The sequence below is a fragment of the Triticum urartu genome, chromosome 5 (assembly GCF_003073215.2).
Source record: "Triticum urartu cultivar G1812 chromosome 5, Tu2.1, whole genome shotgun sequence".
NCBI classification, from domain to species: domain Eukaryota; kingdom Viridiplantae; phylum Streptophyta; class Magnoliopsida; order Poales; family Poaceae; genus Triticum; species Triticum urartu.
This window is the reverse complement of record NC_053026.1, coordinates 247,615,296-247,687,384: the sequence shown is the minus strand read 5'-3', so window position 1 is coordinate 247,687,384 and position 72,089 is coordinate 247,615,296.

Below are 72,089 nucleotides of genomic sequence, written 5' to 3'. Positions count from 1 at the left end.
CATTTGCCTCTTGAGTTAGAACATAAAGCTTATTGGGCAACTAAAGAACTCAATTTTGATTTCAAACTTGCTGGTGAAAAGAGGTTATTTGATATAAGCTCATTAGATGAATGGAGAACCCAAGCTTATGAAAATGCAAAGTTATTCAAAGAAAAAGTTAAAAGATGGCATGACAAAAGAATCCAAAATCGTGAGTTTAAAGTTGGAGAATATGTTCTGTTGTACAACTCTCATCTTAGATTTTTTGCAGGAAAGCTCCTCTCAAAATGGGAAGGCCCTATGTCATCGAGGAGGTTTACCGGTCTAGAGCCATCAAAAAAAATAATTTCGAAGGCAGTAACCAGAAGGTTGTCAATGGGAAACGAATAAAGCATTATATCTCAGGTACGCCTATTAATGTTGAAAGTAATATTATCCAAACTTTGACACAGGAAGAACACATAAAAGAGTCCTTCCGGAACACTCCAGAATCGTAAAAATAAGGAGGTACGCGATACGTTAAGTAAACAGACTCCGAAAAATCTGCAAACATATTTTTATCAGTTTTGGAATATTTTCCAATTTTGGAAATAAAGAAACTCTCAAGAGGCGTACCCTGGTGGGCACAAGACACCATGGCGCGCCCAGGTGGGTTGTGCCCACCTAGGACACCTCTCGTACTCCATTTTTCTACCATATACTTGTCCTGCAAGATATGAAATCTATATATACTTCCCGAATCTGTTGATCACAGTATTGCGGAGAAATCCTCTGTTCTCTTTCTCCTTGTTGTTTTTTGTCAGATTCCACCTGATGTGGTCCCTTCAAGCTTCTCCAAGGACAATATCTCTCCTTCATCACCACCATCATCCCCTTCACCATCGAGAGGAGAATTGAGTATCAGGTATGGGCACTCCCGTTGGCTTCTGCCAAGCTTGGGGGAGGTGCCTCGATATCATATCATCCCACTATCTTTTTGCTTTTATTTATCTTAGTTCAATCTTTTGCTTTTCAGATGAAATAAAGTTTAGTTCGATCCTTTCTTCTTTCGAGAGTTTGCTTAGTGATCTATCCTTGTAATCATGTGCAAGTTATATAATAAAGGAAGAGAAGATTCACATATAGATATAATATCCTAGAAATGTTTTGTCATTGTGAGCCCTCATCAAAATATTATATGCCAAAATTGTTGATGTTGGATAAGGAAGACAACTTAATGGTTTATGTTTGTTTATATTCACATAGAAGTCATATTGTCATAGATCCTTTAACATGTGATGCTTGCCCCTATCTTTGCTAGCCAAAAATTCTGTACTAAGTAGAGATACTACTTGTGCATCCAAAAAACCCTCAAACCCAAATCATTTTCAAGTGTCCACCATACCTACCTAGGGATTGAGCAAGATCCCTCAAGTAAGTTGTCATCGGTGCAAAAAGGCAATAAAAATTGCTTCTATAAGTGTGAGATCATTTGGTGTAAGAGAAAATTGAGCGGTGTACGAACTTGGATGACAAAAAATAAAAGTGACAGACTGCATAATAAAGGTTGTCATCTTAAGGGGCCATACAACATGACGTTCTCTTGCACTAAGGGATTGAGCATACAAACAAATAAGCGCATGGCAACCTCTGCTTCCCTCTGCAAAGGGACTATGTTTTACTTTTATGTATTTACTTTTATGCAAAGAGTCAAAGTTTTCCTTCTATTCCTTTTTATTTTTCTCTTTTGGCAAGCATCATGTGGTGAGGAAAGATATAGGTACATATGTCTAGTTTGATAGAGATAGCATGAGTTATTATTTGTTGACATCACCCTTGAGGTGAGTATGTTGGGAGGCAAAATAATAACCCCCTATCTTTCTATGTGTCCGGTTGAAACGTTTTGCTCATGGGTACGAGGTGAGTGTTAGCAATCATAGAAGACTACATGATGGTTGAGTATGTGGACTTGCCGAAATGCTCCGACACATGACCCTTCCTGAAAAGATGATGAATTGTAGTTGCAAAATTGACTGAGAACATAGTTTGTTGGTTTCTAATAGAGTTTTTGCTTTATACTTCGATTGTGTGATGAACTATTACTTATTCATGAGAAGTATATGATAAAAGCTCTATGATAAACCTCCCATGTTTAATGTCATCGTTGTTATAATAATCAACATGATGCTTCTATGTCCATATTTTGTTTTTATCGACACCTCTCTCTCAAAGCATGTGGACATGTTTTTCGATTTTGCTTTTCGCTTGAGGACAAGCGAGGTCTAAGCTTGGGTGAGTTGATACGTCCATTTTGCATCATGTTTTCTTACTGTTATTTATAATTTTTTTATCCAGAACAATGCTTTTTGAAGTAATTCTAATGCCTTTTCTCTCATAATTTGCAAGGAACACACCAAGAGGGAGAATTCCGGCAACTGGAAATCTGGACCTGGAAAAGCTACGTGAGGCCACCTATTCTGCACCACTCCAAATGGGCTGAAACTTTATGGAGATTTTTATGGATTATTTAAGAAATATTGGAGTCAATAAGCACCAGAGGGGGCCACCAGGCGGGCACAACCCACCTGGGCGCGCCAGGCCCCCCTAGCGCGCCCTGGTGGGTTGTGGCCTCCTCGGCCCACCTCCGGTGACCATCTTCTGGTATATAAGTGCTATTGACCTAGGAAAAATAAGAAGAGGACTTTCGGGATGAAGCGCCGCCGCCTTGAGGCGGAACTTGGGCAGGAGCACTTTTGCCCTTCGGCGGAGCGATTCCGCCAGGGGAACTTCCCTCCTGGAGGGTGAAATCATCATCATCATCATCACCAATTACTGCCCCATCTTGCGGGGGCAATCTCCATCAACATCTTCACCAGCACCATCTCATCTCAAACCCTAGTTCATCTCTTGTATGCAATCTTGTTACCGGAACTATAGATTGTCGCTAGGGGGTGACTAGTAGTGTTGTTTACATCTTGTAGTTGATTACTATATGGTTTATTTGGTGGTATGTTCAGATCCATTATGAATATTAATACCCCTCTGATCATGAGCATGTTTGTTGGTTGTGAGTAGTTACCTTCGTTCTTGAGGTCACGAGATAAATCATGTTGCAAGTAATCATGTGAATTTGACATGTGTTCGATATTTTGATAGTATGTATGTTGTGATTCCCTAAGTGGTGTCATGTGAACGTCGACTACATGACACTTCACCATATTTGGGCCAAGGGGAATGCATTGTGGAGTAGTAAATAGATGGTGGGTTGCGAGAGTGACAGAAACTTAAACCCCAAGTTTATGCACTATTCCGTAAGGGACCGATTGGATCCTAGAGTTTAATGATATGGTTAGAATTTATTCTTAATACTTTTCTCGTAGTTGCGGATGCTTGCGGGAGGGTTAATCATAAGTAGGAGGTTTGTTCAAGTAAGAACAACACCTAAGCACCGGTCCACCCACATATCGAATTATCAAAGTAGCAAACACAAATCAAACCAATATGATGAAAGTGACTAGATGAAATTCCCGTGTACCCTCAAGAACGCTTTACTCATTATAAGAAACAATTTTGGCATGTCCTTTGCCTCAAAAGAATTGTGATACCTTGCTACACACTTGTTACAATTATAGTTACTTGCTCGTTACAAATTACCGTGCCATCAAACTACTCGCAACTTACAATTTCAGCACTTGCAGACACTACCTTACTGAAAACTACTTGTCATTTTGTTCTGCTCCTCGTTGGGTTCGACACTCTTACTTATCAAAAAGAGCTAAAATTGATCCCCTATACTTGTGGGTCATCAGTCATCTTATAGGGGACCTATGACCAAATGAGAAGACACAATAGAGGTAGAGGTTAAGTCTGTAGAAATCGAAATGGCCTCACATGTCGTATCAACTATCACACTCTGTCTATGTGGTGGCTCACGCACTCCCTCAAGGTAGGTGCACTCAAACTCACATATGGTGGACTCACTCATCTCACTCAAGTGGTGGGGGTTGTGGCACTCCTCACATGGGAATTGGGACAACACATCATATATGGGGCTAGTGGTGAAGTCATTCCCACTCTCAATATGGTGGCACAAGTCACTCAAATCATCACAAAACATCACTGTCGCCGAAGGGAAAATCCCATGCTCAACCATGTCGTCACCATCGCCGTGGATGAAGGCCGAAGATGGCACATCATCACTCTCGCCTCCAAAGATGCAACCATCCTCCTTGCTCTCCACCATGTCGCTCGCCTCCAAAGCATGTTCCTTGATTGGCGCCAAAGTTGTAGTTGTCGCCGCACCGTCTTGAAAACGAGTCGTGGTAGACTCGGCATCTCAATGCCACAAAGAGGGATGGCGGTGAAATCAAACTTGGGGGCCTCATCTTGGAGCTCGTCGGGCTTGGACATTGTCGTGGTACTAGCCTCATGCTCGTTGTCTTGGATCTTGGTCTTCGAGAAGTGTGTTTGGGGTGGAGAGGCTTTAGCCTTCATGAGTTCTTGTTCTGCCTTGAGAGCACCAATGTAGTTGTCATCGAGGGACTTGTAGTTCTCGGGGAAGAAAGTCTTGGAGATGTCATTGTTCAATCCCATCGTGAAGTAGAACTTCATCGAAATGGGGTCTTCCATGCTGGCTCGTCACAAGGCATTCTTCATCTCCTTGAAGTATGTGTCGATGGACTTGGATCCTTGAATGGTGTTGTCCAAGTAGAAGTTGTTACGTGTAGGTTGGAGGCACAAACTCTCACCGCATAGCTCTCTTCGTCTTGGGTCAACTCATGTCGTAGCTCTCCAAAGGTGTGTGAAGCCACCATGTCGACACGCAGTCATGGAAGTTTCTTGTGGCACACTTCACTTGATCTTCGGGAGGAACTTGATGTAGCTTGAGGCAGTCGTGCATTAAGCGCTGCAACTTGAGATACTCATCGGGTTCTAGAGTCCCATAGAAAGGAATCTCGTGGTCTGTGTCGAGGTCGTAGTAGCTCGTGGAAGTCACGGGCTTGAGCTTGGGGAGCTTCTCTTGAGCGTAGTCTTGGGGTTCTTGTTGGCGAAGATGTCGTATGTCCGTAGGCAAAGATGCCTTGAAGTCGCTTGGCGAAGATGACAAGGGAGATGGTGAAATCGTTGAGCGGTTTTTGGTGTTGAGATTTAACCTTCACATTCTCGTCGGTGATTGTGTCGATGACGATGTGACCTTGCCGGAGATGGTAGTTCAGAAGGATGTGCTCTTGAGCGTCTTCTCGAAGATGAGGAAGATCGCTTGTAGGACTTGATGAGGGCTTTGATCTCCTCCATTTGAGCATCCATCTTGGTGTCCAAGTTGTTTTTCATGGCGTCGAACTCCTCGTTGTTGTTGTAGACCGAAAGTGGTCTGCTTTGCCTATCCATCACAAGACTCGAGAAAATGTGAGTGGGAGAAAGAGAAGAACTAGACCAATGTACCTTACCCGATGTTGAAGATGGATCAATGATCACTCAATAATGTAACAAGGAAGTAGCACAATTAGTACCTGATCTTGTCAATTTTCACACCTACACAAGCAAGGCTTATGGAGTAGCGTGGTGAGGATAGTGGCACCAAAATTTGATGCAAAATGTTGGCAAGAGTCAATAATGTTGAAAGAGATTGACTAATTCGCAAGTGAAACAAGTAGACCAATAGCAATATGTGGCACACGGAAACACACACACGGATAGATAAGTGGGGTCGTGCAACCAAGGAATGAGCACAAAATGTGTAATCCGCGAAAAACGCTCATGTTGCACAAGTCAAGAGAGAAGCTAGCATGATTGCTCAATAGGCGGATACGACACTTGTGCACAACCTATAAGATGCAAAATGTATGAACTTTCTATCCCAAGTATCCTATGTATGTATGATTCCCGGTGTTTCGCACACGATGATCCAAGATGATCAATATGGTAGTATGATATGTAATGTGTCGATGCTATGGCACTTGCTTACAAGATTCTTTACTCTTTCTATTTTGCTTAAAAGCTTTATTATTATTTTTTGATATGGCCACTTTTGCAAAATGCACAAACCAAGATAGCAATTGTGTATATACAGGAACAATCTCGTGACACAAGGGATGATACAATACCAAGGTGATACCAATATGATATGGTATGTATGCAATGGAAGGTGTAGATCGATGATCACTAATGTGCACAAGTAACGTTGCCAGCAATACTCAATGGCTAGTCTCGATAGGCAAGTGACGCAAAATGGGCTAGGGGTTATCAATGCAATGGCAAGAATGTACAATGACGGGAATACCATGATATCAAGATGATATGGATGTTACCATATGTGGCGGTGATGAGTGGCGGTGTTCTTGATATAGATACCAAGATGATGGAGACCTGTCCCTAATTATCCGAAACACCTTAGGAAACGAAAAAACCGCGAACTCAAAATCTCAAAGGAAAATTTCAAATGGTGGTAGCGGAAAGCGATGGTGGTTTTGCCAAAGTTCAATGGGATTGCGAATATGCAACGATGGGTTTTGGAGTAAGCAATGCGGAAGTGGAGTTATGGTGGTGGACTATACACAGTGTCGGAGTTGAAGTCACCGTCCCTAAGTAGCCGAAACACCTTAGAAGACACAAACCACAACTCAGACAAGCTCAAACAAAATTGGGTTAAGTTGGGGTGGCGGAAGTGTATGGTGATCAAGCCTATGCCGAAGTTATGGTAGTGGTCGATGAAGAAGCAACAACCCCTAAGTAGCAAAAATACCTTAGGAGACTTGAGTCACAACTGAAACAACCTCAAATGCTAAGGGGAACAAAACGGGTTAGGTTGCAGAAGTCGGTGGTGGTTATGCGGATGTTATGGTGGAAGGCCTAGGCAAAGATGCCTAAGTTACAAAATTTTATGGTGTCAAAAGGTGGTGAAACCAATGTTAGGACCTCGGGAACATCGATAGCTTCAAAACGAGCCAAAGAACACTCAAATCGGAGTTCGGAGCTAAAAGTTATGATAAAAACGTTTAAGAAGGCTGATGCTAAAATTCTGTGTAATGTTTCAGGTTAGGCCGGAAGTTCCGGTGGCAGGGTCGGAAGTTCCGGGTTCCGAAAGTTCTGGGGGGTGGCCAGAAGTTCCAGGGGTCGCGGAAAAAGTGCGGGGAGTGTGGGGATTTTTGGGGTAAACTTTCTGGTTAGCCCGAAAGTTCCGAGGTAAGGACGGAAGTTCCGGGTGTGTCCGGAAGTTCCGGGGGTCGTGGAATTTCTTCTGGGACAAACCCTAAAGTCCAGATATGAGAACAGGGGCGGAAAAAACACGATTTTCAGGGGCAAAATTGAAAAGATTTTCTGGATGGAAATGGGGTAAAAGATGGGGAATGCTAGATCCACTCGCAACACAATGAATCCATGGATCAAAATCAACAAAACATCATACAAACCAACAAATCACAAAAAAAATTGGGGCTATTTTTTGGAGGGGATTTTTGAATTTAGGACGAAATCAAACAAAACAAGGCTAGAAAACAGTGGGGGAGACTCCAAATTAGTGATCAACGTGGCTCATGATACCAAGATGATGTAGGGTAGAACCCTAGGGCCCAATCTTTCACGAAATGGAGGGGATCCTATGAACCCGAAGAACACGAAGAACACGAGGGGAAACATGGGGGAAATCACTAGGGGGAACGAGAGGAAACACTCAAATCAACAAGAAACGATCACACATGAGGTAACTAGTTCATCTGCGTGAGGAGGTCTTGAGGGGTCATCCCATGAAGGGGTCTTGAATCCAAGGTGGATCTTCTCCGTAGAGGCCGCGGTCTCTCTCAATAGAGTAGATCCATATGGATGAGCGAAGCTCTATCTCAAATGAGCTAAACCTATGCTAACCCTAGAATGGAGGAGGGGGTGACTATATATTGTGATAGCCACGAGGGGTTAAGTGAGGGGCGAAAGGGTACATGGCCTCAGGCCGAGTCTCTATGCGCAGGCAGGGCCAAAAGTTCAGGGGACGACCGGAAGGTCTGGGGGTTCTAGGAGAAGGTCTAGGCAGGGTCCGGGCTATCCAGAGAGTTGGCACACTCTTGGACAGCTTCGGTGCGGCAGGGCCGGAAGTTTTGGGATGGCTGGAAGTTTCGGATGTCGGAAGTTTCGGGCAGGAGGCAGGAAGTTCCGGGCTTTCCAGAAGCTTGTCGATGCTTCTTCTTCCTTCTCTTCCATGCTTCCCTCGCGGATGGCGTAGTTGTTCTTTGGCGCTTGCACTCCTACTCGACATTCGTGAAGCTCCGACAATACCTATGTATGCACGATGGAGGGTCAAGTAGTATACCATCCTCGAAGGGGTCAAGTGAGCACGTATAAAGGAGATGATTCACCTTTGTGTATGTGAAGTAGATGTCGCACGTGTCACTTGCTGAATGAACTCTTGACATGGTGATGTCTGTAGGATGCTCTGCATCATGTCGCCATTCAAATTGTCTGGTCTGGGATCCCTTCCCGCCTAAGCTATGAGGGAAGAGGAGCAAGGCCACTATAAGTATAGGCTATTCTCCATCGTAGAGGCGGAGTGGGATTGGATCCATTTCACCTTCTCTCCCAGAGCCTTTGCAAGGCAGCTCATCCACTATACTAGTTCATTGGCAACCTCCTCGTGAGGCCAATCCACCATAAAGCAGGAGTATGGTTTTACATCGCAAGGTGGCCCAAACCTGGGTAAATCTCTATGTTCATCTTCTTCCCTGCTCACATGAACTTGACGAGGCAAGGCCGCGGGTTGGTGAGCTTGAGGTTAGTTTACATCTTCACACACGCCCTAGAGTTCAAACCTTGTTGGATAGGCGGCGCTCCAATTCTGACATTTGGCGCGCTAGGTAGGGGTGTGTCTGTCACGCCCAATATGCGATCTTATCCGAGAGGAACTCGCAGGTCCCACCAAGGAGAGAGCCGCATATTGAAACGCTTTTGCAAGGTGGATATCATTACATCGTACCATTACATAATAGTTGGGGATACATGCAACGAGCATACAAATGCTAGAAGAATACATCAATACATCATACATGAGGACAACATCTGACTACGGATGAAACACAAAGAGAAACTCAAACGACATCCACCCTGCTAGCCCAGGCTGCCGACCAGGAACCTAACCCCTAATCGAAGAAGGAGCAGAAGACTTGAAAGCCAGCAAGCATCGCTCTCACGTCGGATCATCACATTACCTGTACCTACGACTGGTGGTGTAGTAATCTGTGAGACACGAGGACTCAGCAATCCCATTACCATGAGTATCAAGACTAGCAAAGCTTAATGGGTAAGGATTGGATAAGTGGTGAGGTTGCAAAAAGAGACTAAGCATTGTATGGTGGCTAACATAAGAGTACAAGAATAAGATGAGATTCTACGCAATGGTCGCAAACTAGTAATGATCAAGAAGTGATCCTGAACTACTTACGTTCAAACATAACCCCACCGTATTCTTTTCCTGAACTTCGTCGAAAACAGACGCTCATGGTTACACATGCGGTTGGTGTATTTTAATTCGAATCTGGTGTCAAGTTCTCTACAATCGGACATTAAAAATTCCCATATGCCACATAACCACGGGCACAGCTCTCGAAAGTTTATACCCCACAGGGGTGTCCCAACTTAGCCCATGATAAGCTCATGATCCGCGGAGATAATCCTCCATCTCGGGACCCTCCGACCAGACTCGGAATCTGATGCACAAGACATTTCGACAATGGTAAAACAAGTCTAGCAACACCTCCCGACGTGCCGACACCCTGATAGTATCCGCGCGTATCTCGTCTCAGGCCACGATGGATGAGCGACGTGTACAGGTGCCAAAATACACCAAGTTGCCAAGGGGTGGCCCCGCATAGTGCTCTAGTTTGGGACCAACACCATCAACACTGCCCCCTGTATTATGTTGAAAGAATCCTCGGGGACGCAACCCCCTATGCCAATTAATTAATTATCAGGTTTATTATGTTGAGCAAAAGTTAAAACCAATGTTGGGCCTTTCTAGAAGAATTTTATTCAAAGCGAACTGTCAAGAGGGGCCCATAAACCCTCATCGTGTTAGGGACGCAAAATCAAGGAACATAACATCGGTATGACGGAAACTAAGGCGGCAAGCGTGGAACAAAACACCAGGAAAAAGGCCGAGCCTTCCACCCTTTACCAAGTATATAGATGCATTAATTAAATAAGAGATATTGCGATATCCCAAGATATCCATGTCCTAACATGGAACAAACTGCAACTGCACCTCCAACTAGCAACGCTATAAGAGGGGCTGAGAAAAGCGGTAACTTAGCCAAACAACGGTTTGCTAGGATGGTGGAAAAGGTTGGAGGCTATTTCATGGCATATTGGGAGGCTTGAAAAACAAGTGGTAGGTAGCGCGACATAGCGATAGCATCGAGACAACTAGCATAACAAAGATAGTAGTGAGATCCAAGGTGAAGATCATCTTGCGTGAAATCCCGCTAGGAAGAAGATCGAGTTCATGAAGAAGATTAACCCACACAGTCGAATGAATCCTCATGATCGCAACGAAACAAGAACTGTCGAGAAGGAGCACAACCGAAAAGAAGCAAACAACACGGTGAACACATAACACATAACATGACATTATGCTCAACCAAGTATGATGCATGACAAGGCTACATGATTCTACTCATGGCAAGATATGATGCATAAAAGAACATCACATCAAAGCAAGTTTAAATTAGGCCAAAAACAACATATAACAATTCCGGCAAGTCCTCATATGCAAATTTCAAAATTGGTCCAGATCTGAATAACACATTATCTTGAAGTTGTTAAACATCAAGTTTAAGTGCACCATGATTATCAACACGCTTTTCAATTCAAGTTACATATAAAGTTCAATCAATTCGGAGCTACTGCCTCAAAGATATGAGCAAAACAAGTTAAACATGGCATTGATGCAAATGCAAGCAAAACACAATCACAAACACTCCAAAACATGGATGCAACATGGCATGATGAAACTACATGCAAAACCAAGCAAGTTGCATATAGATCACGCTCAAAATGGAGCAACGGTTCAACACATACACATGAAACAAGTTTAAAGGACAAGATGTCCAAAACAGTGACTAGGCGTATAGCTAGCATCAAAACAACATGCTACAAGAACAATACTAACACAACCATGACATTCACTTGAAGAACAGGTAACATGCTTCAATTATCATCAAGGTTCAGGTTGGTAGGCATCAATATTAATCCAACATGATCAATGCAACAAGCCACTTTATAACACAAATTATGACTGAAAAACAGGGCATACATGTGAGCAGAAATAACATGTTGACATGTTGGAGGCACAAAACAATGATGATAAAGTGCAAAGATCATAGCAATCAAAAGCATGGCATTAAAGTACATGTTATACATGGAAAAACATGATTACTAAGCATATCCATATAACCTCTAGGTCAATGGCATTCATCAAGACAACTAAGCAAGTCATAATAGATTCTCGGACTTAGCGAAAAACAGAGTATGGCAAAAAACAGATTCATCATGCTTATTTTGAGACAACAAAAGTATATGCTATAGGAACATTTCATGGCATCAAAGGGCATGACAGGCATGTACATGTCAAGCACTACAAAACATATTCAATGACATACTGCTAAATACTAGTAGAACATGCTCAACACATCATGGCAAGATTGCAAATGATAATAGATTCACAGACTTCGTGAAATAAACTGAACATGGCAGGAACAGCGACAAGTAGGAATGTTTGCAAGCTTGTGCCACTTATCTCAAATCATATCATGGCATGTGAATATAGGCACCAGCAAGAAGACATGTTTATTCATCTACTCATGGCAAGAACATGGTCATAGGATGCATAGAACACTAGCTATTCACATGGCAAAACTGAACTTACTAATAACAGGCTGACAGAAACATTATTTAGCAAACTTAGAGCATGGTGATGACAAGCTATAGTAGGCCATAATTTCAAACAATTGCAATTATGGATAGAGCATAACAAGATCTACAAAAGATCCTTACTGAGCATCTCCTAAATATGCATCGATTCACTAGTAGCAACAAGTAAACATGGCATCATAATATAGCAGAATCAGACTTAGCAGAAATAACAGTCACTAAAATCAGCAACAACAAGTACCCTACTTTGCATGCTTGTGCTAGTCACCACAGGGAATTTTATGGGATGAGATAAATACCACAAGCAAGAGGACACAAAAATGCACCAAACTCATGTTGACAAGATGCTCAAATGATGCATGCATTAAATCACATGAAAAAGACAAAAGGGCAAGTTATGACAGTTTACAACACATATAACTTTTGCAATGAAGATTACCATGTCAAGATGAACTCCTATATGAATGCAACCACCACCATCATTAAGAGCACATAGAGCAGATCAATTTTCATATATAGATCATATCATTCGGACACACGTGCACAGAGTAAAGACCACCGCAAAATGCACATATGCTGTAAAATCTCAGGGACTTGCTCATTCTCAGGAAAAAAATAGAGCGTTGAATAACTATACAGCGCACCAGGTGAGATTTAGACGGGCTCGCTCACCTAGGGATGAACAAGCTGGTGGGGCAAGGCAACTGGGCCGGCGAGCGAGGCCGGGGCCCACTAGGAGGCGAGCGGGGCTGCGTGCGATCATCCTCCCGTGCTCACGCACGAGACATAGACCATGGCGGCGGCTAACTTAGTGGCGGGGACGGCAGCGTAGGACTCTAATGAGGCGGGCACAATGAGGACCGGCGGGAACGGGGAGATCCGAGGTCGGACAGGGCGGATCCGGCGGATTGATGGCAGGGTCGACGTGGTGCTCGAGCTTGGCGGCCATGGGGGTCCTTGTTCATGGCGGCAGAGAGAGAAAGAGCGATGTTACGAGAGAATATGAGGAAGGAGAGGAGAGGTGTTGTGGAGGCAATGACCTGGTCTCAGGAGCGGCGTGCTCCGGTGAGGCGGCGAGGACGATGGTCGTCGGCGGGGTAGGTCTGGATCGGGAGCTCCTCTCCCGATCTGGATCGCTCGGGCGAGTGGGCACGGAGGGGCGCAGGGGCTCGGCCCGGGGCGGGCTACGGATGGGCTTAAGTGGGCCTGGCGGTGGCTGGTGTGACGGAAGGGGTGCGAGGATCTGTGTGGCGAAGCGGGAGTGGGCACGGCAGCGACACAGGTGCTTTCCGGTGGCGGCGCGGCGATTGGGGCGGCGACAAGTTGCGGCAGGGGAGCGGGCACGCGCGGAATTTGAGGAGGGAGGTGGTTGGCTGGAGGTTAGGGGAGGCTAGGGGTAGGTTTAGCCCAGAAATGGAAGGTGGAGGGTGTGTATATAGGGAAGGGGCTATGGTTTGAGGGTTTTGCTCGGATTTCATACCCTAAGATCACTATCCAACGGTTCCGGAAGCGAGTGGGGTTTAGACAGGCCTAGTGGGCTATGTATGAGGCGTTGGGCTACAGGAGAGAGAGAGAGAGAGGCCCAGAGGTAGTATCTGGAGACCGAAAGCGTCCGACGAATAATCCGACAAAGGTGTCGCTATAGTTACCCCTTGGGGCATCAAACAGACTCCGAATCCGACGAAATTTCACAAGAGGTCTACCTACACTATAATAAGACCGCACACCAACTTTTACCCCAGTCTGAGAACATTTGTAGGCCACTAATAGAATAATATCTCGGAGGTGCCGCGGGTGTATGCAAGTGTGGTTGGACTCAGAAAGGACAATGGAGAGAACTGGGAGACCCAGACGGATGCAAGTTTTGAAAAACATGAAGATGAAATGCACATGATGACATGGCGAAGTGTAACACGCAAACAAATGACAAGGAAATGACGGCGAATAACTGGAAGATACCTGGCGCATCACTCTTGGGGTGTTACAGTGTCGAAGCTCTGTTCCTTCATGCACCACACTCTGTCCTCGCTCCACCGTGTCCATGGCGAAAGCTTGCCGAGCTCGCGCTAAGCGTTGGGCCGCTCGCGTCGCCCAAGTGATGCCTCTCGGCCGTGGTGCTCCTCGCCACCCCGTTCCTCCCGCGGCTAATGCCGGCAATGGCACTCCTGCTCATCGGCAGCAGGGCCCATCGCTACTACTCTTCACACAAGGCAGCGGCTGCACCGTCGTGCCCTCCTTCAACCCCACCACGGCGTCATCCCCCACACCCATCTTGGGCTGATGGATGTGCAAGCCACGCTCCTTGTGGCGTGTGAATGGTTGCGCTACCCTCCGGCCAATGCTGACTATGACGCTTGGCTGGACCTGGTCGCTGAGATGCTCAACGCCGCTTGCACGGGCATGGAGCTTTTTCGGCGTCTACCTGTGTCGTGGCCCCCGTCCCGGGCCCGCGCCAGCCCCTGTTGCGTCCGTTCATCCTTCAGGAGAAGACCTGAAGGGCCCCGCATCGGCTAGGTTGTGAGTAGGCTTTCCCCTTCGGCCCAGGAGGTGCTTTCCCGGGTGTCGGTCAACGAAGGTGGCCATCTGCAGGAGGCACCACGGCGGGCCACCTCCTGGCCGACGTGGTCTAGCAGCGGCAACATCGGTTGACAAGATGAAGGAAGGAGGGGCTAATTTCAGGCACAGGTGCTTAGGCCAGGAAGTAGATGATTTCACCGAGCGGGTAAAGCACCACGAGCCCCCGATACCCTAGAGTCTCCCGAAGGAGGGCTCTTTGGACGGGGCAGGCAACTGGGCTAGGAAGTTCAAGACACGCTCGTTCCGTGGCGCTTTCATGAAGGACGAAGAGGGCGCGGGACGCGCCGATCGTCAGACCACTTCTTGTTGCTTGCAGGACAGCGAGCTATACCACAGGGCATATGCCGGGCCCACCCCCTCGGGCAACTGGCGGCTACCACTATCTTTGTATCGCCATTAAACAAGTCCACCAAGTGGGAAGAAGTGAGGCTTGCGCGCATCGTACCTGCTTGCTCGACCGTCAAGATTGTCAAGGCCTCGCGAGGCCCAGTGGTTCCTCGTGAGCCGAGGCGGTGCCCCGACAGCGTCGTCAGGAACAACGACACCCAGCTACAACCAATATCTTTAGAACATATTGTGCTAACTCTGGAACGCAGGTGGATCACGCTTCAGTGGCGCACCGGCAGAGTAACATTTAGGCAAAGCGTGCCAGGGTAGGCCAGCCGTGCAATAGTGCCCCGAATGCACGTGGAGCACCAGAAGGCTCTGGAGGCTCAAGGGGTCCGCGAGGCCTGGATGGCCCATGAGGGTCTGTGGCCTCTTGAGTCATCACCGTTTGACGTCAAGAGCCCCGAGGCCTGAGGACTCAAGAGGAATCTGGAAGCTCGCGGCGGGAGCTGGCTAGGCAAGCCATGACCCGTGTGGTGGTTCATTCACGCCACCCGCTGGCACCCGCAAGGTTGGAGACCCCATCCTGAAGCGGGTCTTCCCCAGAAAGGGCATCCATGGGCTTTCGGCCATGTGGGAGGGCCCGTTCAGGATCGTCTGCACCGCCAGGCCTCTCGCCGCATGCGTGGAGACGCGGGGCGGGGTCCCCGTCCAGGAGGCATGGAATATCCTGCACCTCCCCAAGCCCTACCCGTGACACTCTCACGTAATAATGAGTGGGGCTCTACACGCTCCGGAGTCTCCCTAAGCAACGCCCCCCAGCCTCACGGGGGCTCCCACCCATGCTCAAGTAGAAGCCCCATGGTTCGCGCTGGCGGACGACACGGTCGAACAATGAATATGCCCACACCCAATTGGAAGCCCCATGCTCCGCACTGGCGGATGACATGGTCGAACAACGACTATGCCCATGCCCAAGTGGAGGCCCAATGCTCCGCGCTAGTGGGAAGACTAGTATAGGCGCTAGACGCGGCTGTTTTTTGCCCTCTTTTGTAGCCAGATTTGCCACTCCTTGAAATGAAATTTGTCCCGAAATGAAATTTTAAGTTCTTGCTTCTTTATTCGCAAGGGGATGGGGTTTTTCTGCAGCATTTTCTGTTCCTCTAGTTTTTTTAAGAGCGGCAACGGCTGCTTGACGCCCACCTCCCGATCATCCCGCGAGCAGGGGATGGGCCGGTGCCTGCGTTTAAATAAGCCCAAGCACATCCATTCAGCTATGGGCCTACCGCTACGCACACCTCACCAAGGCCTTGGTTCCTGAGTCCTCGCGCGACGCTCTCGGGTGAGCTAGTAGGCGCATGTTGCATGAGGTCCTTGGCAAGCATTAGTTTCCTGGTCTGGGTCGGGCATCGCGACCCAGCGTAAATTAACAAAGAGAAGGCAGCATAAGGGAGTACAATGTTACTTCATACATCATAAGGGATTTTCTTACAAAGTACTTTTACACCCCCGTGGGGTCTCGTTCCAAATCTTGATAGGCTAACAGGAAAAGGACAACCTAAGGGGGCGCACCGTCGCACCGCTGCCATTAGCCCCACGCCCCTCTACCTCAGGCTAGCCCTCGCCGCCCGTAGGAGTGAACTCTGCGATCAGTTCATCCCCATGGTCCTCCACCCAGTCTCCCAGGGTGCCCTGAATCACCTCCGGCACGGGGGCTGTCACGACCTCGAAGTCGAAGTCGGGGTCAAAGCGAAGAAGGTTACTGAAGATGCGTGAGCACGCTCGCGCAAGAAGATTGCGGCTCTTCTCTTTGACAAGCCGGCGTACCTTCTTAGCCCCTCCTTCAAGATGCTTCACGATCATGGGGAAGAAGCCAAGGTAGTCGGCATCGTCGAGAACGAGCAGGCTAGAGACACTCTCGTTGTAGATACTGCTCAGAGCCCGGTGGGCCCTTCGCTCGAGGGCTTGGAACATCTGGGTGTGCGTGTGCTGCAGTCCCCAAGCTTGGTTCACCTCGTCTGACGCCCGCTCCATGAGGGAAGTGACATCCGACACCTGCTCATAGAGGGAGGACAACTCCGCTTCGGCTGCGGCCTGTGTGTCCAGCACGGCCTTCTCATGCCACTTCGCTTCGGCTAACTTTATCTTGAGCCTGCCAGCCTCGCCCTTAAGCTCCTCTCGCTGTTTGCAGAAATGGGACTCCTGAAGCTTCAGCTTTGCGCGATAGTCGTCAGAAAGGGCCCCGCTAACCCCCATGATCCTCTCACCAAGATCCTCCTAGATCCTCACCTCCTGGGAGGCTAGGGCGGCCTCGGCGGTCATCACTTGGCGCTCCATCGCCTCCAGCTAATCGCGCTCCACAATACAAAAAAAGACACATCTGTGACATTTTGGGCCGAACGAATTGTTTTGTCATACTTATGACACTTCTATGACGATAATTGTGACAAAACCTGGTATCATCATACATGTGGTGGGGTCCTACTTCTATGACAAAAAATCATGACAGAAAATGGGCTTTTCGTCCTGGGCAGGCTGGAGATGCAGTTGCATGACATTCTTTGGGCCGTCCATGACGGAAAAAACCGTGGTAGAAGCGAGGGTGATGAAAATATCAGGGAGTTCCCTGTTACGGTGGGTGGTCGGGGGCCAAGCGATGCGCGTTTCTCTTGTACGTATGCGCGTGTGTGCAAGGCGTTGGGCTCTAAAAGAACCCGAGGGATTGCACTGCAGGCTATGCGTTACTGAACACGAGTGATCGATCGATCCCTTGTCGTTAACTAAACCCGAGTGATTCCTTCGCTATTGCTGCTAACTGAAGCCGATCGAACACTGCTGCCTCCTTCCCTTGATGAACAGTGAGCGTTGTTGAGGGGGTTTGGATGAAGAGTTCTTGGTGGGGGATGGATGAACAGGACCCCGTGGTAGTAGAGGTCGTTGCCGCTGGATGAACAGTACCCGGATCGATCGAGCCGGTGGATGAACAGGACCCCGTGGAGGGCTGGATGAACAGTAGCGGGTGGAGGGCTGGTTGAACAGTAGCGGGTGGAGTGCTGGATGGACAGTAGCCCATGGAGGGGTTGTTGAACAGGACCCCGTGGTGAGGGCTGGTTGAACAGTAGCCGGTGGAGGAGCACGCGATGGAGGCTGGATGAACAGGAGCCCAAGGATGAACAGTCGCAGGTGGAAGTTGGAGGAGGTCGACGGTGGATGAACAAGAGCATGTGGAGGCAGTCCATAGTGGATGAACAGTAGCCTGTGGAGGTAGTCGACGATGGAGATGAACAGTATCCCGTGGAGTCCTGTTTTGCAATACGCCACACCCCTCCCGATGAACAGGACACCTGTTTTGACCATAGCACTCCAACACAAGTCCGTTTCCTACGTTTTACGGTACGCTAGACCCCTCGCGATCAATAGGACCCCATTTCAACCATATGAGGTCCGTTTCCTCTATTTTGCGTTACGCCAGCCCCTCCCGATGAACAGGATGCCGTTTTGACCGTGGCCGGTCGAAAACAAGGCTATTTCCTCCATTCTGCGGTACGCCGGGCCTTGTTTCCATCGCCTGTTCCGTCCAAGCCGTTTGGCTCCCGATGAACACGACGACGCATGCCATTCCGACCCAGCTGGTTTCCTCCCCATGAACACGACGATGGCGCAGCTTCTCTATTCCGACCCATCCATGTACACGAGCCCTGGCCGTACGTATGCGCGAGTAGGCGTTCGAGACCCCGCCCGTATGTACGTACACAGCCGTGTTTTCTTTCTTGCATCCTGGCCGCTGTACGTACGTGTACATGCTACGTGCGTACCTCTACTACGACACATGCGCGCCTCTATATCGACCAATATGTACGTACATGTTCGCGACCAGAATGACAACGCTACGTACGCTTCGACCAGGTGGGTCCCGACTATCAGGCACTTACTTCCGTGCAAAGATGTAGCTGGTGGGTCCCAGCAGTCAGGGGGAAATGTTTTTTCATGAAATACGGTGGCCCGTACGGTGGGTCCCTGCTGTCAGGTGGAGAAATCATTATTTTCCGTGTAATAAGGAGGCACTTCCTTGCTGTGGCCGTGGACCCAGCTATCAGCCTCTCCACGTACAGTACTCTTCCGATGGAAATAGTTCCCTGACCACGTTGACCATGTCGCGCCGAGAGCACAAGGGCAGTGGACGATGGCCGAGGAAGGGGACGACGCGGAGCTAGGGAAGACGCGGCAGTGGTTTCCCACGTGGAGAGGAGTACGAGGGTTCAGTGGTTCGGCTGCGGTGTGAGGCTGCCGTTGCCGTAGAATAACATGGGGTGTGGGTGAGTAGAGGCACGGCCAGGCCAGCGGTGGGAGTAGTAGGGGGCGGTGGGGCCTCCGCGACATCATAGCCGGCCACAGGAGGCAGGAGCACGCGGCACCAGCAGCGCTGGTTTGGGCGGCTGGAGCAAGAAGACCAGAGGTTGAAGAAGCACTAGGGTCGTTGGATGGACATCGTACGGTCACTAGAGCTAGAATCGTTCATATTGACTAAGTTGACAAAGCCCTCCGTCCCCGTAAACTTAGTGGGCCCACAAGTCAGCCTCCCACTATGGTGGGTCCCAGCTAGCAGGGGGTATTCATTTTTTGTGCGTAATAAGGAGGCACTTCCTTCCGTGCGAAGATATAGCTGGTGGGTTGGACCTGTCAGCGGGGGGAACGTTTTTTTCACGAAATACAGAGGCCCTTCCGGTGGGTCCCAGCTGTCAGGTGGAGGAATCATTATTTTGCGCGTAATAAGGAGGCATTTCCTTGCGTGCGGCCGTGGACCCAACTGTCAGCCTCTCCACGCACAATGTACTTCCGATGGATGTCATTCGTTGACCACTTTGACCACTCTACGCCGAGCGCATCCAAGGTGGTTGACAACAGCGAGGCCCCGGACAGCAACGAGCCGGAGATGGGAAGACGCGGGAGTTTATACATACGAAGAGGAGTATGAGGGTTAACTGGTTCTGGTGTGGTGTGGTTCAGTAGTCGGTGGAGAAGAACAGGAGGTGTGGAGGGCTGGAGGGATGGCCTGGCCAACAGTGGGGTAGCGCTTCACAGGGTAGCGTGCTAAGCAGAGCTGCTAGCGGCAGGAGGCGGGAGTAGGTGGTCCCGATGGTGCTGGAGGAAGAAGATGAGAGATTGAAGATGGATGCCAGTCGTTGGATGTAAATCCAACGGCTAACTATGTAAGAATCATTTTTTGACTAAGTTGACAACGACTTGCGTTGGCTTCGACCTGTTGGCCCACATTTCAGCCTCCAAAAATGTGGCATGTATTCAACCCATTTTTCAGAATTTACAGTCAATTTGATCTCTTTTTTTAGAATTACAGTCCATTTGCTGGACTGGGTGAACAAATAATGTAGCATCCATGCGACCCATTTATTTTTTCCTAAAAAATTACAGCCCATTTGCACTTTCTCGATATACACGATTTTGCTGGGCAGATTCTAATTATAATGTTGGGTTGGGCGCAGCAATGTCATCAAAAAATAAACAGGGGTTGAGCATTTTGTTATAAATATATTTAAATAATAAGTGATTTATTATTACATTGGTCCTTAAATCTTAACAAGCTTTTGTACACAATCACCAGGATTTTCGTTGCCCAAAAAATCCAGGATTTTATTGTTAAGGAATTATTTTTATAAGTTAATAAGATGTGGGATATTGTTTTCTTACATATGTATCTGTTAAATATATGATGGCAATAACAATAATATATAATAACATATAAAATAATTTAAATATATATAATATAGTTAGAAGGGAAACATAAGTTGGACGAGGCGTTCCTATTCTTATATAGAAAAATAGAACAGACCTGTGTGTTTTATTCAAAAAAATACATAAATTGGGTTGCCGATGTTTCAGGAAAAAAACCTCGGATGGGAGGTCCATAGGCCGGTCGGTACACGACGGCCCTCAAAAAAATACAAACCGGCATGTCGTGGGCTGCGCATGTTAAAAAAGAAAGCCTAAACGGGACAGCCCGAAACCTAGCTGATACTTGCTGCCCCAGTGATAATAAATGATACCTACCAGTTCCCCGGTTTCGTTGTGAATTTATCTCCTATAGTAACTACGTTGAAGTACCTAAAAATGTAATTATGTTGACAAATCCGTGGGCCCCAACGTCATTATAGCATTAGGAGGAAGTATTTTTTCGATGAGGCACTTGCTTGCATACGGCCATTGACCTAGTGGGTCCTGACTGTCCGCCTCTCCATGTACAGTCCTCTCCAGATTCCTCTTGTTTGTTCAGCATGTTCACAACGGTAGACAGCGGCGCCGTGGCGAGCACACAAAGGCATAGGAGGAGATCGGACCACCTGAGGCACTGCCCTATTTGTAACGAAAGTACTGTACTAGCCCAGTGGCCAAGTGACACTACCCGACAGGCGACAACTCTTCCGCCCGGGTTCGATTCCACCTGATGCAGGGAAAATATCACCAATTTTTTTGCCTCTGCCATTATTGACATGTGGGTCCCCATTGTCATCTACGCACACCACGTCCAACACATGCCAAAACTTCGTCCCTCTTTTTCTCTATTTTTCGCACCCTCGACATTGTGTGGGCATTTTGAAAATAGCATACCTTTTTGACTGTGCATCATATGAAGAAGTGTTATGCATGAATGTTGATCAGCATGATGTTAACTGGTTGGTAGTTCCTTTTTCGACCATGAATAAACTTCCAACATGATGTTAACCTTGTTTGAAAAGGTCGTGTTAATATAAATGCTCTGCCTCTAAAAGTTGCAGTTTCTTATCTGAAACTGAACTTGCAGTTTCTTATCTGAAACTGAACTTGCAGTTTCTTCTCTGAGAATCACATTGTCTGCACTTTTATACTCCTATGAAACTACATTTTTAAGTGCTAAAAATAGATCTCTAGAATTCATAAAATACTTCATATGCTCAATACTGCAAATCTGAAATTCAAAAGACATTCATAGCTGAAAGTACTCTCAAAATACACAACACAAAACACAATTCACAACCTGCAAATACTGACAACCCTAAGCTCCTCTCCCTCTTCTCCATTGCAAAACCACCTCCTCCCCTCTCCACCATCTCCATTCCAAAACCACCGTCTCGCCTCTCTCTGTTCTCCATTGCAAAACCACCTCTCTCCTTAGACGAGGATCCCCTGACGTAGCCCATCTTGCCATTGAGACACTGACACATGGGTCACAACAAGCATGGGGCCCACCTGTCAGCGACCGAAAGGCAGGGAAACCTCTCCTCTCCATGTTCTCAAATCCAAAACCATCGTCTCGCCTCTCCCTCTTCTCCATTGCAAAACCACCCCCTCTCTTCTCCATCATCTCCATTCCAAAACCACCGTCTCGCCTCTCCCTCTTATCTATTGCAAGACCACCGTCTCTCCTCCCATCTTCCAAAGCTAGCACCGGACCACTCAGAAGGACATCTATGGAGTGGATGCAGAAGCAAATCAGGTAGATCACCAGCGGCGACCAGGCAAAGTTAGCCGGGTTGAAGGAGATCCTTACTTGGTTTGACAATGAGTGGGAGATTTCGAGGACGGTGAGGGCCATGTGGCAATGTATGCGAAAGAGCGAGATGGCGGCGATGTACTCCTCGGCTGCAGTCACGCCGTAGTCCTTCGAGTTCATCGAGTATCTCCTTTGGGCGATGGAGTAGACAGATTCGGCCGAGGCAAAAGTCAGGCGGAGGTGGTGGGCATACAGGTCGAAGGTCGAGCACCCAGAGGATAACGAATCGATCGAGTATGGTGTGTCGTTCGTGAGGGTGCAGAGCCAGCCGGAGCCACATGAGTATTCGTTCTACCACCGCAAGAGGAGGCCAGATGGTGCGACGTCCCTTCCCCGCTGTTCTCCACGGTTCCCTCGACGCTCGCCTTGTTTCTACAGCGTCGGTAGGGTTTAAGGTAAGCTTCATAGTAACCTAGTCTTCCATCTGCTCATGCATACAATCAGTCTCCGGGCACTGCGCAAATCACCCTCAAATAGCTCTGGACCTTTGGGTCAAAGTTGTGACACTGTGTACAAATAAAGAAAAATAGATTGGTGCTTCTTTCAGAAAAGAGTACTCCCTAGAAAACTGCCAATATAAGCTACTAGTATTTTTTTCAAGTCTAAGATACTAGTATTTGGTTAGAGGATTTGCTGCCGAGAAAGATCTGTCCACAGTGAGCGCCACACATCCCAGTGGTGCTGGTGGATTCTAATGCTTAGATGGAACAGGGTTGGTGTCGGTAATTTTTACTTGGCACCTCGCACTCTGCATATATGCCGGTTCCATCCGTACATTTGTGCAGTTCCACCAAAATGCAGCTGAATAACCCTATCTGCACAGATAATGAAAAAGCGTGATTACATTATAGTGTCACTACTTGATGAAGCATACACTAATGAATAGAAGATAATATTGCGATAGTATCATAGTAGCCATGCCGCGAGTGCGAGATGGGCCCTGCGATGCCTCATACGGTACGCCTCATAGTGGAAATTGACCCAAGTCTCCCTGATACACCTTCTGCCAGTGATGAACATCAGTGTATAGCGGTAGTACAAGAAGGGGCCTTGAGACATTCCAATCTCTATTTTTGTGCAGATCAACTAAAATTAAGCACCCTAGTTTGCAAAAACACTTAAACATTAAAAATGGGACTAGTTGATGAAACATATACTAACAAAGAGAAGCACTTTCTTTATCTACATTGGAAATGAAATGATAGAGAGGACACTCGCTCTATTTTAACTGTATTATTACTTCATTTTATAAGTGGCACTAGGGTCGAGCAGGTGGCCAACGAGGTGTACCGTGCGTCGCAAGGATGGAGGCCGGGGGTGCTTAGACTGGGATGCTGAAGCTGGCTCTATCTTTCCCCCTGATGTTTATGTGGTAGCATTTTAGTTGTAATCCAAACTTGGTCGAGCTGGTGCTGCGTCCCCCTACCTGCCTAGCTTATGTGGTGAACTTGTCTCCTGCTAGTACTCAGTCCAGTCTAGTAGTAGTTGCATAACTGCCTGTTTACACTGAGATGTTGTCGGATAATGGTTCTCTATGGTAGGGTTTCTTTAATGAAATCGGAGGAAACCCCCTCTTTCGATATATAAAAAAATCAGTGGCACTAGCGGTGCCAAAACATTGCCTCAAATTAATAGTGCCACTAGATTAAGGTACAAAATAATAACATTACTACTTTATAATGGCAGTGCCAAAACAGTAGCACAAGAGCAGACTCAACATGTAGGATCTTTGGCAAACAGTCAGACAAAAAATCCACATACCTCGTGATGGGAACCATATCTGCAGTCAACGCCATCGTAGAAGGGATGACACCAGTCACCAACATGGATGATTCAATTCATGGAACCTTTTAATGCAGTTCACCTAAAATGAAGCAATGTCCCATGAGTTAACAGCTTCTTCTTCATTATTTTAAGAAAAGGGCTTCAGCCCCGGTTCCATTTCCATCAGAAAACGAAACCCACAGAGCTTCTTCTTCATTATTTGCAATAAAATTGAGCAACATCAAGGTTGTTTGTGAAGGTCCTGGAATGTTCAACTATAATTTGGAATCATTTGTGCAGTTCAACTAAGATCAAGTGTGAAACGTATGTCTCTGTTTGCACAAAAAAGGTGGACAGGAGGGTGACAAACAAGTGATGAAACATACATCAAACGAAAAAAGCATGTTCCTTATCTGAATGGAAATCCTATAGGGACAGTAGCAATTTCTAAAGCAGCAACATTGCTAGATATTAGAGTGGGCATTAGGATTAACTATGACAACCGTTAAATATGACATTACTTTAATGGTGCCATTGCTTCATTTTACCAGCAACATTACATTAACAGCTGCTATAGAGTCGGTATTTGGGCACGGGAGAGTTGGTGGACCAAGACAGTTCCATTTCTAACGAAAAGAAGCAACTTATCTTAATGGGAAAATTAGCAGGACATGAAAAGAAGTCCCATTAATTAATATTACTGGAGGCATTACATTGAAAACAACATTGCTTTAACGTGTCCTTACTTTTAATAGTGCGACTTCTACATTTTACCAGTGGCATTACATAAGAGTGGCTCGGGGCAACAAGCATCAAAACATGATATCTTTCCTTTTTCAACCAATAGATCAGGTTTATATTGAGTTTGTACTGCGTTTCCCTTCATTTCCCAATTAGACCAAGAGACTAGTTGGATAGCCAGTCTTTGCTACTTTTCGCCCCCATTATTTCCTCTTTTGACCAAGTCCTAGATTTAGGTAACAGATCTTCCCCCACCCCCACCCCCTTTCTTCCTTGTTTGAACCAAGTAGTACTAGATTCGAGGGCATGAACTACTTTTACCTCTTAACAGTCAAAATTTAGGTGGCTTTTGAACAACCGGTCGATCCTATCTATGAGGGGGCCTGGAAAATAGTAAAAGATACAAATGTAGTGACGTCACGAGCTCGGGAAGTAGAGCAAGGCCGGATTCGAAGGAAGTTATACCCGACGGTCGCCGGGATGTCGATAGGTGGGAGGCGGGAGGACGGATCTGCCCACACTATGACAGCGAGGAAGAAGGGGTCGGAGGCCCTCCCTAGCCAGCGGTGCTTGGGAGAGAACGACAAGGCCTGCTAATCGGGACACGCCGATAGTGGGTAAGAGCCGTCGCCGAGGACGACCGCGTGAGCGTTGCACCTTCTCACCTTCCTCGACAGAGAGGATCCGGCTGGATCTGTGACCAGCGTCGAGCCGAGAGAGAGAGAGAGAGAGTGTGTGTGGCCACCGCTGCTGTGTTTAGATCTGGAGAGGACGAGACAGTGTGAAGAGAGCAACACTAGCAAGCAAGCGCGGAGGCTCCTGCCTATATAGTGGAGTACTAGTTTTCTTTTGTCTACCGGAGCCGGCTTGACCTCGTCAATGACTGTCGAGAAGTCTTCGTGCACATGCCCCGGAGGCGCAGTTGCCATCATTTTGATCTGAAGCACCGGATTATGACATATAACATGAAAAAATGCCACATGACAAGAAACCATAATCTCACTGCCCAAAGGAGACAACATGAATCCCGACAGACAAACTAGACGAGGATCAAAGCTCAAATTAAAGATAAACTCGTAGAAAAGGGGTCCATCGATAGATGTCCTAATTAACATAGCCGGCTTGACCTAGATGGTAGCCGAGTAGTCTTCGTGCATGTGCCCCCAATGACCAGCGCCTTGGAGGAACTCATTTGTCGCTGTTTAGCCCTCGTAGTGATCCGAAGCACATGCCACCTAATATTGTGAGATGACAAGAAACCTTTTTTTAGATTTCTCATCAGAACTACAGCCCTGTACAACATAGCCTGCATGATATGTAGACGATAGCCAATCCAGGCGTGTCTGTTGGAGTCTGGTCACATGAATGGACGAACTGATCTTCCTTGTCATGCAGGGATCGTCCAGGCACCAACGTATGTACAACACTTCTCTAGTACTATCGCTCGTCTCTCTCTTCTATTAACTCACCCGACTTGCGGGGCCGGGGTGTGTGCCTATGGTCGGCTCTTGATTGCGGTCCCACATGTGTGCACAAACGCAATATGACGCGCGTTCCATTCGAAGAGCGGTGTGCCAGACCGACCGACCGGCTGGGGTGTACGCGAACGCGACGGGCGTGTTGTATACTCCGTACATGGATACATAATTAGTATAATATACTATTTAAAAGTCAAGGGCGGGGCAGTTCCGCCTAGTCGGTTCGACAGAGACGCGAGAAGATGAGGGACTAGGCTGCTGCAAACGTAGGGCTGTGTGATTCTGCTGGACAGGTGGGGCCCCATGATTTTACTTGCCATTTTATCATTATAACTGCGGCGCTATGACCGGCGTGAGTCTCCCAATTCCTGACCACCTCCATGGTATATAGGTGCCTATGCCAATGCCCCACCATGTAGAGGCTGGCTCTTGCATGAGAGCCCACTCCTCCACTTTTTCCTTGCCTCTTTCCTCCAGATATGCAAAAATGCCATGTAAGCGGGCTTATAGCCCACTATTGTACTTGCTCGTATAGGTGCTAAGCCTGCCACATAGGCATAAAGTCTGCTGTGGCAAGTTAATTACTCCCTCCGTCTAGGTGTGCAAGTCATCCTACGAAAACCAAATAATCCCAAAACACTTAGGCGCGGTGCATACATTGTTTCTTGTTTCTTGACATATCAACCAATAAGAGATGTGGGGTGTGCCTTCTTTTAATGACTTGAGACTACCATTTCATTGGAAGAGGTCACTCCTTTGCAAATGCAATAAATACTACGAAGAAAGAGATAGAGCGAAGTAAAAAAATACTCTTATAGCCAACCTTATAGCTAACCTTGTGCTATGAGTGACTAAGTGATCACCATGTATGACATGCCAACATCAGATAGCCTAAAACACCGTGTTAAATCTCCAAGGGCGTGACCGCGCGAGCGAGGCGACGGTCGTGGTAGGCGCGACCATGATACGGGCTGCTGGCAGCCCTTGGATCTGATATCGAACGGTCGCATGCTAAGTTGCTAAAAATTTGCAGAATAACCCTCCAGGATAGGATATTCACCCATAGGTCTAGAATCACGCCATGCAACCATTCGATCTCAGATCCAAGGGCTCTCGGAAGCCCGTATCATGGGAGAATGGAAAGCTCCGTATCACTTGTAATTTTCCCGATGCTTGACATAACATCGAAAGCCATTTAATTGGGCTTCGAGTAGACATGACATCTAATTAGGCCCCCATAGTACTGTGCATGAATCCATTTATCCACCAGGAAAGCCACTACCCTACCGTTCGGACGCCCCACTCAACACTTTTACAAAAACCGCTGGCAGTTCGCTCAGACTCGTCCCCGGATGTCCTTTAGCATTATGACAGTTCGCTCCTAGTCGTCCCGTCCTTTCACATTATGGCGGTTCCACTAATCCTAACCCTCCTCCCAAATCCATGGCGTCCCAAATCTCCATGATCGGCAGTGAGTACAAGGTTAGAACCATCACCAGCGATGAGTTCGACGTCATCTACACCCATTCTTCCACGACGGTGAAAGGATGCCTTGCTCGCTTCAGACGCATGTTCGAAAACTCAAAGGATGAGTGGGTCGCTGGGCTAGATGTTGAGTACACCACATTCCTGCAAAGCGCGAAGACTCTAAAGGAGGCAGAGAAGAACAAGCCTGCCATGATCCAGGTTTGCGTGCATGACTTATGCTTGGTCTACCACATATGCCATGCCGACGTTGAGTGCCAGGATTTTAAGAACTTCCTCAAGCACGGCCGAGTCAAATTCGTTACTATAGACTTTAGGAATGACAAGGAAATCCTTGGTCGGACAGGCCTAGTTGTAGGCAACCCCTTCGACCTCCAGAAGGAAGGGCTGGTGCCCTCCCGTGATCAGCCTTCAATGCTGACCCTGGTAGGAGCCATGGTTCATCCTTCGTACGGTACACTGAAGAAACCTCCATTGAAGGTTCATCACGCATGGGAGTGGAATGTACTAGATATAGACCACATCCACTATGCTGCAATGGATGGCTACCTTTGTTTCAATATCTACAAGGGTTGGATGAAGAGCAAGAGCCAGGTCTACGGTTCAAGAAAAGAAGTATCGGCCAAGAGGAAGAGGGACAATGACGAAGTCGAGCATGTGGATGAGGAGTCCGAGTAAGGTGGCAGTGTCGTTGCTCATGGTGGTTCTAGTGCAGTCCCTACCGGATTAGTTGCTTAGTTTAATTTCAGGTGTGCTTAGTTTTATTTGAGGGGTGTGTTGTGCTGAGTCCCCAGCAGAACTATGTTATGTTCCTTCTCGTCACTTTAACTCTTCAGTACATACATACTAGTATTTCTTACAGTTCATCTTTTAGTTGGTATAGTACTACCACTCATTTCTTCACATTATATCTGTACAATATATATGGCCAACATCATATAGCTAGGAGTTTAGTTGTCAAAGAATTTCAGGGTGCTTAGTTTTATTTGAGGGGTGTGTTGTGCTGGACACCATTATTGTGACTCAAATCTCTTTAGCCATGTTATAATGACATAAATACCGATGGATCAACATGCCAGCTCTCCCTCGATCTCACTACAGTAAAATAAAGTGTGGGGCCTACTTGATCCTAACAGCGTTCTTATTTTCCTGTAATATTATTCGATTGGTTACTCCTGACAAGCGGGGCCACACTTATCATTGTGAGAATCGGCTTATTTTTGTCAGACGTATAACATGGTCAACGGGTTTGACGTGAAAATAACAATGTCTAATGGCATTTTTGAGCAAACATCTAACTTAACGATGGCATTTTTGAGATATCTAATTGCATTTTTGAGCTGGCATCTCACGGATCGATGGCATTTTTGAGTAGTTGTAACTTCTAATGGCAAAACTGAGTAGTGATGCACAACTAGTGGCATAAATAATAAGAAACCAAGAATTAAATAGGTATGCTAATATCTTCAATATAATTTAGCACCCCATTTAAGCACGTACTAGCTTTTTTAATAGTACTATATGCAAAATTTGGCGAGGAGCGCTCTCTGTGTATCACCTTTTTTTCTTTAATTCCATCTTGTTAGTTTTGCTCCATTGTGCGATCCATCGATACTACTACTGTACGGAAGTATACATTTTCTAAAGGCTAGAGGGCTGGGCAGCCTAGCTTGGCCGGTTTCAAGAGAGCCGAGGGCCTTTGTGATTTGACGGCTCATAACTGCTGGAAGGTGGGGCCTTGTGATTTGACCGCTCGTATAAATGTGCCGACGACCCGAGGAGGAGCAAAGAACGATGTGGTACACTCAATTTTTCCACTAGAGTAGTACGACAGAGGAGCACGAAACACGGCAGCCCAGTGCCATATGGCAATAAAAATGATCTAATTTGCTAGTCATCTCATTGTTACCATTGTTCTATTCATGCCCTGCAGAGAACGTGACACGTGCGGTGAAACAGCCGAGGCAAAAGAAGAAACACAGGAGAAAAATAAGAAGGAAGATTATCACCCCAAAAAAAAGAAGGAAGATGCACACACAAGTCTGGGGCGCTGCTCTCTACTACATGAAGAGTTGCTGGCCGCATAGTCGTAACTGCTTCTTCATCGCCTCCACGACCTCCATCTCCTTGCGTGTCTCCTCCGCCATCTTCTTCATTCTGTCCATGATGCAGGATTTCTCGACGCGAGTCTTCATCATTTATTCCACGGCCGCATTATGTACCTTGACAGTAGCCGGGTGCTCGATGCGGAGCTTCGCCAACTCCTCCTTCTGTTCCATGACGAGGGCCTGCAGCATCTTCATCGAGGAACTACTATTCTCATGGAGCTTCTTCAGCCGGTGTTCTCCTCCTTCAGCGGGTTGAGCTCGTGGAAAAGCTTCGCCTTGTCCTCCTGAAGTTGCAGGATTTCGTCGGTCGCCTTCTTCTCCGAGGCAATGCTCTTCTTCAGCAGCATCACCAAGCCGACGGTCAACTCCCCCTGCTCATTGAGCTCAGTGGGCATGTCGTCGAGGCTCTCCTTCAGCAGCTCCACCAAGCCGTAGATAAACTCCTTCTTCTTATTGAGCTGATCGGGCATGCCGGCATGTTCGCCTCCATGGCTAGGGCGCTCCTAGGAGCCATCATCTGCCCGTGAGAGATCTTTCGAGGTCTCTGCGAGGCGGCGAGCCCTCTCTTTTTCTTCCATGGCCTTGGTGGCCGCTCCCTTGTTACAGGTAGTTCGGATAGTTGTCAACCTAGAGCTCTGCACACCGGCCATGGCAAGGACGGACGAACAAGAAAGACTTATGAGGAGGAAGAGCTAGAGTGATTTTCGGCTAGTTACTAGTTCCCCTTTTTATAACCTAGTACTAGCACTAGTACTAAAACATGCATAGTGGGAACACGTTCAGGTTTGACACGCACTAGGTGTGAGTAGGTTTGCACTTAATTATACTACTCCCTCCGTCTAGGTGAATAAGTCATCTTAGGTTGTGCACCGTGACCAAGAAGGAGGGGAGAACGAGAGAACTTAATCTTTATTTGCTAATTAATAGCATTGCATGCAATGAACTAACCACTCCATGTCGTGTTTGGTAGTCTTGAGTCATTGAAAACATGCACGCCCCACATCTCTTATTGGTTGATATGTTAAGAAACAAGAAACAAGGTGGGAGCATTTGTATGCACTTTTGGAATGTGATGGGAACAAGCAAAAGATTAATTGATAGTTTTGGTTTCGAGGCCCGAAACGGCTCTCGATGAGTTTAGTGGAACATAAATTTCAAGTACTCCCTCCATCTCCATTTTACAAGGCTTGCACGTGTATCTAGGTCGTCAATGTAATTGATATAAAATAAATTGTTTAACATAAAAATACTCTGAATATTTGAAGTTTGTAATGATTTTTTGTAATGTATGCCTGTTATTAAGTTTGTCAAATTAATGACCTAGGTACACGTGCAAGACTTGTAAACTGAGATAGAGGAAGTACTACATTGCTCAAATGCGGTCACACAAGTCAGTGATGTAACTGGTCGTACATGTCAGACCAAGCCGATGTGTGTCCCTTTGGTGAGACGCGGGTCTGACCGACCGTCTGTTGGTGCGACCGATCATAAAATATTATGCGATGGAGATTTCTGGTTGTGTCTTCGGTTGGTTGTCACGACCAAGCATTCTAAAACCAGTGATAAATCAATTACCATCTTTTTCCAAACGACCAAGTATTTTCACAGGAATACAATACATATATATTGAGTGATTGTCAAGGTTGCAAACCGACATGGTGTTGCAAGTTCACTGGAGCAGCAACCGACTAGGTCACTGCATCGCTGGCGGGGAAGGAGGGCAGCTCACCTCGCCTACGTTGCATGCCTAGCGGCGTCGCCGCAACTGGTCCCGGGATTTGGCTTCTCCTACCGCCCATTTGAACAGTTGCACCGGCTGCTCATGCCATTGCGCAGGCATGCACATTCTTTCCTCTGCAGTAGACTCCGTGAATATGGTCTCTACCATTAGCCCTAGCTCAAAATCAACGCGATGTTGCCAGATACTGACATCCCTCAGCATCTCTCCCCTGAGATCAACTTGCACCTCCGCCTTGTGCTGCGCAGCTCCTTGGAACTTCTCTCCAATCGATGCGATGCTTCCTCGATCCGATTTGCCCTTGCTTCCCACCACCTGAAATGCACCCCTGGCATGTCCTCCGGCGCCACCGTTCTGTGATTCCAGAGCAATGGATCCCCTCTAAAACACATGTGGGTTTCGCTCAAAGGCATCAGTGCTGCGGGTCGCAGCGAGAGGGCAGCCCACAGGATCCTGGGATCTAAGGGATTATCCATGGCGGGATCCGGTGCGCGAGGCAGGGAGGCGAGCCTAGGCGCTGGGAGAGCCCTACGAGGCTAAGATAAAGATAGTACGACTCCACTCCGTCCATATTTAAATACAAAGGCCACCAACAGTAGCCCTGGCAAAAATTGATCAGGCTGCCCGCGTCCTGGTTTATTGGCCCCTTTTTTGTGCCACTATTCATGACATGCATAAATATTATGTTACTTAAAAATATGGTCAAAAATTGGCACGGAGTGGAGTTGTAATGTCTTTCTTCCTCCCTCACGTCCACTCAATTTGCATGCGCTGTATTAATTGGCCATCAATGAAGTGAAGGACTTTACACGCGTGAAAGTATCACATGGGGTGGTTCTTCATACAAAAATGCATCCACCCGTGTACCCGCGTGTGCGTGTGAGGGAATGAGTGCATCTGTGGCGTGCGTGCACATCTTCGCTTCGTGCATGTACCGCCAGTGTGCCTCCGAGAGGACGAGTACATTCTTCTAGAACTAGCAGCACGTCACTGTGATCAATCCACACAAGGAGGTCGTGACAACACCTCCACATGTGCCACGTGGCTTTATGAACTGTATGAGAGACCCTGTGTAGCGTGCCATTGGAATTATAATTTACGTGTTCTGCACATACTCGAAGTACTAATAAGGTACACGTGCATTGCACACATCAGATTTGGCAACCAAATTATGAATAAATACCACACTATAGCATGTAAGATTTGAGTCATATATGCCTGATGTAGACATTCATTTAGTTCTTATAGTTCAACTCATTCAAAATCAATTAGTTTTTATAAAAAAATCTAGGGCCTCTTTGATTCGTAGGATTTCCAAAACACGGGAATAGGAAAAACCTGGGATTATAGTGGATAGAAAAAACACAGGATTCTTTCGAACAAGTTTGAGTGGATAGGATGTTTCCTATGAAGGGCTCCTTTGATTCAAAGGAATTCTTTAGGATGTTTGGAGGACTAAAATCCTTAGGAATTTTTCCTATGTCGGCCCTTTGATTCATAGGATTGGATCCCATAGGTATTTATCCCGTGGAATCTTTTGTACTACATTTCATAGGAAATCTAACATCCACTCCCACCTCTTTTTACAATTCCTTTGTTTTTCATGTGGCATCAAACACTCTTTGCTAATCCTATAGGATTCAAGTAGACATGCCACTGCAATCCTATACTTTTCCTATTCCTACATTTTCAAAATCATGTGAATCAAAGAGGCCCGAAATCTAGTGCAAATGAATCCTATGGAAAAATTCCTATGGTTTACAATCCTTCGAATCAAACAACCAAGATAGGAAAAATTCCTAAGGATTAGAATCCTCCAAAATTCCTTTGAGAATCCTTTGAATCAAAGAAGCCCTTAATCTATTTTATACTTCATGGAATTGTGCGTTGTAAAGCATAAAGTAAAAGAAAATAATGGCAATTCAACTAGAAAAAAAGTTTGGGCAGTTATGATACAGAAGATTCTAGAACAAAGGAGAAGCACTTGTGTTTTGAGGTTTTTGCATTATGCTTAAGTTCAACCATGGAGTCTTCTAGATTGTACATGTGGAAAAATCCGGTGGGGGATAGAAGATTCTGTGAGGGTCCAAGTGGAGGGAGACTATGAAGGACTGCACATGTGCGAGATTAATATTTAAAGAGAGGGGCGAGAACATGCATTGTTGCGCCCAGTGGCGGAGTCATGAAAAGTAAATGAGCTAGGGGGCTAAGGATTGCTAATCCTTTACGAGGAGGGCCAATTCATCAACTTAAACCATTTAGAGGAACATCGATCGTTGCGCACGCACGTGAGAGATAAAGAATGTCCAATATGATGGAGAGGGGGAGGTGTGTGTGTGTGCATGCATGGGAGACGGACTTGAAGAAAAAGATTGCATGTGTATGATGGATAATGCCGACTGGTAGTGTGTGTGCATGCATGCATGAGAGAAAGTTGGTAGTACAATTATAAAGAGAAGACAACTGTGTGGGTGTAAAAGACTAGGTGAGGTCATAATCAATGTAAAGTTGAATTCAAATATTTGAATAAGAGATCATGATGTTTGAAACCCATGCATGCACGAATATAACTGAGATATGTGCGGCGTGGTTTGGAAACGAGCATGTTGTACTGTATACACATTGAACAAGGTCAGACTGATTTGAATTTGAGATAGTGATGGCAGACATCGTTTGGCCACATTGCATCTGTGCATGGACACACTATAATAACTGGAGATGATGGTTGGCTTTCCCATCATATATTTATATCTATACCCCTATATTTTATATTTTATATTTTTATATAGTGTGCAGATAACTTTAACTTTGAAAGATGGTCATTGGATGAAGCCAATCGGATGGTGCAGAGATGGCACATTTGAGCACTACTGGCCGTTGGATATCATCTCGATTCCACCAGATTTTGCCACATGTACAGTCTAGAAGACTCCATGGTTGAACTTAAGCATAATGCACAAACCTCAAAACACAAGCACTTCTTCTTTATTCTAGAATCTTCCGTACCAGAATTGCCCAAATGTTTTCTACATGATTTGCCATTATTTGTTTTTACTTTATGCTTTACAACGCATAATTCCATGAATCTTAAAATAGATTAGCTTTCTTATAAAAACTAGATGATTTAAATGAAATGAACTATAAGAATTAAATGAACATCTACTTCATGCATATATGACTCAAAGCTTACATGCTATAACACTACAAAAAAAATACACTTCCGTGATGATACGTGTTTGTCATAGTAGGTTGCTTTTTTGTCATGCATGTACATCCATGACAAATTTATGACAGAATCAAGATAGTCATACCTGTGCTGTCGTAGAAGTGTTCCATGACATTACCAAAATTATCATCACGGAAGTGTCCACTTCCATGATGATAAATCGCGCGTCACAGAAGTGCTTTCGTCAAGGGTGACCGACACGTGGCATCCACCGTAACGGAACGCCGTTAAGCTATCGGGTCAGGTTTTGGATCCGATAACCCGTTAACAGCCCCAACCAATGGGAAATATCCACGTGTAAAATTCTTATTGGCTGGATGAAACACGTGTCAGCTCGTCAGTGGGTCAGATAGGCGCCTATGATACATCGACACGTGGCACGGCCCAACAGAGGCCCATTCCTGTGAAAAGGCCGGCCCGTTTGACTTGGTCAAAAGGTGGCGGGCCGGCCCATGGAAAGCCTGTTAACTACATGTTCGCATATAGCCCATTTATAGCCCGCTAACACAAGGCCCGTTGTGCCCTATCCGAATTAGGCCCAGTAGCGTCATCTGGGCCATCCAATATGATTCCAGCCCGTTTTCACTTCTGGCCCATGTATGGCCCATGAAGTCTTTCGGCCCATATGAGGCCCTATGTAACTCTTGGCCTATTAACGGCCCATGGTGAAACTGGCCCGTAATGAACAGTGTATCACTTTACACCCATTAATGGCCCGTGGTGAAACTGGCCCGTAATGAATAGTGTATCACTTTATACCCATTAACGGCCCGTTATTCCATTGGGCCGTTTCCAGCCCGTGTTATCTTTCGGCCATCTCAGAGCCCATTTATTCTTGTGCTCATTTCCAGCATTCATTTACTTACGGCCCGTTACTGCTTGTGGGCCAAATTCAGCCCGTGGTTACAGTCGGACCGTTTGTGGTCCATTAATACGTTGGGCCGTTTTCATAGCGTCATCAAATACGGCCTTTTAGCGATGGCCCGTTACAGTCGGCCCATGAACGGACGATTCCAACTCTAGCCCGTTTACGACCATAATGCGGCCTGTTATTGGCCCATGTTTGGCCAATCGATCATACGGCCCATATAAGGCCCATTGATTATATGGCCCGTAGAAGGCCCATTGTTTCTACGGCCCGTAGAAGGCCTACTGTTTCTACGGCACGTAGAAGGCCCACTGTTTCTACGGCCCGTAGGAGGCCCAGTGTCAGTACAGTAAATATTAAACCATGGTTATTGTGGCCTAGTTTTAAAAAATAGGTTATTGCAGCCACTAGTTAACCGCGGAAAAAGAACTGCAATGACTACAAGCAAACAAATAAACAAGACAACAAGGAAATAAATAAGCAAGCAACTAACGCTAGGCTATCACGGCTATTACACATATTACATCCACTAGGCATCAAAGTTCGCCACCAGTGCAAATATAGGGAACAAAGCAGCATATCATCTACACTGGCCATCAAAATTGGCCACTAGTGTAAATAAACACGGCAGCAAAACAAGAGCATAACTGAAACAACTTCAGAAGAGCTCAAGAAATGCTATCCTGGGTATCCACCATGCTGGCAATAAGCTTAGCAAGCTGATTAGCTTTGTCCTGTTTCGCGCTAAAATCCTCCAACGCTTGCTGTTGCACCAGAAAGTATGCATCTGAATGCTCCAGGGACTTCTGCAGTCCTTCCGCTTCTTGTTGCAGCACAGCTGATCGATGTCTTTCATCTTGTAGTTGAGACTCAAGAAACCGAACTGATTCAGACAGTGAGTTTGAATAGCTTGTGCAAGCGGTAGTGTCCAGTAACTCCAACACTAAACCAAGACAGGATGTGTCACTATCTTGAACCTTATCTGCATTACTTCCTTTACCGTTGCTTAATAAGGCACTCTTCCCCAATATTCTGTTAGCATTCTAAAAGAAGAAACAAGCAGGCACATAACAAGTTTAGCATGTACTAGTATATGAAACTCATTTCGGTGAACTAGTTCATTAGTAAGGTGGACAGGATTAAACTACCAAGTCTTCTATTGCCAAGTACTAGTACATAATAAAAGTATCAAACAAACATATATCTATGTCCTATGGTAGCAATGGAATCTTAAATTAGAACAGTTGTTCTTTAGGTTTAGGCACTTGTTCTACATGAACAGAGTACAGTAAGATGCAAGAATATAATACTTAAAATAGAAAATGAGCTCATAGACCTTACCACATTCTTGGTTCGGGACCAGTACAGAACAAGGCGTTCCCAGTCATCGTCCAGTAAATGTGTCTCAGGAGAACGTAAGGGAATTTGATGAGTTTCTTTGCCGGTGAAGTATGTTTTCTTCAGGTAATTCCGATACTGCCACCAAGCATTCTTGAAGATAGCAGAGGTATTAGCATAGGTTACCTCATCCCGAGTTTCCAAATCGGTCCTTCTCTATAGAGAAAAATGGGAAAATTTGTTGTATTATAACCATCATGGAGGTAGGATGTATGGGACAAAGCAAAGTAATTGCCATGAATAACATTACTTACACATAACTCCTGGACAAACACCTGCAAATGGCATTTTCCTTCATCTTCAGTATAATATTTCCAAGATGGGAAGATACGCAGATATGATTTAACAACATCAAATGCGATAGATGCTAAACTACGACTAGCTGGTTGTGCTTCCTCCACAGGAATAGGCTTACTAACTGGTGGAGTTGGGGTTCGCCGTGATAGTACTGGCCCTGTGGGCACTGGAGCTGCCTTACTAACTGCTCTTGTTTGGGAGCTCTGTGGTGGAGATGGTGTTGTGTCAATAGGAACTGGGTTACTATCGGCTGGGGTTGGGGTTAGATTGGGTGAAGCTGGTTCTCTGTCCATCGTAGTAGGGGTACAATCTGCGAGAGTTTGGGTTATGTGTGGTAGGGCTGGTTCTTGTGCATGTACAACCGGGGTGCTATCTCCACCAAGAGGTAGCACTGTTTTATTTGAAGACCGTGTTTTTAGTCCGCTAGATACTGGCATCACCCGCTCCAATTAAAATGGCTGATAAACAGGAAACATAGTTGAATGTACAGACATTGTATGAGAGACAGATGCAATAGATAGCGTGGAAAAAAGAGGGCATGAAATAGTTGACATGTATATTGTTTAACTAAAACGGCTAGCATGACATAATTTCACATATATGATGCCTATCTAAACTGGATAGCATAGCATAACATAATTCAAAGATTTGATGAATAACTAAACAGGATCGCATGACATAATTCACCTACATGTTATCTAAGTAATCAGGATCGCATCATTTAATTCACATATGTGATTTATATGCAAAACAGAGGGCATTCGATATGATGTTTGAACTAAGAACAAGGTGTTGAATATTGTGTATATGATGTCTAAACTATGCAATGCAAGACACCGTATGCATGATATGAGCAGTATAACCGTGCCAAGTTAGAGCATACACCTCAGTGGGGGAATAGGACTGGTCATCTGTCTCTGAATCCATCTCTGAGGAGCTATCAGGACCCAACAAGAGATCTGCTTCGACAGGTAGCACTATCTGCTCTGAAGGCCTTGTTTTCACTCCAGATTTTTCCATCTCCCACCCAAATGGCTGATTCACAGGAAGAGTAGTTTAATGTACAAACATTGCAGACAAATGGAAATGTAATGAAGAAAAGGATGGGCAAGATATCATTCAAATATATGATGCCTGGTTAAACAGGATGGCATTGCACATTTCACATATATTATGGCTGGCTAAAAGACATGAGACTGCATAATTCCCATATATGATATAGAAACTAAACAGGTGGCATTACAGAACATGTCTAAACTAAGCATATGACATATATGATGTCAAAAGTAGGCACTTCAAGGCAAGATATGCATGATATGACTAACATCATCATGCCAAGGTAGAGCAAACACCTTGGGGGGTAAATACGAGTGGTCAGCGGCATCTGAATCCGCCTCAGAACAGATATCTTCCTCTGGATTACAATCTGGAGAGGGGTGGGGAGGGTTTGCCATTGACCCCACCATGGAGCGATGTCTACATGACATTGTATTGCCGCGCAAAACTCTTCTCTTTTTCTCTACATGTTTAGCATGACCGTGTACAATATCTGACATGCATACGAAAAAAAATATGGTGAGATTATGTAAGGAGAGCATGCAGAAATTTAGAGTGATGGTAACAACCAGTGGATCCATGTTTTTCCGTTGAACCAAAATAGCCCTAATGGATCGACGTGAATGTATAGTAATAAGTGATGCAACAAGTGTACAACCTCTTTGCCGTAGCCGTGTCGACCTCAGCATCATTGGCTTGGTCGCTGAAGCAGTTGATGCAGAGGTGGCTGTCGGAGGTGTGGAGGAAGATCTGAGGAATCTGTAGACGGCGTCCAGGACACTGCTCTGTTGTGATGGATCATTCTGTCGTTGGAGCAGCTCCGGTGAGCCGTAAGACGTCAAGGCCGAAGCAGAAGAAGACAGACATCGTCAATCTCAAGTGGGATTCTAATAGTATCTCCAATATATGATGTAAAATTAACATCACCAAAAACCACCTGACTACAATTGATGAGGTAAAAACAGTTGACTCTAAACTTAACTGTCGAAACTGAAATTTACTGTGGAATCTGAATGCTATTGTCGAAACTGAACACAATGGTAGCAGAGAGGCACTTGACATGTAGTTTAGGGAGGGCCTGCAGTTCATCTTCAACCTGCACCCCCTTAGCTGCCAGCCACCACCGGCCGAACCGCCGGCCCCAGCGCCTCCCCGAAACAACTCGCCACCGCCGCCTCAGCCAACCCTCTAGGCCCCCCGCCCCCCACCCTGAACCCTAAGATAGATAGTGGGGTAACTCTTCGGCGAGCCCCCATCCCCGCTGCGGGTGGTTCTTCCTTAACTCCGGCGAGCCCCCCAACCCCTGAAAATCGACTGACCCAAAAGTCGATTCGGTCGACTGAAGTGTGGCTTAATCGGAGCAGAGCAGCATCACGAGCGAGGAGGAGAGCAGCAGCAGCAGCTGGGCGAGTAAGCGATCGAGCGAGAGCCGGAGCAGCAGCAGTAGATCCGGCTGGTATGGCCGCCGCCACCGAAGGGGCCTCGCACTGGGAGAGAGCCGCTGTGGAGATGTCGCCCGCGGCACCGGCTTCAAGGTAGCCGCTCCATGGGGGTGCGGGATGGAGCACCGTCGGCGCCGGGAGGTCGAGTTAAGGAGAAGGTGCGATGCGATGAGTGTACAACCTCTTTGGTGGCGCCGAGTAGGTTAAGGCGGCGCTGTGGGGATGGAGCAGCCGCGATAGACGAGGCGATCGTCGGAGCAGCTCCTTGGAGGTGGAGGACGGGGTGGCTGAACCGGCGGGACGGCGAGATGGACGACGGATCCTCATCTGGGGAGGTGGACGAGGGACGTCGAGCTGTTGCGGTGGATGATGTCGTCGGGGAAGAGGCTCCGGCTGGGCAGCGGTGACGTGGCAGACGGAGGAGGGTGGGGTTTCGCGGCTGGAGCGGAGAGGTTATGGCGGCCTGGGATTTCGAATGGCGAAAAGGGGGCAATGGGAGGGGGTGATGCATGACTTAGGAACACGCTTGTCCAAAATGTAGGGTGTGTTACAAAAGTACCCCCCACCGATTTGAACTAGCGGCCCTTTCGGCTCAGGGTTAGAAGGGGGATTTCGCGTGTCGGGATTTAGTAGCTGGAGGGAGTTTTCGTGCGCGTTGTAATTTTGGGATAGCAAGGCGCGGGTTGTGAAGGCGCCATTCTTGGGAGCACGATATCTGAATTTTTTGGATATAACAAGACGCGGGTTGAATTTTATGGACAAGCCTAACGTGTAGTAATATGGTACTTGTACGTACCAAATCAATTCGCACTTCCCTCAACCAAAAAGAAAACGAAAAAAATAAAACTATTCACACCACACAAAGAGAGAGTCTTGCCCTGTTTTCCTATTCAAATGCTATTCAAAGCTAGTACTCCCTCCTTCCATCTATATAGGGCCTAATGCGTTTTTCGAGACTAACTTTGACCAAATATTAGAGCAATGATATATGACATGCAACTTACACAAAGCACACCATTAAATTCGTCTGTGAAAGGTTCTTTCAATGGTATAATTTTCACATTGTGCATGTCATGTACTATTAATCTTGTCAACAGTCAAAGGCGGTCTTAAAAATTTCATTACGCCCTATATAGATGGAAGGAGGGAGTATGAATCCATGTTATGTCCGATTAAATTTTTTCGCTTGCTGTATAATGCATGTGACCTACTCATACCAACATTTTAGTGCATTCCAAATGTCTATACTACCGCTGCAATTCGAACTAAATTTGAATTCGTTTCTCTATTTCAATAAGAATCTACAATCATGATTGTTGCCAACTTCAACCATCATAGTTTCCTTGCTATCCGCCAGATATAAATCAGACGGCCTATAATGCAGGATGGCAGGCACACCATCATCAACAACTCCGTTTTTTATAAGAGTAGAGATAAAATATATTAAATGTAGTATACCATGTTCATAACCACACCATGTGTATCACCGTTATATATATTCACACATCCGTCGGTTTGAAACACTATGATAATTTCTTCAAATATTTGAATTCGCTTTTTATAATGAAGTATATATGATCTTTATTCGTCTTTTACACCCACACAACCCTCTTATCTTTGTAGCTAGCGCTAACTTTCTCTTGTGCATGCACACGCCGGCATCCCTCTCACCCTCCCTCGGCATTCTCTAGCTCCATCGCGCAAATTCGTATTTTCACTTTAGGTCGTTCACCCACGGTGTGTGTAGGCCCCCCAGCTCCTTCTTTACGGCACACATCAATCGATATGCCTCTCTAGCCAGGTGTGCCTAGCACAAACACAAGGTTCCCCTCTTCTCTTGTCACCGTCCATGCCTCACTCCCACCACTCTTTTCATTGTTCTCGTACTCGCACACTCCTCCCCCTCGATATAGTATGCCTCCCGTACCACCTCCTACATGCATCCCTCTCTCTCTATCCTTCTCCTCATGCCTCATTTGCTTCTAACACACACATGCATGTATACCGATCGATCTCCCAACATATACCTAGATTGACTTTAACTACCCCCCCATTGATCGGCGTACCTCAAAAGTTATGTCTCTCCTTTCTTTTACAAAGGGCGATTGATCTTCCTATATGTAGTTACATCTTCTTACCACAGCCACATCGTCCCCCCTCATCATTCGTGCATGCCTCCTGACCCGTCTCTCACACGCACATGCACAGACAACAAGCAGCCATCTCCTCTTTTATTGATATTGCGGGCGTGCCCTCCGTTTGTCTAGCAAGCCTATCCCACCATTTGTTAGAAGCAACTCCACTACCACCCCCTCTAACACTCTAGCTCTATCTCTCTCCCAACCTTATTCATCTCCTGCACATATGCATGGATGCCGATCGATCTCCCTTAATACATGAGGCAGATCGATCTCCTTAATACATGAGGTAGGCCTCTCTCCTCCTCCACAGATATACTAGCCATTGTACCTCTATAGTTAATTGGGCCTCCCTCTTCCCCCACCACACACCGATAGTCGAGCGCTGCAGGTAGGTATCCATGCCACAGAGACAAACTGCACATGTCCCATCTCACGTTCCAGTAGGCCAGCCACTCTATATCTTTGACGTGGGCACACACAAATTCGATGGCACTCTTTATCGATCGCGCGTGCACACAAACACACACACACATCATCATCCCTCTCTTCGATTCTATGGACACCTCAAGCCGATGATACCTCCACTCTCTTCTCGTGGATCGCTCCCTATATACATGTTATATCCAGGACTCTATTTCACACACATTGCATATGTTAAATATTTTGATTGACCCCCCCACAAAAAAACTCTCAAGAACCCACACACTATATCTCTCTAGGTTTGTATCTCTCTCACACAACCTCACGTAGGTGGTGTACGTATACAAGAAGAGAATAGGTGCACCATGCACGTACTCACGCTTCGTGCCCATCCACACCCGCGCGGGTACACGGTGGAGCTCATTTCTTTACGAAATGGTAGCCCACGTGCTAATTTGAACGCCTGTAGCGGTTGTTTACCTAGGGAGGTTGTGTACCACGTGTGCACGAAACAAAGTTCGACTTGACGCATTGTCGCGTTATTTTTAAATAAAGTTATAGCGCTCAATGGCACGTACACAGAATATAAAACGATTTTTATGGAGGAAAGGGAGTGTGGTGGCCTCTCTCTCTCTCTCACCGTTGGTCACTGATCCGGCCGCATCCCGTCCGCCAGGGGAAAGGGAGGAAGTGCATCGTTTCTCCGTTCGACGGCGCCGAGGCAGCACGTCCTGATCTACGGTACACGCCGTTCTCTCTGATCAAGCTCTGGCGCGGCAGGGCCTACGCCACCTGCTCGCAGATTCCGCCCGCCGCCGCTCACCTAGTTACATTCCGACGACCTCCAGGTATCCCCTCCGGCCTTGCTCCACTGCCTGTTTTCCCATGTCGCTGCATGTGGATCTTCGATAGTTCTTTGCCCAAAACGTAGCTCGTCCGGCGTACTTTCCATATTGCATTCTCGTCCTCACACCGTTTTAGACAAACACAATCGTGTTGTTATCTTCCCTTAGGACAAGGAATATGCTTCTTTTTTGTTGTCGCATGTGTCATCAACTGTTATTGGCCAGTAATTGTTTCCTTTCTACCTCTTTTTTGCAAACGGGGCTATCCATTTCACCTCGTTGCTATTGCGACCTTTTGGTGAACTGCACAAATCACTTTTTTTAAGAGTGTTTTGTGCAGTTGTACTAAAATGTCACACGGGCAACGTATTGCTCATCCAACTCCGAGCCTAATCTTCTCCAACTAGTTAGTCTTAAGAGAGACTGCAAAGGTGACCGGCTTCTATTTGTGTGTTTATTGTTTCATCAGCAGTCCTCTATTATCGTAATCACACTTGATATCTTTGGAACAGGGACACTCAACTCTATTTTAGTGGAACTGCACAAAATGATCGGAATGTTGCATGCTCTAGACAGCTACTTTTTTCCCCAACATGCCCTTTTGATTTAGACAGACCTGGGGGGACGTTGCTGCCAATAAAAGCATGGATCAATTTTAATTTAACACCTTCTCACAACTTTGTCTTCAGTTGTGATGTAATTATTAGCTCTGATCTACTAATAATTGGCATGCATTAGCAAGGAAGTTAGTTTTTTATTGTTTCTGAAAGAGCATCGATGGCAAGACACGTGAAACAAAAGCTGAAAGCTCACACCATTGTACAATTTCATGTCGCTAGAAAATTATTTGTATAGTACGTCAATTATGTAAACAAATGATGGAAGATTGATAGCATTGCCAGAAGCCTCTTCATCATCCGGGTCCATGTGCCATGCACAAAATTATAGTCCTTCGTTCCTAAATATTTGTCTTTTTACAAATTTCAAACGGGCATATTTTAGAGTGTAGATTCACTCACTTTGCTTCGTATGTGTACTCGCTCCGTTCCTAAATATTCTATTCGTCTTAACAGAGATTTCAACAAGTGACTACATACGGAGCAAAATGAGTGAATCTACACTCTAAAATATGTCTATATACATCCGTATGTGCCAGTCCATTTGAAATCTCTAAAAAGACAAATATTTGAGTAGTCACTCGTTGAAATCTCTAGAAAGACAAATACTTCGGAGTATATTTAAGAACCGAGGGGGTAGTGCACAACCGCATGGGAGACTCAGCCCGGTCGTTGCGCCGCATTAATAGTGAGTAATGAGCAGCCAAATCATAAGCCCCACCTTTCCCACTATAAGTTGCTCTGAAGAAGCAACCATCAACACTATCTTCTTTGAATCCGCTCATACTACTCCATCCGTCACTGTTTATACAGCGCGCTTCAGAAAAAATTAAAAAAATATGTGGGACCAAGGCGACTAGCGATCGGCCTAAAAAATAGCATTGGTAGTTATAGCACGGCGTCTATTACTAGAGGGAATAATGCGTACACATATGCATGTAGTGCTTCCACCCCGGGTACACACATGCATGCACTCCGTAGTAGTACAGTACATGGAGAGAAAATGATGGACTTGATTGCGGTTACCACGCCCTAATTAATTGAGCATTAAACGAAACGCGTCTAAAGTCTCTCTAGTGGTGGAAATGCATTGAGAGAAATGCATCATAATGAAGTGTGCCTGTAGGATCGAAAGTATGTCTAGAGGGGGGTGATTAGACTACTTGACCAAATAAAAATCTAGCCTTTTCCCAATTTTAGTTCTTGGCAGATTTTAGCTATCTTAGCACAAGTCAAGCAATCTCCACACAATTCAAGCAAGCATGCAAAAGAGTATATGAGCAGCGGCAAGTAAAGCATGCAACTTGCAAGAATGTAAAGGGAAGGGTTTGGAGGATTCAAATGCAATTGGAGGCACGGATGTTTTTGTCGTGGTTCCGATAGGTGGTGCTATCGTACATCCACGTTGATGGAGACTTCAACCCACGGAGGGTAACGGTTGCACGAGTCCACGGAGGGCTCCACCCACGAAGGGTCCACAAAGAAGCAACCTTGTCTATTCCATCATGGTCGTCGCCCACGAAGGACTTCCCTCACTAGCGGCAGATCTTCACGAAGTAGGCGATCTCCTTGCCCTTACAAACTCCTTGGTTCAACTCCACAATCTTGTCGGAGGCTCCCAAGTGACACCTAGCCAATCTAGGAGACACCACTCTCCAAGAAGTAACAAATGGTGTGTTGATGATGAACTCCTTGCTCTTGTGCTTCAAATGATAGTCTCCCCAACACTCAACTCTCTCTCACAGGATTTGGATTTGGTGGAAAGAAGATTTGAGTGGAAAGAAACTTGGGGAAGGCTAGAGATCAAGATTCATATGGTTGGAATGGAATATCTTGACCTCAACACAAGTGTAGGTGGTTCTCACTCAGAAAATGTGTATTGGAAGTGTAGGTATGTTCTGATGGCTCTCTCCATGAATGAAGAGTGGGTGGAGGGGTATATATAGCCTCCACACAAAATCTAACCGTTACACATAATTTGCCAAACTCGGTGGGACCGGATAGTTAAACTTGGTCGGAGCGATTCAGCAAACCTAGTGACCGTTAGGATTTTCGGTGGTACTGAGATGCAACTCGGTAGGACCGATATGGTTAGGGTTAGGGCATAACGTAATCTCGGTGTGACCGATTACACAAACTCGGTGGGACCGATTTTGGTAATAAGCTAACCAGAGAGTTGGTCAGGTAAACTCGGTGGGACCGATTCGCTCATCTAGGTGAGACCGAAATGTTACAAAAGGGAAACAGAGAGTTTACATTGCAATCTCGGTGGGACCGATCGCTCATCTCGGTAAGACCGAAACGTTATGAAGGGAAACAGAGAGATTACAATCCCATCTTGGTGAGACCGAGATCCCTATCGGTGAGACCGATTTGCCTAGGGTTTGTGGCAGTGGCTATGACATTTGAAACTCGGTGGCGCCGGATAGAAAGAATCGGTGGAGCCGAGTTTGACTTTTGGTTTAGGTCATATGTGGATGTAGGAAGGTAGTTGAGGATTTTGGAGCATATCACTAAGCACTTTGAGCAAGCAAGCCATTAAGCAACACCTCATCCCTCCTTGATAGTATTGGCTTTTCCTATAGACTCAATGTGATCTTGGATCACTAAAATATAAAATGTAGAGTCTTGATCTTGAAGCTTGAGCCAAACTTTTTGTCCTTAGAATTTTGAGGGATCCACTTTCCTCATCCATGCCATGACATTCATTGAGTTTTTCCTGAAATATTAATCTTGGAATAATGTTAGCTCAATGAGCTATATGTTGTTAGGAATTACCAAAACCACCCAGGGATAGTTGCACTTTCAATCTCCCTGTCGGTGTACAAAAAGAGGGGTACACTTTTTGTACCCCTATAACTGTGCACGGGCAGTCTGAGCCACGGGCACCACCACACTGAGCAAGGCAAGGGAGGTGAGCCACAGTAAGGCCGAAGCTCGAGAGAAGAAGAACGACGCCAAGACCAAGCCCACAAAGAGCAAAGGAGACGAAGTGGACCCCCCCGGCAAGATCCTTGCCGGGAGGCGGTTTTAGCAAACCCGGCAAGACCCTTGCCGTGGCAGTTCGCCCCACACCTACGGAGTAAGTCACCCTTGAGTCCACTGCCCCCATGGGGCAAGGATTCGGGAGACATCACCGTGGTGGCATGCAGATCTTTGTGAAGGCATTCAAGATCAGATACACCCTTTAGAAGATGATGATCCTTGGCGGGATCCCAGCCAAGGAGGACCACAAGGCCCCCGGCAAGAGCCTTGCCGGGGATGACAGCAGGCGCCATGGAAAGACCCTTGCCGGGGCTCCGGCAAGGCCCTTGCCAAGAACACCCATAGGGCCATCATCAGGCCCACGCCAGTCAAACCTCCACCACCGTTCGCATGCAGCTGCCGACCCAACCAGCTGGGTAGGCACCTGCATGGCGGCATGCGGATCTTCGTGGAGACCCACCACTACACCACCTCAGCTGCCTGCCTGCCTACATGGCACCGCGGGCGCCGCTGGCCAGGGCGCGTGTCGACACGAGATGGAGCGGCGACGGACGAGACAGGGCTCTCCCCATCCCCGATAAAGCAAGGACACCTGGGCAAGACGCATTAAATGCGCCTTGTCATGTAATGCAAGGGATAACCTCACATCACTGTACCCTTTCCACCTCCTGTGTGCCACTGTGGCAACCCCTTTCCTATAAAAGGAGGCCCGAGGCGACCAGGAGGAGGATTCGGCTTTTTGGAGCTCCTCACGCCCCATAGCTAGCTCAAGAACACAGATATACAATCCACCAAAGCAGGAGTAGGGTTTTACGCATCCTCACGGGCCGAACCGGAATAAACGAACCGTGTGCTATCTGTTTGATCCGCTCATCTCACGACCCCGCGCCCCGCAACCGTAGTAGGGATTCTTGTGATCCCATAGGTGTCGTTCCCACCGACATCTTTGGCGCGCCAGGTAGGGGGCGTAGTTGTGAGAATCGGCTCTAGCAGTTAGCCCGGCACTCCTTCATCTTCGTGACCCTTGAAGAAGAAAGGAGGCCAGAAGATCGACACTCGAGCGATCGCAAACAGAAGCTAAGTTGCATTGAACCCTTATTTGTACTACCCTTCTTATTTGGGGTTATTCCCCCGGAGATATTTGCTTTGTATGAGAAACCTGCACGCCAGGGGGCTCTACCACGATCGGCAATGCCCTTGCCCTGTTTCGAGTCTGCTCAACAGCTCAAGCGGCTGCGTAGAGAATCGCAGAGTAGCCTTCCGCGATCAGCAACGCCCCGATTCTGACTCGAGTCAAGCTCGACAGTTCGAACGGCCGCGTTCAAAACGGAAAGGTGGCTCGTCCGGCAGCACGCGTACCCGGCCGGCCATGGGGATCTGTCCCCAAAACGCCGCTAGGGGCTTCCGCGCCGGCAAGCCTTCCCGATCGACGTAGGGCACGCATACAAAGAGGAATTGAACGGGGAAATAACATGCATGAAAATTAAGAGTACTTCAAAGTTATATTACATCACATCATAGCTGCGGTTCTAACTAAAGATAAAAAATTTCTTGGTCGGGAACCCACAGCGGCGAAGAAGAACGGGATGCCTAATCCCGGCGTTGGCCTTCCACCCTCTTGATTTCGTCGATGTAGTCGGTGATGGGCTTGATGCGCTCCTTGAGCACCGTGAGGTCAGCACCATCCGGCAAGCTCTTCATCGCGGCACCGAAGTCGAGGTCGGGATTCCAGTATGCCATCTCGGTGAGGACCTTGGTCACGACCCTCCGGCAAAGTCGCTGGGCCTCCTCGGCCAGCGTGGCCGTCCTGTTGGACTGAAGATAAGCCAAGGCTCCAAGGACGCCCTCGAAGAACAGGGTCAACTTGGTGTTGACGGTCCCGCTGCGCTCAGGGTGTACCTCACGTTTGGCATCCCCATGGTGGCCAACTGCGAGGTGACCCTGCCGGCGACCTCCTCCAGACGGCTGATCCATCTGTTCTCGCCTGCCACATAATTCTGGTGGGAGGAGGCCTCGTTCGCCCGCAGCTGCTTCTCCTCCTCCAGGCTCCTGGTCAAGGTCTCCTCCCGAGCCCTGCTCTTCGACAGCATCTTCTCGAGATCCTCTAGCTTCAGCTTTAGGTCTCTGACGGAGTTTTGCGCTTCGAAGAGCTCCCCAGCCCTGCTGATGACCGCTCCTTGCGCCTCCACCAAGGCGCTGTTGAGCGTGCTCTTCTCGTTGGACAGCTTGAGGGCCTGCTCCTTCAGCTCGTCCTGCGCCACCTCCAACTCCCTTACCTTGCCGGCATGGGCCAGAGCCTGGGCATCGAGTGCCTCCTTGTGCCTCTGCTCCAGCTCGCGAGTCCGCCGCGCGACAAGGGCCTCGAGCTCCTCATCCTTGCCACGGAACGCTGCGGAAAGCTTCGCCTCACGCGCGGTGAGGTCCTCTTCCTGGGAATCCAGTGCGGCTTGATGTTGGTTCCGGACGGCCTCGGCCGCGGCAGCCAAGTTCGCCGCCTGTTCCTGGGCCTTCTCGATGTCAGCCATCTTCATGGTGCGCTCGACATTGCGCTTGGCCAATTCCTCCTGAAGGGCCCTCTGCTCCTCACGAGTCTGGTGGAACCAGGTCTGCGTCTCAGCAACGCGCGCCTTGAAATCCACCTCCGCCTGGTCCACCGTTGCCATCCTGGACTTAACCTTGTCCATACGGGCACGGTAGAGCACTTGGAGCTTCCGGAAATTGGCCCCCATGGCACGGAAAAGCTGCTCTTATGGAGAACTGTCGCCACCAACGCCTGGCTCATCAACCACCTCGAGCCCGGTGGCGGCAAGCACCTCGCCGTCAAAAACTTCCCCTTCGGTGGGCGCCCGGCTTGACTCCCCTGGGAGGTGGACGAAGAGATCGTCGCCCACCTTCAGATATCTACCGGGGCCCGAGGTTGAGGAGGAGGGAAGCTGGTCACCCACCACCTCTTCCTCGGTGGAGGCCTTGCCAGCCTCACCGGCAGGTCCACCGCTGGCGCCCTCGCCAGAAGCCTCGCCGGTCGCCTTGGCGGCCCCCGCAGCGGCGTCTCCGGCGGCACCCTTGGCGGTTCGTCGGCGGCGGCCTCGTTAGCATATTTGGCGGCCTCCTCGGCGGCAATCCTGCTGGCCTCCGCCGCGGCCTCCTCAGCAATATCCCCGACAACAGTGTCCACGTCCTCCATGTCTGTTGAAGGAGGGCCTGGGCAGCAACGGGAGCAATGAAACCAAGAAAAGAATAAGGGAAAAACAGAGACGAAGGACAGGCGACTCACGAGTGCCAGGCTGTGGAGCAGAAGTCCCCTCTCCGCTAGCATTTGGCGTCGTGGCAGAGCCACCAGCGCCCAAGTTCCCCTCTTCCTCCATGGGTGTGGGCTCCGTGCCTGATGCCCTTGCCGGGGACGCCCCCCGCGGCGGCTTAGTCGATGGGGGTGGTGTGTTAGGAGTAGCCCTCTGTGGCTCCTCCTGCTACCGCTCCCCTCCTGCAAACCCGACAAGGTCAGCATCATAGCATCGAGCGCCTGCCACATGTCGAGTAAGAAGAGGGTGACAAAATTATGCTGGGGGCTGCGCCGGGGGCTGCTGTCCGGGCTGCTCAGCACCACTAGTGGTGTCTTTGAAGCCCCAGCCGAGGGCTGGCTGCTCGCCGAGGTCCTCGCCCTCTTCACCCTCTAGGCCAACGTCTCTGCCTCCCTACGGAAGCAAAAATGGATCAAGACAAGCGACCCAATTCGAGGAAATGGAAATGACAGTAAGGAATGGAGAACTTACTCGTCATCCGTCTCCTCCTCTTCCACCAGTTTCCTTTTCCTCTCGGGGCTGAGAGGCCCGAGATCAAAAGGGAGCTCCACATCATCATCCGAGTCGACGCCTGCCGGAGTAGGCGAAGGAGGCGGCGGGGTTTGTGCGCGCCCGGATGAGGAAGGGGTTGTTGTCTTCTTCTTCTTAGCGGCCTTCGTCAGCCTCTTGGCTGTCGTGGCCCTCGTGTGGCGCCCAGACCCCTCCAGGGTCAATTGAGGCCGCGCAGCCCTGCCGGGCTGGACCGGCTCACTAGAGCCAGCCAGCCGCGAGACTCGCCCTCTTCCCCTGGTTGGCATTGAGCCCGCCGCCACGTCCTCCTCCTCCCCCGACGACTCGTCGGCTGCGTCTTCGACGAGCAGAGATCCAGTGTCGGTGCTGCTGACCTCCCCGGAGGCCGCCGCCCATCGGGTGAGCTCCTCTTCCTCCGCCACCGTTGCGGCCTTGTCCTCCACGCCCCCGGCGCTGCCGGCCTCCATGGCAAGTTGTGCCTCCCTCGCCCTAGTGGCGATGTAGTCCAGCTCTGCCTGGGTGGTGTCCATGATAAGCCACCGCTTGGCGTCGGCATTGATGTACACCTCGATCGGGGTGTCGAAGAATTGCTGCACATCCTCGTCCTTCGGCTCCTCCCAGCTCAGGACAGGGCCGTGCGCATTACAGTCCGGCATCATGGCGATGATCTCGGACCGACGCGAATTGTTGCACAATGGGACCACCCCCGCTGGCAGCTTGAAAAATGGCCCCTTGAGGGCCTTGCCAACCTTTGCGGCAGCCCTCGCGGCCTTGCCGGTCTGCTCGACCTCGCCATCGCGACCCACATCAAGCTGGAAAAGCCGCTGGCAGAAGTGGGCATGCGCCAGCACTGTGAAGTTGTGATCGAGGCTGGGGCGGAGTCTCATAATGTCAGCCGGGTTCGTAAAGAGCCAAGCTGGCCTCCCCTTGTTGTGCAACGGGGCTATCTGGCGGCGAATGAAGTCCGCCCCGATCATCTCAAGGGTGATTCCGGCCTGGGTGAGCCAGAGAATCCTGGTGGTGTCGACGGTGAGCCTCCCATCGGCGGCGTCGACATCGCTCCAATCGCCGACACGGACCGGCGGCACTCGGCGGACCTTGCAGAATTCCGGCGGGTTTTCATCTTCAATCCAGCACCACCGGCCATGCCATTCCTCCCACCTCTCCTTCACGGCACCGTCCGGGTACGCCCCCTTGGATCTTGGGATCCAGGTGACGCAACCGGAGACGGCTCCTCCCAGCTGGATTCGAGGGAAGAAGTAATGGCGGAAGAGCGCCGTGTTGGGCTGCACCCCGGCAAAGCCTTCGCAAAGATGCGCGAAGAAAGCCATGCACGCCACCGCATTTGGAGTAAAATCCAAGAGGCGAAAGCCGAAGGTGCGCATAATGTCGCAGAAGAAATCGGAGAAAGGGGGCATAACCCGCAAGAAAAGTAATCAAAGAAGAAGGGGTACCGATTTGGGGCAGGATCAGCGCAAGCGGCAGGAATGACGCGCGTCGGCGGGTGTCCCGAATCCTCTCCCCCCGTCTTCACTCCCCATAGGGGCTTGAAGGAGGCCTGGAGCTCTTGAACATCAACCGTCGAGGGGAAGAAGAAGGCGGACTTCGTCCGGTCCCCCGACAGCGCGCTCTCCGGCGGCTCCACCGTCCCGGCGCCCTTAGCCACCCCCTTGACCTTGGCGAATTTGGGAGCCATGGTGACCAAGAAGTTCAGAGGGCTGAGGAAGGGGGATGGCAAAGCAACGACGGCGGGCGACGGCGGAAGCTTAGGAAGGAAGGAAGAGAGGAAACGGCGGCTCTGAGATTTGAAAAGGCACGAGGAAAGAGGAGAAAGTGAGCAGCGCGCCCGCGGTTATTCCTTTCTTATGGGGGAAAACAACGGGCCGCCTCCTTTCACATTAACTGTGATGTGACGAATGCCCGCGGGAAGCAACCCCATGCATGCCGCCCACGTCACACACGCCTCCCCACGCCGCGCCACGCACGGGAAGCGTGGGAAGCACAGCGCGCGAAGAAACTTACCGCGGTAAAAACCGCCCCGCCTGCCCCCGCACCGTTTTTGGGCCTAGCCCAACGACGCGATTGCGCTTATGTGTGGCCCAGGCCCAGGGGCTCCTGTCGGTGTACAAAAATAGGGGTACACTTTTTTTACCCCTATAACTGTGCACGGGCAGTCTGAGCCACGGGCACCACCACACTGAGCAAGGCAAGGGAGGTGAGCCAAGGTAAGGCCGAAGCTCGAGAGAAGAAGAACGACGCCAAGACCAAGCGCACGAAGAGCAAAGGAGACGAAGCGGACTCCCCCCGGCAAGATCCTTGCCGGGAGGCGGTTTTAGCAAACCCGGCAAGACCCTTGCCGTGGCAGCTCGCCCCACACCTACGGATTAAGTCACCCTTGAGTCCACTGCCCCCATGGGGCAAGGATTCGGTAGACATCCCCGTGGTGGCATGCAGATCTTTGTGAAGGCATTCAAGATCAGATACACCCTTTAGAAGATGATGATCCTTGGCGGGATCCCAGCCAAGGAGGACCACAAGGCCCTTGGCAAGAGCCTTGCTGGGGATGACAGCAGGCGCCATGGCAAGACCCTTGCCGGGGCCCCGGCAAGGCCCTTGCCAAGAACACCCGTAGGGCCACCATCAGGCCCACGCTAGTCAAATCTCCACCGCCGTTCGCATGCAGCTGCCAACCCAACCAGCTGGGTTGGCACCTGCGTGGCGGCATGCGGATCTTCGTGGAGACCCACCACTGCGCCACCTCAGCTGCTTGCCTGCCTACATGGCACCGCGGGTGCCACTGGCCAGGGCGCGTGTCGACACGAGAGGGAGCGGCGACGGACGAGCCAGGGCTCTCCCCCGTCCCAGATAAAGCAAGGACACCTGGGCAAGACGCATTAAATGCGCCTTGTCATGTAATGCAAGGGATAACCTCACATCACTGTACCCTTTACACCTCCTGTGTGCCACTATGGCAACCCCTTTCCTATAAAAGGAGGCCCGAGGTGACCAGGAGGAGGATTTGGCTTTTTGGAGCTCCTCACGCCCCATAGCTAGCTCAAGAACACAGGTATACAATCCACTAAAGTAGGAGTAGGGTTTTTCGCATCCTCGCGGCCCGAACCTGGATAAACGAACCGTGTGCTATCTGTTTGATCCGCTCTTATCACGACCCCGCGCCCCGCAACCATAGTAGGGATTCTTGTGATCCCATAGGTGTCGTTCCCACCGACACTCCCCCTTTTTGGTAATTGATGACAACATATAGATCAAAGCTTCGACAAATGATAAGAAGAGTGAAAGATATTGTCGCTTTGAGAAGTATGTGAGAAGCAAGAGCTCCCCCTAAATTTGTGCATATCTTAAGATTTGCTTTGGACTGCAAATGCACAATGAGTTAGGATCATGGGTTACTCTTCCATGTCACATACATCTTGGTGGAGCGCTCAAAATGATAAGAATTAAATACATGCACTCATCACCAAGCAAAATGAATGATCATATAAGGATAAGTAAGATAATATCATCTAACAAGCATAAGTGTAGCTTATGATCAACCACATGATCATCAATGTCTCACGGATAATAGCATAGTATCTCAAGCAATCAAAAGACAAATAAAGTTCAACCAAGACGACACGAGAGAACAAAAGCAAACTCTCTCTCTCTCTTGAAGCCTATGATCTATACATTTTTCTCCCCCTTTGGCAACAAGTTACCAAAAAGTTCATAGAAAATGCATAGCACTAAAACTTCTCTCAAGCTTGGTCTTCAGGTGGTGGTGTCCGGAGAACTCCAAGAATGAAGGCTTGAGTCGAAGTAGATGGAGCTGCTGGGGTAGGTGCTGGAGCTGGTGGCACTGAAGCTGTAGCTGGTGCAGATGAAGTGGCTCTGGTGTCTGGTACTGGTACTGCAGTTGACCTCTGAGCTCTAGGAACTCTCGCAAATGCATCAGTGGTTGTTCTGCCCTTCCTCTCCTGCATGTCATCCTGTAGCTGCTACACGACTGACTGAATCTTAGTTAATTTGACATCTAAATCATAGAATTTTTGTTCCATGATTCTTTCCAGGCTCTCCTGGTTTTGAGTTAGGGTGGCCAACCCCTTCTCAATCCTCAGAGTTGATGCTATCAAATAACCAAGTTGGTCCTGCTTGCTTTTCAAAATTACTCAGATGCCTCCTCTTGAGTTGGCATCTTGGCAGCCTTCTCTTTCTTTGCTTTCTCCTAATTCTCTTGAGCTTGTACTGATGATGGTTCATTCTCATTCATCACAACTTGATTGTCCTCGAAGTCTGGGTAGATAGGCAAGTGTTCCTTATCCAACAGGTATGTGCATGTGCCCATCTTTGAGTTTATCAACTCCTGGATTTGTGGGGCATATCCACAACTTCTTTTCTGGTCTGCTGCAGTCCTCTTGATAGTCTCAACTATAAGGCTCATGACCTTGAACTTCTGTGGCACATCAAATATATGTAGCAAGTTAATTGCATGGCCTCTGATCATTCTGTGATCACCAGACTTGGGCAAGAGAGTGTGCCTAAGGATCCAATTGGTTGTAGGCAGCCCTGACAGCAAGTGTTTTACTGACCCAAACTGGTGAGTCTCAAGATCATCTTCAGGAATCTCCTTGTACATGTTTGCCATAGAGTTGTGATCCATCTTCTTCTTGGCATAGACATCCAAGTCATCTTCTTCTTCCTTATTCTGGTGGCAGCTTTGGGCAAGTTGCTGGGAGTGCTCCTGCTACCATCATCTGAACTTCTAGAGGAACTAGTGCCCTTACTCAGGTGAACCTGCTCCTCTAACCTGTTCTGGCTGTCACTCTGATCAGACATATTGCAAACACTGACAGCAGACCCTGTGAATAGATATAGATGAGATAGAGTGGATGAGCATCACAAAATGCAGAGGTTTTTGCAAAAGAATGAGTCAAAAACTTAGTTTTAGTTTTCCACAGAAAGCATTTCAGATCAACCGATTTGTAAACTTGGTGATACCGAAGCAGCTGTTGGAACCTAAACTAGTGAACTCGGTCAGACGGAGTCACAGTTCGGTGGCACCGAGACTGCTAGGGTTTCACAAAGTACTAAACTCGGTCACACCGATTTGCAATTCTCGGTCAGACCGAAAATTACATGTTCAATGGCCTGAGCCAAATCGGTGGTACCGAGTTCCACAACTCGGATGGTCCGAGATGGTTTCGGCGGAAACCTAACCCTAAATTTTCAATTCAACTCTAATCTATGGAGTGTTTTGACTGGATAAAAGCGTTTTAATGGTGGTAAGAATCATAATGAACACAATGTGCTAGGAATCAGACGGGGATAGCACTGTGATCGAGTCCATACCCTAGTTCGGCGATGAACTCGCTACGGCGGCAACGACGGGGAAGAATTCCGTTGATGGCGGCGGAGACCAGTGACAGGAGGCGGCTGGCGACGAGGAGGACGATCTGGAGACCCAGGAGGTAGAGCGAGCTATGCACGAGCGAAGGGGTTTCACAGAAATTTCCAAAATTTTGCCCGTGAGTATATATAGCCCGACCCTGTCGGTGTGACCGAGTGGAACAACTCGGTGGCACCGAGATTCATAACTGCAAGCAGTTACTGAAACTCGGTGTGACCGAAAGGTTCAAATCGGTTGCACCGAGATTGAAAACCTAGATCGACTTAGTGATCTCGGTATGACCGAAATGGAGGAATCGGTCAGACCGAAAAGCACAAAGAAGTTTTGGAAGTTTAAGTCTATGACGAATCGGCGACTCCGAGTGCTCCTCACACAGAGTGGTTCGAATCTGACTTGATCAAATTTTGTGATGTAGCATGAATAGAGTTTGAGACAAGAAAATCATAGATAGCTAGAGAGGGTTCTTAGGCATTCTTGTCCATCCACTTGGCAAAAGAAAGGAAAACCAATCAATCAAAACAACAAGTGGATGTCCTCGAATGAGTAAAATATGCCATCAACATGCTCACACAATAAAATTGGCAATTGAAATATGTGGCAAAGCATACACTACCAGTTCTAGCATCTATCAAACAATTGGCGATGACTAGGTCATCTATATATGAGTATATTGACTTAGGAGTCAAATGAGAACATTTGATCATAGGTCATACTCATCGTTTAAGCACAAGTGGGGTTACCACTTTTACATAAAGCATTGTTGTGTTCACACCATTAGAGTTACTTTAGCTCAATTCTTAGAGTAAAGCTCCCCCTAGATGTGAGATCCCCCCTAAGAGGGATGAACTAACCTTGGGTTTTGTCGATGATGACTTCATGTAGATGTTGAAGATGTGGATGCTCAATGTTGATGTAGATCATTTGGAGCTATCCATTGGAGTGAGTTGCACTTTCAATACCTACACGGGTTAGTCCCACAAGGAACAAACAAGGATATCCATAGACATAAAGTGATGCACACACAAGATGATGTCTATGAAAGCTTTTAGGTTACCTTGTCCCTTGTCTTACCAACAAGAGGGTTTGTGACTCCTTGAACTAGTGCAAGATGTGGAAGTTGATTGCACTTGTTCTTGCCAAGATGATAAGAGTGAAGTATGTTGGCGGAGTCACCCTCAAGAACTCTCTAGTTCTTCTTCTTCGGGATCCACACCATCTTGATGGGAATCCTCGGTGTTGTAGTTGTACTTGATGAAGTGGAACTTGAAGTAGTCTTGGGAACCCACTTGACCAAGGCCTTAGGAGCTTCTTCAAATGCATCAATTTCTTCTTGAAGCTTGTCCTTGCCTTTTTGCTTGTGGTCTTGTGGTGGAAGAACATCTTGAGCTTGTGTCCCTTTGAAAGAAGTAGGATCATACTTCTCTTGTTGAGGAACAAACTTTGTCTTGGGGTATTGATCTTCTTCCCACTCAACTCCATTGGCATTGAACTTTCGTTCAAAACCAACACCTTGATTCTTCCGGTGCCTTCCTTGCTTGCGTACAATTTCCTCAAATTGCTTACTTCCGGCAAGGCTCTTATAAACACCTTTCTCTATAATTCCCTTCAATAAGCTATTTTCTTGCTCAAGTGTAACTTGGCTAAGAGAATCATTAGTGGAATCAAGAGAACTACTAGAAGCAACAAAATTGGATTTAGCATGATTATTGTTACTACTAGAGGAAGAATCTTTCTTGTTCTCGTTACTAGACTTGACTTGAGGCATGTAAGTGGATAAGAGTAAACGCTTGGCAATGTAAGAAGAACTTTTCTTACGAAGATCATCATTGATTGCTTTTAAGAACTCATGCTCTTGCTCAAGGTTGAGCTTTTCAAAGCGCAATTTCTCATGAGTCCTTAAAAGTTCTCGATGATCTCCTAAGATAGTTTCATGAGCTAACTTAAGAGTGTTTAGTTCTTTAGTTAGAGACTCAATCTTCTCCTTATCATTGTCATTCGTTTTATCTTGATTAGCATGATTAATTGACGTTTCATCATAGTATTCATCACTAGAGTTGTCAACAAGTAAATCATCTTCACCTAACAAGTCATCTTCATCACTATTGAAATCAACATACTCGGGGTGTGATACCTTTGGGCCTTTAGCCATGAAGCATGTTCCAACTCCTTCATTGGTGAGTCAAATATGTCGTAGGAGTTGGTTGTCACAAGTGCTAGACCGGCAACACCTTCATCTTGAGTATATTTGGAGTCGGAGTGATAGCTTCTCTCGGAGTGGTTGTCGGAGTCGGAGCCGGATACCCATTCACCAACATGAGCTTGATGTCTTCGTTTTGTGTAGCTCCTTGATGACTTGTCCTTTCTTTCCGAATCCTTGCTTCTCCGTGAGGTTCTTCGTTCATAACGGTCATCTCTACTCCTTCTTTCTCTAGATGGTGATTCTTCTCTTCTACTTCTTCTCTTGGGAGAATCTTCTCTTCTCTTGTAGGGGCCGTACACTCATTGGAATAGTGTCCGGGCCTTCCACAATTGTAGCAATTTCGCTCTCGACTAGAAGATCTTTTGTCATTGTAGGACCTTGACTTGGAGCTTCTCTCTTTGCTTCTACTCTTATAGAAATTGTTGAAGTTCTTCACCATTAAGCTCAATTCTTCATTGAAGGTTTGTTTCTCACTCGATGATGTGGGGGCTTCACATGAGGCTTTGTAAGCACCACTTGATTTGTTGTGAAGCTCCTCTTTATCCTTGAGTGACATCTCATGAGCAACAATTTTTCCGATGACTTCCGTTGGCTTGAGATCTTTGTAATTTGGCATCATTTGGATCAATGTGCACACGGTATCATATTTTCCATCCAAGGCTCTTAGGATCTTCTTGATGATGAATCTATCGGTCATCTCTTCACTCCCTAAGCCGGCAATCTCATTTGTGATAAGAGCAAGCCTAGAGTACATTTCAGCAACACCTTCACCATCCTTCATTTTGAACTTGTCAAGTTGACTTTGAAGCACATCCAATTTGGATTCCTTGACGGAGTCGGTACCTTCGTGCATATCAATCAAAGTATCCCAAATTTCCTTTGCATTCTCAAGACGGCTGATTTTGTTGAATTCTTCAGGGCACAATCCGTTGAGGAGGATATCACAAGCTTGAGCGTCGTATTGCAGCATTTTCAACTCTTCCGTGGTGGCTTCACGGTTCGGTTCTTTCCCGTCAAAGAATTCACCTTGCAAGCCAATACACACAATAGCCCAAACGGCAGGGTTATGTCCAAGAATATGCATTTTCATCTTATGCTTCCAACTAGCAAAATTAGTGCCATCAAAGTAAGGACCTCTACAGTGATAATTTCCCTCGCTAGACGGCATACTCTGCTAGGTTGTGAAACCAAGGCTATGACCGCCAAAAGCTATGGAAATCAAAGCAAATGGAGACCAAAGCTCTGATACCACTTGTAGGATCGAAAGTATGTCTATAGGGGGTGATTAGACTACTTGACCAAATAAAAATCTAGCCTTTTCCTAATTTTAGTTCTTGGCAGATTTTAGCTATCTTAGCACAAGTCAAGCAATCTCCACACAATTCAAGCAAGCATGCAAAAGAGTATATGAGCAGCGGAAAGTAAAGCATGCAACTTGCAAGAATGTAAAGGGAAGGGTTTGGAGGATTCAAACGCAATTGGAGACACGGATGTTTTTGTCGTGGTTTTGATAGGTGGTGCTATCGTACATCCACGTTGATGGAGACTTCAACCCACGGAGGGTAATGGTTGCGCGAGTCCACGGAGGGCTCCACCCATGAAGGGTACACGAAGAAGCAACCTTGTCTATTCCATCATGGCCGTCGCCCACGAAGGACTTGCCTCACTAGTGGTAGATCTTCACGAAGTAGGCGATCTCCTTTCCCTTACAAACTCCTTGGTTCAACTCCACAATCTTGTCGGAGGCTCCCAAGTGATACCTAGCCAATCTAGGAGACACCACTCTCCAAGAAGTAACAAATGGTGTGTTGATGATGAACTCCTTGCTCTTGTGCTTCAAATGATAGTCTCCCCAACACTCAACTCTCTCTCACAGGATTTGGATTTGGTGGAAAGAATATTTGAGTAGAAAGCAACTTGGGGAAGGCCAGAGATCAAGATTCTTATGGTTGGAATGGAATATCTTGACCTCAACACAAGTGTAGGTGGTTCTCTCTCAGAAAATGTGTATTGGAAGTGTAGGTATGTTCTGATGGCTCTCTCCACGAATGAAGAGTGGGTGGAGGGGTATATATACCCTCCACACAAAATCTAACTGTTACACATAATTTTCCAAACTCGGTGGGACCGAATGGTTAAACTCGGTCGGACCAATTCAGCCAACCTAGTGACCGTTAGGATTATCGGTGGGACTGAGATGCAACTCGGTAGGACCGATATGGTTAGGGTTAGGGCATAACGTAATCTCGGTGTGACCGATTACAGAGACCAGAGAGTTGGTCAGGTAAACTCGGTGGGACCGATTCGCTCATCTCGGTGAGACCGAAATGTTACAAAAGGGAAACAGAGAGCTTACATTGCAATATCGGTGGGACCGATCGCTCATCTCGGTAAGACCAAAACATTACGAAGGGAAACAGAGAGATTACAATCCCATCTCGGTGAGACTGATATCCCTATCGGTGAGACCGATTTGCCTAGGGTTTGTGGCAGTGGCTATGACATTTGAAACTCGGTGGCGCCGGATAGAAAGAATCGATGGGGCCGAGTTTGACTTTTGGTTTAGGTCATATGTGGATGTGGGAAGGTAGTTGAGGATTTTGGAGCATATCACTAAGCACTTTGAGCAAGCAAGCCATTAAGCAACACCTCATCCCTGCTTGATAGTATTGGCTTTTCCTATAGACTCAATCTGATCTTGGATCACTAAAATATAAAATGTAGAGTCTTGATCTTGAAGCTTGAGCCAAACTTTTTGTCCTTAGAATTTTGAGGGATCCACTTTCCTCATCCATGCGATGCCATTCATTGAGCTTTTCCTGAAATATTAATCTTGTAATAATGTTAGCTCAATGAGCTATATGTTGTTAGGAATTACCAAAACCACCCAGGGATAGTTGCACTTTCAGCGCCCTGTAAACTGTGACGGAGGGTGGAGTAGTATGAAGGTGCAAAACCAAGTATGCGTACTACTGCGCTTGGCTCTTCGCCCCTTCGTGAAGAGGAACAATGATGGTACTCCGCATGTTGGGTACTATAGTGTATGCCTCTGACAATCTGACACCGAATGGACTGATGCATGTCCACTGAGGGTAGGTTGCATTAGTCAAAAGGCGTAAGCAAGCTTCACCTTGTCTTGCAAGCTTCTCCTCATTCTGCGAGTTGATGGGACACACCAAAAAGTAGTGCTAGTCCATACTCCCTCCTTTCCGATTAATATGGCTTAATCTTTTTTGCGGGTAAATGAGAGAGCTTTATTCATATATAAGCATTCTTAGGATGATCAGTCAAGACACTGGTCACTAGGAAGCAAGGTACCCCGCAAAAAAGAAGTAGGAAGCGAGGTGTTTCATCAAGCCAGCTCTCGGCCACATTCAAAGTGCAGCAAGAACGGTTTGCACGAAGATGCGCCGCAAGGTTTGCTGACCTGTTTACATGCTAAATAACAAAAAAGAGGAAATATTACTAAGCGCTACTATTTGTAACAGGATATGAGCCAGAATTAAGCGAGAATTGTGGCGAGTGTTCCATGCAATCAACTTCCATTATCACATGCGAGAACCCTCGAAGAGAACCAAATGTGTTGAAGATTGCTTTATCACATTTTAAAATTATAATAAGAGTGCAGACGCTCCTCCATCCGGTTCCTAGTACTAGTATAGTACGTACCTTTATGGACTATAGTAGTAGTACTATGGTAAACTTTGCGCTTGGCTGTTCAGGAAGTCGAACAATTATAGCACTAGTAGTATAGTGTATGCTTCTGGCAATCTGACACCGAATTAACTGTTGCACGTCCACCGCCTGAGCAAGGTAGAGCTTGCATTAGTCAAAAGTTTCTCCTTGTCCTCCGAGCCACTGCATGCAAGCTTCTCCCGTCCTGCAACCTTCTCCTCGTTCGGCAAGTTGACAGGACACAACAAAGTAATGCTAGTCCATGTTGCCTCCTCTCCGGTTAATATGGCTTAATTTCAAACGAGATAAATACACTGTCTGTCAATATATATTTGTAAAAATACGGACAGTGGACTTCATAATACGCTCATTGCGCTCAATATATATATATTTTCCGGTGTTCATACGGTCACTAGCTCACCCTGACTGAGTATGTGTGTGCATGCACGTGTAGGTTGAGCACTTGAGCATGACCGTGTGTGTTCCGTCGTGTGCTCGGACATGCATGCATTAGGGCATCACGCGCGTTTTTGCGTCCATGTGTACGTGTGACTGTTGCATACACGTAGGGGGAGTACGTGTAGGGGCCACTAAGGAGCAGTCAAATCACACAGTAAGTTAGTCGGAAGAAGCAACCATCATTTCACTCTTTAATGACACATACGCAATATAAAATGGTTGATATGGAGAGAAAAAGAAAACCACTATATATACACTAGCAGGAGCCTAAGCTACAAGCCTGCTTGCTTAGGTTGCTCTCTTCACAAGCATAGAACAATGGGCCTGATCCCGCAGCTGGGGGAAGGGAACAATGCTCTGCGTAGACGCGGTCGACATTGGCGAGGGAGAAAACCCACAGTCGGTGCGTCCCAATCGGGGGTCACCGCGGTATGGGCCGATGCTGCGTCCCAACCGCCCTTCTAGCTACAGCCCGACGTCCCAGGTAGTCCATCTTCCTTTTGGAGCCGACTTGCTCCACTGCCGTAGCTCCATCTCCATGTCGATCTTTCTCTACTTCTACCGTCTTCTACTTGTGATGAGTTTATGTCTCATGAACTAGTGCCAGTACTATTATTGTAATCACACTTCTTCAATATCTTTGTCATCAGGGATGCTCAGGTCGATTTTAGTGGAACTGCACAAAAGCATCGTATGATCCGAGGGTGCTAGCCGTCTTTCCTTCGACAGGTTCTACCTGGCCAGGAAATTAAATCATGTTTAGGGTTTAGGGTTTAAGTCGTAGTGACCCCATCAGTAGTTTTCCTATCGTACACGCTCTCACAACTTTTTTCTTTAGTTGTGAAGTAAATATTGGCTATGATCTATGAATCATTGAGATGCATCAGCATGCGTGTTAGTTTTCCTTTGTATTTGATGGAATGTTGTAACGGGGCAACCTTGGAATAGGAATGAAAATGGAGTGGAAAAGTTTCCGTTTTTCTGGAGAAAAAATGGAAACGGAGAGAAACCAACGTTTTGTTTCGTTGGATCGCACCATCGAGCAAAACCAACGTTTAAATCACGTCTGTCGTGTTCGTGTCTCACCCTCCTCCACGGCTCGACCCCACACGGTCGCTCGGCATGCCACTAACCGCAAACAGAGTAGTATACCATAACTTTCCCGCCTGCTTGTCGATGGATCGCGCCGTGGAGTACTAGCACTACTGGAAGAGATTGATGAGTTGGGGGAGGACAGCTAGCTGTAGCACGGACTCCCAAGAACTTACTACTGGAAGAGATCGCGCATGTTGTAGCCGGCTATTGCGACCTTTGAACGCGGAGCAGCCGCCTGCACCCAGTAGCGGCGCGGGCGACGCTCTCTCGTCCGGCGCGCCGCTTCAATGCCGGCGCCAGTGAGAGGTCGCGTCCGCTCTGTCCGGGCATGAATGTGGCACTGACCGTTTCGGGCGGGAAGCACGCGCGGGTGATGAAGAGGGTTCGGGTTGGTCAGGACCGGCCGTGGCAGCGGTCCGGACGTGCGCAAACAAGAGATGTTGTATGTTAATATTGCTGCGTAAATATTGTGCCAGTTGGACAAATATGATTGGAGATGGAGATGGAAATGGAAATGGAATTTTACGTAAACACGGATATGCATGTCTATGTCTATGTGTGTGTGCACGACGACTCTCGCGACCTGGAAGCGGGGGCGTGTTTTTGATCGAGTTTTCTTTCTTGGTACGTTAGAAAATCAGTTTGTCTAATTCACATCTAGATATTATTTAAGGATATCACATTAAAGCTCCCACAAGTATATAATGTAGCAACAAGAAACCAAAAAACTAGGAAAAGACCACAAACAGAGTGGACATCAACTTATATGTGACATAACTATGTCACATCTAGATGTGTCCTAGACAGACCCTTAAAAAATTGTCCGCCAGTTTTCGTTTCTTTTTTCCGGGAACGCGCGTATTCTATTTAAAACCACTGCTATGGAGAGATTTTTTACTCCATTATAGCCTCTTGTTTGATAGAGTTTCTCGCGTCTCGCTCTCTCACCCTCTCCATATCAAAACAAGATGACAGTGTCCACTCTATCTCTCTCCTCACAGGTGTCACAGATCCAGCCGAATCCCGTCCGCTGCGGGAAGTGAGGAGGTGTAGTGTTGATGTTGTCGCCATCGACGAAAAACAAGATGACAGTGTCTGCTCTCGGAGCCGGCGTTGGCGCAGACGAAGATCCTCCGCGCCCTTGTTAGCTGCCGTCGTGTGGGCAGATCCCGCCCGCCCGCCTAAACGACATCTCGCCCACCTGAGGTATAACTTCTTGTACTTGTCCAGCTCCCCAGGTCACTGCGTGTGGGTTTTCTTCAATGCAACTACTCCCCAGCTCCCCATGCATAGTAGCTAGGGTTCGTCGGCTGGTACAACATCACCTACTAGTACTATTATAGAGGAAATGCCACTCAAAAAGTTGTCCTGATTTATGCCTCGGTGGAGGTATACATGTTGTTTCGACAAAAAGTACATGGTGGTTGTGCGGTCATTGTCCATATGGTGGTAGTACTATCACTGGTTAAGTGGAGAAATGCTTTTTTTCTCGGGTATCCTGGTTTAGTTCCCATCAAGATAATTATGATGCTTCTTTTTGTTGGTGTACTTTTCATTAATTCTTATTAACAATTGAGATGTCGTTGTTAACCCTTTTTTATATTTTTGGAAACAACGATGTGTGTCTCCATACCCGGGCATGTCTTCCTCAATTTTAGTGGAACTGCACAAAATTGGATGGCCATTGTTGTTCCGCCTCACTGTCCTCTGCCACGTGGTTCTTCCTTCCTCGAGCTTGATTACTGAGAAGAAATGGACCACAGTGAGGATTTGGCGAACTTCTTAGGTGCCTCACCCAAACTTGATGCCAAATGGATGATGCATCACCATGATGACCTATCGATGCTCATGGTTGCGTCAGCCGGTGAAGCTGATCGATTTTCGACGAAAAACAAGATGTCTTCCATCAGTGCTCTTTGCTTGTTACGCACAAAGATGATATCCTTCGTTAGTTCACCTTGGTTGCGTTGGAGACGCAGTCGTCTTTCACGTTGGTGCAATTTTCGCTAGGGTTTTACGATAGGTGGGCCCAAAATGTGGCTGGCTCACTTGTCATACAGCCAAAAGCAGGTGCAGTGAAGGCACCGGAGCTCAGTCCGTACTACAGTAGTATATATATAAGCAGGAGCCTCAGCGCTTGTTTGCTAGGGTATGCACTCTCCACACGCTCGCCGCACTACATATATGTTACACGCTGGAGGCTCAGCGTTCATTTGCTAGGGTTTGCTATATTCACAGTCTCTCACCCTCTCTTCACCAGATCTAAACAAGGCTGCGTTGGCCTCTTGTCTCTCTCTCCCCCTCACAGCTGGTGAAGGAGGCGTCCGTATCCCGTCGCACCGGGAAGGGGAGGAGGTGCAGCGTTCACTCTATCGCCTTCGACGAGGGAGGAAATCCACTGCCGGCTGCGCTGTTCTCTTTCACCCAGCGCCTGTGCAGGAGGGCCACCGACCCCTTGTTCCTCACTGTCGTACATAGTGTGGGCAGATCCGGCCTCCCGCCGCACGCCTTGCCACATCCTGACGACCCTAAGGTATACGTTTCTTTGAAACCGTCGTTGCTCGAGCTGCATGTGGATCTTTTTCGATCTGTAGTCGAATCTAGGTCTTGGTTCAAAGAGGAAAGAAGGGTGCGGTGGGCTGGAGCAAGAATCTAGGACGTGGTTCAATGAGGAAAGGAGGGGCAGAAAGTAGTATAGACTGGCTATCCAGCCGCTTTGTATGTCGAAAAGGGAAAAAGCGGGTAACCCAATACACACATCTCTAAGGAACCGATCTCTTTGTTGAAAAGGGAAAGAAACTAGGGGGTCGGGTAGTTTGTGCATGACTAGATTTGCTGCCCTCACATAGGAAGAAGGTTCAAAGAGAACAAATATGGGACCAGCGCATATATGCTGCTTGGCTACATACTCTGCATCACCCATTTATACGTGTGGACGCACATGGTGCTGGCATGTCCCATGCAGCTATTTTGCTGTTGTTAATCTCAGAATTAACTACTGATCTGTTTTAAAAGAATTTCTCTGTTAATATGAATCAATGCAACCGTTTTAGAAATGCTACTATCCTATACTTTGTTTTCCATCAAGATTAGGTAGATGCTTCTTTTTGTGGCCGCATGTTTCATCCTCCTTTATTGGCAAGTAATTATTTTCTTTTTTGCCTCTTAAAACAGGGATATCTATTCAACTTGTTGCTATAGAAAACTTAAATGTCACATCAGCAACTTTGCTTGATTTCAGTGCAACTGCACTAAACTTGATTGGATTTCCTATTCGTGTTGGTAGATTCGTATTTTATGTTGATCGTCTCATGAAAGGTTAGTACAGGCCTTCATCCACATGATTGTGCAGTGTGCTTTGAGATGTTGTGCTACTTGTATTGGTACTGTTTTAAATAAATGATGAATTGAAGCTATTGTATTGCTGTCTTTTCCCATTAAGTAGTGAACAAAAATGGGACCAACCCAGACATGATGCTTGTTGCTTTGTTACAACAAATTCGGCATCACCCCCTTTATAAGCCAGTAATTGATGCCACTCTCAGAATTAACTACTGAATCTTATTTCAAAACTGCAACACTTGTTAGGGATTGGCAGGATTACCATTTTTGTGGCCGCATGTTTCATTCTCCTTTATTAGCCAGTAATTGATTCCTTTTTTGCCTCTGTTTATACAGGGATATCTATTCAACTTGTTGCTATTGTGACATTTTGCTTCGCTACGCGAAACACTTTGCTTGATTTCAGTGCAACTGCACAAAACGAGATTGGATTTCCTATTCGTGTTGGTAGATTCGTAAGTGATCTTGTGTGCGTCATGACAGGTTGGTACTTGCCTTCATCCACATGATCATGTAGTGTGTTTTCAGATGCTGTGCTACTTGTATTGGTACTGTTTTAAATAAATGATGAATTGAAGTTATTGTATTGCTGCCTTTTCCCATTAAGTAGTGAACAAAAATGGGACCAACCCAGACATGATGCTTGTTGCTTTGTTACAACAAATTCAGCATCACCCCCTTTATAAGCCAGTAATTGATGCCACTCTCAGAATTAACTACTGCATCTTATTTCAAAACTGCAACACTTGTTAGGGATTGGCGGGATTACCATTTTTGTGGCTGCATGTTTCATCCTCCTTTATTAGCCAGTAATTGATTCCTTTTTTACCTCTGTTTATATAGGGATATCTATTCAACTTGTTGCTATTGCGACATTTTGCTTCGCTACACGAAACACTTTGCTTGATTTCAGTGCAACTACACAAAACGAGATTGGATTTCCTATTCGTGTTGGTAGATTCGTATTTTATCGTTGTCGGTCTCATGAAAGGTCAGTACAGGCCTTCATACACATGATTGTGCAGTGTGCTTTGAGATGTTGTGCTACTTGTATTGGTACTGTTTTAAATAAATGTTGAATTGAAGCTATTGTATTGTTGTCTTTTCCCATTAAGTAGTGAACAAAAATGGAACCAACCGAGACATGATGCTTGTTGCTTTGTTACAACAAACTCTGCATCACCCCCTTTATAAGTAGATGGAAGCCATATTCTTGTTGCGCCCACTCTACCCTGGAACCGAATCTTAGTTCAAAACTGCAAACACTTGTTAGGGATCGGCAAGAGTACCATTTTTGTTAGGGATCGGTCGGAGTACATGTTTAAGAAATGTATTGTTCAGATAATGTCTCTGTTATTATATATCAGTTACAGACTTACAATGTTTTACAAATGGTACTATCCTTCTTTGTAGTTCTATCGACATGTTTAACCAAGGTATTGTTAAGATAATGTCTCTGTTAAAATGAATCAGTCGCAATGTTTTAGGAATGATACTTTTCTGCTTTTTCGTTCTTTATACATCTTGAAACAAGGCATTGTTAAGATAATGTCTCAGTTAATATGAATGAATCACACTGATTGAGAATTGCTACTCTCCTGCTTTGTTTCCCATTAAGATAAGGTAGATCAGTAGATGTTTTTCTTCTGGGAGTACAAGTCATCAACCGTTATTTCTCAGTAATTGTTTCCCTTATACCTTTTGTTGCTTACAGGGATATCAAAATTAAAGCTTGGTTTTATTCCGACTTTGATTTTAGTTCAGCTGCACAAAAGGAGCCAATGTGTCCAAGGCAAACTGCTGCATTACAGGGTCTTGTTGGTCGTTCCACTTTGCAGAAAGAAGCAGTCATTGTTTGCGCTACATTACAGAATGAATGACCGAGAAGCTTTACAGAGTATTAGTGTAACGACCCGGATTTGGTAAAATCCAAGTCTCTGTGCTTACTGTGCTATCCTTGGATCATAGCTAGCACACACAGTAAAAAAAAATATCAGTAAGACATGCATCATTCTACTACAATAGTAGATCCAGATATATATAAATCATACCTTAGGCACAGCTCAAGCTGGCAAATAATACAGCGGAATTATACGTAGTTGCTAAGTTAGGCTCCATCAACGCCACTGGGCTCGTTGAGTGTAGACCATAACCCTATCATCTCTTAATCTGTCGAGATCTGCACATGACAGGTGCAGATGAGTACGTGGAATGTACTAGCAAGTTGCAAAGGAGAGTATAACAGATTATATATGCAGGGTAAATATTGGTGGAGGGTTCCTTTGCATAAATCCAATTTTCTACAATACTAAATTTTGTAAAACTTCTTTGAAATAAATAGTTTTTTTAGTATAAAAGTAGGAGCGAGACACTTGGATATACACACTAGTGCTCATTCTCTAAAATAGTTTAAAACGTACATAAGGTTGAAGTGAAACACATTCACTGTGCTCATTCCTCAACTTTAACCCTTAAATAGATTTTTAGAAAAGAGAGGGGAGATTCTTCTTCAGTCCAAGTCTTCAGTTGCTCAATTTGCCCATGACCGGGGGCACGGCTAATCGATTAGGTTAAACTCTCTGCAGAGGTCGTACACGTTCCCCACATGACACAACCAACCCCGTTTATCGTTACACACTTGGGTGTACGACTAGGAGGAGATTGCGACGAAGCCTTTCCGTAACAACCCCCTATACCCGACCAAGCCGCCCGCAACTTAGGAAATGAAAGCTCCTCTTCGATGGCGGTCCTGAGGTAAGGGTTTCCCGTTAGTACTAAGCTAAGCCAGAGCCCATAGTAGCATGTGGCCATACTGGAAGCTACATCGAACTGTACTTGGAAGATCTCATTCCCGTGGACGGCAATCCCCACCAAAACCTGTGTGCAAGACCCCAGTCGGGTGCATTCACTGCAAGACCCCGATGGGCGCAATCACTTGTAGACGCTCCCGTCATACCATCCCACCCAGGGAATAGAAGTAAAACAATATATAATTTTGTTTTAAAAAGATTTTCTCAAACTTTGCTCCAAAGAGGGCAAGTTTAAAGTTGAAAACAAGTTTGGTTTTCATCCCACCCATTTTGTGCAAGCATGGAAAATGGTGAGTCTTGAACCTATGGCTCTAGATAAATATAATACTTTGCAAAACTTTTATAAAACATGCATAGTATTAAATTTTAAAGAGTTATGCATAGTATGAAAATATAGGTCGAAGCATGATCAATTTGCAACTTGCCTTCGGTTTCGTAGTCACAAGGTTCTACCTCCTCATAGAATTCACCTTCGCACTCGTCGCAATCTAACGCGATAAATAACTCAAGTAAGACACTCGGCATATCCACATTCACATAACAATGATTCAAGCAAGCATTCAACACACAAATAACATCCAAATGAAAATCCAAATAAAAACACAAATTATTCGATTGCCATTATCATAATTTCTAGGGCACGGTTAGGGTTGATATAGAATCAGGCGTGGTCTTGGAAGAAAATGTGACATAGTAATATTCTAGGGTTGGAAATGATACTAAGTGAAGATCTTGGTTTGATATAGAAGATGGGTTGTGAGACAAGTTCTTACAACAAATCTATCAACAAATCTATCATGAGATTATTGTTAAATAACACTGGCGTGGCATAAGTTTCAAGATAAAAGGATTAAATCCTTAATCTTGTAACTTCAAAGTTTTTTTTGGAGATATCAAATGTCCAGAGAGGTTCCCTAGGGATCAATCTAAGAGTTTTACCCTATAGTCAAATTTTATTTCAACTAAATTATTAAATGATGATCCAAGAAGGTCAAATTAAGGTGTTGATGATAAAACATCATCTAAAATATGTTGGAAAAATTCATCCATCAGTTCCAACGGAAAGGTTAGATCTTAAGGTTCAACTTCCATATATAAAACATTTTATATGGTTTACAGAATAAAAGATATAGCAAAATTACTCAAATTCGTATTTAAATCAAAACTAAATTTTAATTTGCGCAAAAGTGAGATTTGAAATTTTTATAATAAACTAGAGGTCTGCACCTACCCAGGGATATCTTATTCGCCGAAATCGGACATACGGTTTGGGAGATACGAATTTCTAAAGTTTGGATATTTTTCCGAAAATTGAATTACGGGATTATCATTGAGCTGCCATGTGGCCACTTCTGATTGGTTGATACCTCTTCATATAAGAACACGCTTGAGGAAAAAAATGGTTGGGTGCTCACCGTGAGAGTTCGCTAGAGTTTTGCCGGAGTTCGAGAAGAAAACCCCTGGCGTCATTGAACGGTTGGACGGTGTAGAGGTCGACGAGGCGGTCGCGAGGGACACAGATAGGTGATCGTCTCCTTCCTCGAGTGTCGTGGAGATATCACCAGAGTTGCATGGAGCTCCGGTCAGTTTCGTTCTTCGTGGAGGTCGTGCTCTGGCTTGATGCTTGCGGAAAACAAATTGTCAGAAAAATTCGCACGGGAACAACTCGTCCAGGTAAGGAGTTTGAGAGCAATGGTCTCACTAGAGAGGTCGTGAGCTTCAATGGAAGAAGACGGCGGCCTCGACTCCGACGAGAAATTGCTCGGGAATCGAAGGGCGTTGGAGAGGGGTTCATGGACTGGGAGATGCAGGGCGAATAGAGGTTCCTCAGGCCCCCCTTTTATACCATAGCAGAGAGCCGAAGCGGAGCGGCGCATCTTCCATGTTAAGGCATCAATGGCAGCCGTTTCTGGTGTGGTAATGGTCATTAGGGCGAGGTTTATTGTGGGTAACGGAAGAGAAAGAGTCAGGGCGGAGTGGGGGTCCGTTCAGAGCGGTTTTAGGGCGAGGGAGAGGAGGGAAGGGGTGGGGATCTGGCACGCCATGGCTGTTTCTCTCTGTTCCTGTTCGTTAACGATGAGAGGAAGATGACCATCGATTGGTATGGGCCTTAGTGGGAGAAATTGGCCCAAAGGGAAAAGGCAAGGAAAAAAACAAGGTCGGCTATGATGTGTTGTTGCCTCACGCGTGTGCGAGATTTAGAGAGAGAGAATGGACTAGGTCGAGCTAGAGTTTAGGAATTACGATTGAAATATAATTACGTACATAAGTACGTTCACAAAAAATTTACTTAAAACAAATAATAAAAATGTTTACATTAGTGTAAATATTATTTAGAGTCCACAAAAATTAGTTTCAGAATTTAAGA